Source organism: Kryptolebias marmoratus, linkage group LG17 (genome assembly GCF_001649575.2).
Source record: "Kryptolebias marmoratus isolate JLee-2015 linkage group LG17, ASM164957v2, whole genome shotgun sequence".
Classification (NCBI taxonomy): domain Eukaryota; kingdom Metazoa; phylum Chordata; class Actinopteri; order Cyprinodontiformes; family Rivulidae; genus Kryptolebias; species Kryptolebias marmoratus.
The window spans coordinates 16172561-16242555 of NC_051446.1; the positions used below are offsets into that span (position 1 = coordinate 16172561).

Consider the following 69995-nt stretch of genomic DNA (forward strand, 5'->3'; position numbering starts at 1 on the left):
ATGAGTTTGTATGTAATGTATGAATATAATATACAAGTTTCACTTTTTAAATGGAATTACTGAAATCAATCTACTTTTTCATGATATTCTAATTTTATGACCAGCACCTGTATACCTCTGTGTGTCATTCAGGGCAGCCAGTTAGTTTGTTCACAGTTGGTTTACCTGAGTTCAGTTGTTGTTCTTTTGACCTTTTATGAGCTCAGTGTTTAGTATAGGAAAAGCAATTTTTTTCTGATAATTGCTGTGACGGCTCCTGTTTTCAACTCGGTCCATGACATATTATAGGAGCTGTAGTGTGTAACAAAAAGTATTTGTTTTTATTACATCAGAATGAGAGGATTTTAGCAGCTTTAAGTATTTGACTTATATTATTTTCAAACTTTTTGTTACGATAAAGCCATCACAAAAATATGCACCGAGCATCTATTCCAGGTCATATTAAGCTTACGTTTTTCCAAAAGGCTTTTAGATTTTTGCTGTTATACTAATATTTCAAAACTCTTTATTTCATGTTTAGCAAACGTTCTAACCACAAAATAAAATAATTTGGTTCATAAAGTAATTGAATAGATTTTGTTTAATGCAGCCATTTTTTAAATAATCCCCTTTATTGTAGAATAGACAAATGCATCCATGATGTACGATTTCCGACAGGCCCATGCTGTGAGCCGCATGTCTCCTTGCTCTGATCCATTCAAATGAATCCATCACTATCCAAACTCTCCCTCCCACATTTCGGTCTCCCGCGGAGCAGTCCGTCCTCCGGGTGATGCCTCTTTAGGGATCCAGCATCGTGAAACCAACACAGAGAGCAGTAACTGTGAACCCCCCCACCCATTTAAACCTCCGTCTCTCCATCCACTCCTTCCCTTTCTCTTATTCTCGCTTGTGCCTCTGCTCATTTGGCTGGCCTGGCTGCTACAACCGCCAGAGACCCTAATGTGTTCAGACACATTTGAAAAAAAAAAAAAAAAAAAACCCAAGCAGAATCATTGCCGTCTCTTTGTGATCACTCTGAAACTGCCAGCGTGATTAAATGGACGATGACAGAGCATTTTACATCAGTTGGTCAAATGCAAACACTGGAAATCAGAGGAGATAACACTGTCTGATAAGAACAGGTCTTCCTGTGATAAGGCTGCGAACACACAAGATAAGACTGTATCAAAATAACATAAGTGTGTGTGTGTGTGTGTGTGTGTGTGCTGGGGACAATAATAGTGAAAGAAACAACCTAATCAGAAAAGCTGTTTTATTAATAGAAGTTTCTTACGATGCAAATTTACAAAAAAAAAAAAAACAGTTTACAAGCTTTGATTCACATTTTAATTCTTATTGAACCAGTTTAATTTTAGTTTGATCAAATCACAGACAAGATTTGGTTTTTCTTTTAAATACAAACAGCTACACTAAAGATAAAGTTACAACTGTGGGTGCCACAAAATACTGCAGTTCCTTCTTTTACAAGCTATCTTGGTGCATTTGTTTTTAATTGAGTTTGTTGAGGCGCATCATTTCATTCAGCTTCCCCCAATAGGAGCAGGTGAACCTGGATCGTTGTTCCGTCTAACCTCGGGCGCAGAGGTCACGTCAGATGTCAGACTCTGTGTCAAACAAATTTTTGGAGTCCTGCGGGAAGATCACAGGGATTAATAAAACAATTTAATTGTGGCCTACTTCAGTCGCTGTCTCTCCTGCTAAAAAGGACCTAATATCATTCACAGCTCTGCTGGCCAGGAGGCTAATACTGCTGAACAGGAAATCTGCAGCTCCACCTACATATACGACCTGGATTAGAGAGGTGCGTTATTTTCTTAAACTGGAAAACTCATTTAATTTAAATAACCTGGAATCCTTTTCTGTCCTATGTTAAAGGTACAGGATGTCAGATCATTCTGAACTGAGCCCCACATGGATGTGTTTTGACGTGTGTATAAATGCACGTATGTAATGTGTATGTGTGTTTATAGAGCTTCTATTTCTTATATCATTTATTTATTTTTTTAATTTATTGTTCTATTTGTTTGTGTTGTTAGGGGTAGGTAACAGGGTGGGGGGTTGTTCGTTTCTTTTAATTGTTGATTTAAAATGTGAAAAAATTAATAAACAAAGTGTTAAAAAACAGTGCCGCTATTAGATGTTCCCATGTAAGTTTGTGTTATTTACTGGGAAGATATGCCAATTTCAAAACCTCTGAAAGAGACAATAAAATAAAATGTGTGTGTGTGTGTGTGTGTGTGTGTGTGTGTGTGGACTCACTGTGTAAACTGGATTGTCTAAAGACACAGATCTACCATCCTCATTAAGTTTAAACAGCTGTTGAAAGAGAAGAAAATAAACCTTTTAAAAGCTGAAATCATGCTCCTGCAAAGACTTTTACAAACACTCGGGCAAATAAATCCTCTGCTTTTTTTCTTGTTGGGCGGTAAACCAGGCCCAGCACATTAGTATCTAGGTCCAGGATTACCTGTGAGCTCGACGCAGGTGGCTGTAGAGAAGCGGCTTCGACGTTTTCTACAGCCGAACTGTGAGCTGGGTTCTCAAAACCTTCCTGTAAGAGGAATATGAAACTGCTTGAAGGTAAATGCACTAACAAGGTGTTTTCTTTTAATAAAGCTGCTTTAAAATTTCATACACTTTTCTTTAGTGTGAGAGATTTGAAATGAAAAACAACTTGATAAGAGTCGTGAAACCAACCTGGGTGGAAATGGGAGACTTGCTTGTTGAGGGCTCGTCCACAGCTTGACTCTCCTCCGTGTACAAAAGATTATTAATGCTCACCTGAGAGATCAGAAGATAAAGCTTTGTGACATCCTGCTGTTTTTTACAATGTTTTACACTATGCATTAAAAAAGATTTGATAAAATGTGTTTAGGGGGAAAAGTTGTGCGGAGCCGTGAGCAGAATCGCTCCAATCCACTGATGAGCCGCAGTTTTTTTTTTGTTTATCGACCTTGTTTGTTTCAGCAGGAGCAGCGATGGCGGCCGGCGTGCTCCTGGCGCCGAGCTGCTCTACCCCTTCATACGTCGGGTTCTCAAAGCTCTTCCCCTCCATGTTGACAATGGACACAGACACACCAGGAACCTGGCACAAGGCAGAAAACACAACATTCACTGCTTATATGAACAGGAAGCAGACCTCGGGAAGTATTTCTTGTCAGTCGATAAAAGCCGTAACCAAGTACCTCCAAGTTCTGCCTTGTGTCATGGTCCTCTGCTGTAGGTCCAGATCTGGTGAAACGGTTCCTAAAAACAAATAAAGCAGTATGTCACTGTGATGAAATTAAAACAGAATTACCTAAAATAAACATGAAACATATTGAATGTAACACTTGCACACACAGTTTTAACATCCATTAAAATATAATAAATATTTCTGGTGATCATTTTTGTTGTAGTGCTCAGAGGTTGATAAAGAGCAGATTTCCCACTTTTGAAAAAACATTAAAGATACTGAAGATCAAGACTGAAGGTCTTTTTTGGCTCCGTCTCACCTGAAGCTTGCCGTGCTGGGCATGCTGGGCATGCTGGGTAAGCTGCTCCTTAGACTGTCCAGCAGGTTGGACTTCCTCCTGGCAGCAAAGATCAGAGCAACCAGCAGGGCTACAATCAGTATCGTCACCCCGATGGCGATTCCAACTGACAAACAATAAAAAGGAAAGCAGAAAGAGGAGACACACGGAGAGGATTGTTAATAATAATCTCATTTAAATTCACGTAGGAACATTTATCCAGAAAGAAAAGCAAACACACTTGAGGATGCGACCACGTTGAATTTGTTGGTCTGGCAGTACTCTCCATCCCAGCCGACAGGACATCTATGGAACCAAAAACCAAACTTTATCTCTCTCAGTTTAAAACATTACTTAGAAGTTGTAATTTTACACAGGATTCACATCACTGCTAATTAACATATCTGAGGATGAAAGAAAATCCTTACCGGCAGAAAGCCATGTCGCCAACAAAGTAGCATGTGCCGCCATTTTGACACTGGCATGGTGGCGGCATGGTGGGAGGTGGGTCAAACCCTGAACGATCAGAAACACGCAGAGCAGAAACGTTGGCCACGCTGTCGATTGGGTTTACTAAAATCTATGACTCTATTCCTGTGATGCTTCATCTTAGAGGAATTAAAACCCCCACCGGCACTACTCGGGGTTCTTTATTATCAGAGTGGCGTCCGCATGGAGTCGTTAATTGTGCTTCAGATAATGTGTGAAAATGAGAAAATTAAACTTTTATCAGTTTTGCTGCCAGAAAGGTCACGGATTCATTCATGTCACTTCAGCATGCAACGTCCTCGGCTTTTACGGAGCGCACACAAAGGAGCAGCTCCTTTTCTCACCTGCGTCGCATTCAGTGTTGCTGCCGGTGATGAAGCTGGTGCCTTCGGGGCAGGCGCAGGTGTATCCTCCCGGCCGAAGCAAACACAGGTGGCTGCAGGTTCCCTTGCATGGATTCTTCACTGCAAATACAGAAACGACTGTTTGAATTTCTTCCTTTGGTTCAGGTTAAAACAAAACTAACATGTTCAGTTTTTGAATTAGAGCTTTCTCGTTTCTCCTTCTTATAACACTACTGTAGATTCTGTAACCATTTTAGCGTGTGTGTTTTTTGTATCTGAATATGTGGTGTGTGGCTGTGACTCTTACTGGCGACAGAGTTGTATCTCTGCTGTTGGTACACAGAGATCTGAGTCAGCCAGGGTCCCGCTGTCAGCAGCTTGACTTTGTCTCCGCGGCCAAACTTGTCCTGTCGATACACCTCGCCTTTCTCCTGAGTGCTCCAGTAAACGTGGTCCTCAAATACACTCACGCTGAAGGGGTTTTGCACGTCTACATGAAATGAGATAAAAAAGCGCCAGTCGTGAAAATAAAGTCAGTGCTAAATGTATGAACTACGAGTGGATCGATGTGAGGATAGCTGAAAAGTCTGGATCCATGACCACATATTAATATAATCTCCAGGCAAGACTTATACAGGAAATATTTGATTTAAAACCTTATTTTTAATCACATAAATAGATTTTTCTCTTCCGTCGTCTCACCGATAAAAACAGCAGTTTTACGTTGATCTCCTGAAGGCAGAACAGACTCGATGCGGCTTTCTTTGGAGTCCGACCAGTAGATTCTGTCGCCGTTGGTGAAATCGATTGACAAGCCGGTGGGCCAGCCCAAATTGTCGGCCACGAGAACTTTTCTCTTCTGCCCGTCCAGCCAAGAACACTCGATCTTAGCCGATTCCCCTCGGTCAGACCAGTACAGCATCCTGCAGACGAAGAGCAGAAACTAGAAAACCAGACTCCAAAATGGTGCTTAAAAGGTGATCCTTCTTCGCCTCACCCCAGTCGAGGATTGACCGCCACAGCCGATGGGAAACCCACATCAGTCTTGACAAGATGTTTCCTGTAGCGTCCGTCCAAAAAAGCTACTTCTAACCTCTTCAGCTTGGAGTCTGCCCAGTAAAGGTTTCTACAAAAAGAGAAAGAAAGAAAAAAAATGTAACAAATTTTTTTAAAATAAAAAGTCTGTATCTTTTAATGTTTCCATTGCTATTAGGACTACCATATTTACTGGCTGCTGCTTTTGCCCTTGTCTGTGTGCAAATGTGTTCCTATGTTTGTTGTGTTAGCATACATCAACAACTAATAAAAGTTGGAGACAACTTAATGACCGCCATAACCAGTTGATCTTAGAAAACCCCAAAACAGCTATAACTTAAAAATAGTTTGGAAGTAGCTGAGAGTCATTCACAACACAAACTCTGAGTGCTACACATTGCATTATATCTTTGCTGAAAACTCTCGCATTCACTGTTGGTGTCAACTTTGTTTTCCTGTTAGCAAAATATCTCAAACAACTGGATGGGTAATCACTGGATGAACCCAATTCAAGATGGCTGTTATCGTCTATAACTATAACTCGGTCCCTTCTCATCATCTTACTTTAAACTCTGGCAAAGAAAAGGAATGCAAGGCCTTTCATGACCAAAATTTCATTGGTTTTTAATTCTGATTAGACTTTAACAATTACATCTACACTAACAGCACAAGTGTTTGCAAAGATAATCTATATTTATTCTCAGAACAGGAGAGAGCAGACAGACAAACCCACCTGCCCACCCAGTCCACAGCGATGCCGTCTGGTGACGTAATGTATTTGATGCCGAGATTTACAGCAGCGGCGATGTTATTACTGCCATCATCCACTGAAGGTATGTACGCTCTCTTAATGGCACCTGGGACAGAGCCCTTACCAGCAACAGTAAAGTACACCATACCTGGGAGGGGGCAGACACAAACTAAGATTTAGTTTTGATTTCGTACAACGCAAGTTTAATCTGATTTGATTGAATTTTGATCTCACTGAATCCAGTGTTGTTGTGGTCCCAGTCGTAGTCCAGCGCCATGATGCGCTCCTCCTCTTGGAGGAAGTCGTGGTAGGTTTCTGTCTGCAGGTTGAACCTCCGGATACGAATGCTCTCTGGTAGCAGCAGCAGAGGAGCCGCTCCTGCAGGAGAAACAGACACATTTACACTGACGCTTGACCCAACAGAATAACCATCAAATAATCAAGCACGGGTTATTCTGAAATACTGTTTAAGATTTAGGAGTGCTTCATGGTGACTTACTTCTCATTGCAACCAAAAGAGTTAGTTCTAATTCAGTAAGACATGAAGAGAAAAATATGTTGTGCTGCTGTTCTCACCATTAGCCTCACACATGTTGCCATTTCCCACTTTCCTGTAGCCAGGCGCACACTCGCAGTCGTAGCTGCCTTTGGTGTTCTTACAGCCCTGAGGACAGATCCCATACTCCTCACACTCATTGATGTCTAAAAGAGTAAAATAAGACAAGTGATGGGTGTCAAAAAGGGGGACAAAAGTACAAATCTCATCATCTTTCCTAATTTCCTCAAGCTATTGAATAGTTTACCCCCTTGGGGATTTAACTAGAGTGTATAAAGAAAAACAGATTTGTCTGTGTGTACCCAGGCAGGTGAAGGTGTTGTCTGGGTCCACCCTGTATCCCGGCTTGCAGGAGCAAATGAAGCCGGTCCCGTTCAGGTTGGTGCACACCTGTTGGCACAGCTTCTCCTCACAGTTTCGATCATGGCCAAAGTCTAGAAACAAGCGACACAGTTGAAACACTTTTTGTTCTTTGCCAGCAACACAGGAAATCAGACTTTAATCGTTGAAATCGCAGACCTAAAAAAATACATACTTTGAGATGATTTAACATGCATTTACCAAAGTGCAAGGTAAATCTGCGTGGCTTGTGGAGAAAGATGGTCAGATTGCAAATGAAGTTAATCTGTTCTACATTTTAGAGAATAAACCTTTTTACACTCTAAAGTCTTATCCTGGTTCTAAGAAGGGTCATGATCCTTCCTGGAGAGTGGTAACTATCCAAAATAAATAAATAAAACATGGAGATAAAACAAGTGAGCATTCTTTGCTGATGCAGAACTTAGAAGCTGCTAAGAAGAACTAACTGGACATACAGTAGTTGCACAAAGAGGATCAGAACCCTAAAAAAATGATGATGCTGATGTCTGTCTCTGCCACTGGAATTAGACACAAACATCATCTGCCTGCTTCCAAAGCTGTAAAGATGTAATCCTCTGTCAACTGGAAGCTCACATTTCTGTCTTGTGTCGTCATTGAAAAAAAAAATCAAATGAAACAAAGATGCCTTCAGTGATGTGTGTTTTACTTACTGCAGCCCATTTCATCCGTGCGGTCCCCACAGTTGTCATTGTGGTCGCAGACGTACGGCAGGGGCACGCAGTATCCGTTGGTACATTTAAACTCGTCCAGTGTGCAGGGGCGCGGAGTGGGCTCGCGGCCTGAAAAAGGACAGTCAGAATGAACGAAACTGTACTGAGAAAAACTAAAACTGTTGATGCAACTCCTCCACTTTTTAGTTCCACTCAGAGATTTTTCTAACTGTCAAAAAAACAAACAAATACCACTAATTTACACGCTTTTTTCTTAGCATTCTCAGAGTTTTACTGTAACATGACACATGCTTTGTGTTTACCATCTTCAGCCTGACAACAAACGAGTTTGCATTTAACTCTTTAATCTTCTCTTAGAATAATTTGATTGATGTTTAAGCTGATTGTGTAACGTTTCCACAAAGTGGACTCTTTTCTTATCCGCTGGATGTTTGAGGTTTTGTGACCTGCGCAGCCACTGATGTCATGTTGGAATTTCCTATTTCACTGACCTCAGAGAGGAAAGTTCAGAGCATTAGAGGGGTTTGGACTAATGCCTGGCAATCTCAGCAACTTATGACAAAATCTGGTTATGGCTATATTTAAAGCAAGAAAAAAAAAAACAGGTCTGAGCAGTGCACTTAACCGGATTTATTGTTAGTAGAAGCACGGTTTATCTCTGCATAATTGTTCACTTGTTTATCTTTTCCTTCTCATTTCCGGGTGTACTGTGCTTTAAAGTTTTCTGTTTGACTTAACCACATTATTTCAGTATATGAGTGTGGGATGTATACATACAGAGATCTTCATTCTCATCGCTGCCGTCTCCACAGTCGTCTTTTTTATTACACAGCAGGCCAGAGAAGACACAGTAGCCGTTGGCACAGCGGAACTTGGACGGCAACTCACAGGGGATGTTTACTGGTTAAAAAAAACCACACAAATCCAAGTCCAGACAAACCAATTTCTTTCTTTCAAATGATATTGTTTAACCAAGTGTTTAACCTTTTTATCTCTCGCCAGAATTCCTTGCGTTTAAAAAGTTAGAAGATTAAGGGAGGTAAAAATACAATAACAAGGATAAATTCTAAAATATATATTAAAGAGCTTTTTTTTTTCCTCACAGCATAGACCGAGTTGTTCGTCAGAGCGGTCCCCGCAGTCATCAACACCATCACACACCCAGCTCTGGCTCACACACAGTCGGTTCGCACACTGGAACTGACTCTGTGGACACCAGCGGCCTCCTGGGTAACGAGTGGCTGCAAAGGTTGGAAGAGCTGCTGTTTCTTTATTGTTATTAAAACTTAACATCTACAAGGTATTACACTGTGTTGCTTAAGATGACAGAATCTCAAACAAAGCATCCAGATAGGAAGAAATGAATAAGCTTAATAAATATTTGCACATTTTGGAAAGTTGTTCGTTTAGTCAAAAGCCAGAGTAGAAACTGGATGAAAGCAGGAAAATAACTAACTCGTGTGCAACAGAATACATTGAGTTTTACAGTTTCTTAACCCTTAAACCATCAGTGATTCTAATTTACCAACATAGTATCAAAGATAGATGTTTGGTTGTTAAGTAGAAGATCCCTTAATTGCAAACTCCCAGACAGAAAACACTTTAAAAATACTGATTTTATTTGTACAGGAAACTGTAAATTTACAGTTTAAAATTACTTTTTAGACGAGGGTCATCTTTATATTGATTTCTGAATAAGTAAAAAATTTCACAACCTTCCTGACCTCCATGGAACAACATCTTTTCAAACTTTTAAACTTGCATAATAAGTTCAATAATTACAAGCATCCGAGGCTTGGCTGTCTTCCTGTTTACTTACGGCAGCTGGTCTCGTCTGACAGATCCAGACAGTCGGCCCGGCCGTCACACGTCAGAGCATCAGGGATACAGTGACCCGAGTCACACTGGAAGAAACCTGGGCGACATGTCAGCAGCTCTGGAAAAGAGCCAACAGGTTTTATTGCTGAAAACCAAAAAAAGCACCGTGAGGACGTGAGTTTAAATGCAGTGCGTGCTCACCGCAGTCTCGTTCATCCGAGTTGTCCCCGCAGTCGTTGTCGTGGTCACACCGCCAGTTCCCAGGGATGCACTGATTATTGTCACATCGAAACTCACTCTCGGAGCACGGCCTTGGCTCTGCAGATTACAGTCACACGGGTACAAATATCTTCAATAACGAACCAGACTGTGGTATGACTAAACAAACATGTAACTGGTCAACATGGGCCGATTCTTTTCTAAGTTTCTGCCAAGAACTCGCAGAACTAAGCAAAAGCAGCTTACGGCAGTTTTTCTCATCTGATCCGTCGCCACAGTCGTCGGTGCCGTCACACTTCCACCGGATGGGGACGCAGCGGTGGTTGTCACAGCGGAAATCACCGAGAGGGTCGCAGGTCAGCTCCTCTGTTGGAGGGTTAAAGTTGGAAAACCGGAAGTATTTCAACACAAAGTTAGAAAAAAATAGTTTCAAATGACTAAATTGGGGTATTTACAACTGAAAACAACTAAAACTAAACAGAATGACAAATTCAAATGAGCTTTTCATGTACTCAAAACACACACATTCTGCCTACTAAAACCTAAAACAGGTAAAAGTTTGACGATAGAAACTGCAATGATCAATTTAGTCCTTCATTTGACTGTGTTTTAGTTTTTCTTTAACATCATGTAATTACTCAGATGTATGAATGATAATTATTCTGCTGATTGCTGTTTATTTCTTTTCCACTACATGGCTTATAAATTGCATAAAACCTCAGTAGGAAACAAACAACCAAACTGACAAAGATCCACAATTATTTTTTTCTAATAGTAGATTTTTCTTGGACTTTATAAAAACTGGGTTACACGTGGAGGAAACTTGACTACAGCAGCTCAGCCTTCGTAAAAAGAGATGTGTGCTGACAGATGAGAACGGACCGCAGTTTTGCTCGTCGCTGTTGTCGATGCAGTCGTTTGTGCCGTCGCAGCGGGCCCACTGAGGAACACAGCGGTAGTTTGTCGAGCAGGAGAACTCCGTGTCCTCGTCGCACTTGTAGTCCGGACCCACTGGGGAAGGAAAACAGAGGGATAAATTAGTGATAAGATCTGAGGGGACAAGTGAGATTGGTATACAGACAGAAAATACTCAGAATGTAGAGAGGAAGCAAAAATATAAGGGCTGAGACCCATTGAGGAAGGCAGAACAAGACAAAACTGACTGGGATTAAAGGCAGAGGAAGATGAGACGAGACCGGACGAATCATCTGAGCAACAGACAGTACATTTAGAAAAACAACAATATGTCAAGCATGACATCATTAATACACTCAGGCAAGATGGCAAGGCTAAATCTGCTCTGATTTGAACTCAAATGACTGAGAAACGGATAAACCTATGCTTGATTAAACTGTCAACTTGTTCTGCCACAACGCACTGCTGTCGTTAATTAAATCCGAGTTTTTTTGTGCTAATCCCAAATCTGTCATGGAGGAAATTAGGGCCGTCACCTCTGTTAATAACTGCCTTCAAGGTTGTACAATGATTTCAAATCTCAGTGTCTTCAGTTCTAATAAACAACTTCCCAGTTGCTGTGCTTACTGCAGGTTTCGTATGGCTCATCGGAATGGTCTCCACAGTCGTTCTGGACGTCACACACATAGCTCGATGGTATACAGCGGCCATTTGCACACTGGAACTGTCCCGGTCGGCAGGTCTTCTGAGCACAGGTCTCCGCATCCTCGTCGCTCCCATCGGAGCAGTCATTTAGACCATCGCAGTGCCAGGACACAGGAATGCACTGCTTGTTTTTACACTGGAACTGGTTCGCCTCGCATCGGTGATCACCTATAAGGACGCAAAACGTGGATCTAAAATTCAAAATGACAATCTGACCAGACCTAAAGCAGCTACGATTTAAACTCAACAGCTGTAAGGTTTCTTCGCTGACTTATTTGGAAGATGTAGTGAGTCACTTCTATTTAAGTTTTCTAATAAATTGTTTGGACTGAATCATTTAAATGCAGTTGCGTTTTTTATTTTTATTTTCGTACTGCAGAGAGCATCATCTTCATCTGAGCCGTCGGGACAGTCGGGGTGGGCATCGCAGATGAAACCAGGGTAGGTGCAGTTGCCGTCCTGACACTGGAACTGGCCGATGGGGCAGTAACGAGGCGGGCAGGTCTGAGGTTCGTCAGAGCCGTCGCCACAGTCTGATTGGCCGTCACACTTCCACCATATGGGAACACATCTGAAAACAGGAGAAAACAAAAATGTTTGGAGGGAAATTTAACTCACAACATGTGCATTTAAATAAACATCCTGCTTAAATGACTTATGCACCCTAAACGTGGTTGGGAAAAACTGCCTTTGGTTTTATTTCTCATTTTATGGTGTGCTGACAACAACTTTTACATTGTCTGCTTTTATTCGATTGTGTTTCCTAGTTAAAGCCTTATCCTTTGTTTTGAAGTTCAGTAACATTTTAGAAGACTATGACATAGAAACAAAAAGAATATTTTATAACACTAACTTCTCATTGTCCCCACAGCGGAATTGGGTGCTGGAGCAGTCAGCCACACACTGGACCTTGAATCCCACAGCTAAACCGATAAAATGATCTGGACAGTGGCAGGTCGCTTGCTGCCCTCCAGGAGCGATCAGACACAAATGACTGCAGGTGAGGTAGTGTGATGAGCACGGGTTTTCACCTGGAAAGTTAAAGAGATTAGGAAAAAAAAGATCCAAGGACTATAAAAGCCTGTGACTGTGATTTCCATACTTCTCGGCTGCCTGTAGGGGTGGTAGACGTGGATGTCATACGGCCGGTGTGTGTTGTTGCCCATGATGGTGCGCTCCTCGCCTGTGTATTTATGGGCTTTCTCCACATTGTGAGTGTTCCAGTCTGTCCAGTAGACCCAGTCTTCGAACAGGGACACAGCAAACACATGAGGAAGCGTGCCAGCAATGGCCCGGTGTCGGTTCTGGCCATCCATGTCTGCAAAGCTAAGATGTATGGGAGAATTTATTTATCGATAAATGTTGATTTTTTTTTAAAGGCAAAACAATAAAACAAGTTACAAGTTTCTTCTCTTTGTCAGCTGTTAGCTATGGGTTTGCTCATTTTAGCTTTTAGCTACAGTCTTCTGATTTTTAGCTTCATTTCTGCTTGGTTTAAACTTAACAATTCAGTTTCAGCGGAGTCATTCAGCCTTCAGCATTCACACTGCCTTTTCAAAGAAAATGACTTTTTTTCAAACATCCATCAGCTTCTCGAATAACTCACTCTAAAAAGTTAAGATGTGAATCAGCAAAGAAGATCTTGTTGGTGGTGTAGTCAACGGTCAGAGCGCTGGGCCACTCCAGCTTGGTTGTGATGATGGCGCTGATGTTTTTTCCGTCCATTCCAACTCTGCCAATATAAGCCTCATCAGCCCAGTCAGTCCAGTACAGCCATCTGAGAAAAAGGAAGGGACAGGAAGAGTCAAACACAGACGTAAAATAAACAAGAGCAAGCATCTTGTTTCTATTATTGTATTCACTGAAAACATTCATTAGTTCTTATTTATTAACTGATACATCTGCTTCGGTTGACGGGTAAATATTTCAGAACTTGTGTGTAATCTTGTGATTGTATGTGCAAATACCCATATTTAGGGTTGACAACCACAGCACGTGGTCGGCTGATAATAAAAGTGTCATTTCCATTTCTAAAGTCCCCAGACAGCAGCTTCTTCTGATAGCGCCCATCCAACTCCATCACATGAATGGATCCGTAATAACCATCCACCCAGTACACCTTCCTGCAAGACGCAAAAATCTTATTACTGACTAAACTGAAATCATGCGTGGTTAAGATTTCCTAGCTTTAATAATAAACTTCTCTTTAAGCTTGAATTATAAAGTTGGTCCCTCACCTGCCCACCCAGTCCACTGCCAGGCCTTCAGCTCCTCCTAAATCATTCGTTGCAAGCGTCTCCCTGTCGGTGCCATCAAAACGCATTCTCTCAATTTTCCTTGCACCTGTGTCCAGCCAATAGAGTCTCTTCTCATAGTGGTCGAAATCCAACGCCACCACATTGGACAGCCCCTGCAAGACTATACTCAAATGCGACCCATCGGTGGTTAAATTCCGGATGTAGTAGCGATTACTGTAGAGTAGGTACGGGGCGATGCCACTGTTCTGACGACAGGTGCGTCCATCCGGCTCGCGGATGTACCCTGGGGCACATTTGCAGTGATACGAGCCGACGGTGTTCTCGCAGATCTGGCTGCATACAGCAGGGGTGCTGACGCACTCGTTAAGGTCCTCGCAGGCTTTGCCGTCCGGCATGAGACGGTAGCCTGGGTGGCAGGAGCAGTAATAACCGGTGAGGGTGTCGGTGCAGAGTTGAGCGCACTTGTGCACAGCTGGGTTGCGACACTCATTTATTCCTAAACAGTAGGAAAAAAGGAGTAGAGAACAGGCCATATCTTTTTAAATGTATCAAAAATCTGAATAAAATACTTCCTTATTTTCACTTATTAGCACAAAGACAAAAAATCGCTTTAATTTGGTTAATCTGAAACCACGAAAAACTAAATTTTATCAACACAAGGCAGTGACATTCACAAGTAATAAAATAAATATTAAAAATCTCAACATAATCTCATTTCTCTCACCACAGCCTTTTTCATCACTGTTGTCCGGGCAGTCCTTTTGCCCGTTGCAAACTTTATGGAGGTCAATACACTCTCCAGACTTGCACAAGTACTGCTGGGGTGAGCAGGTAGGTTTTGTTGTGACGCACAAGCTGTCTGCCTCATCTGATCCATCCATGCAGTCGCTCTCCCCATCACAAACATAATAGCTGTAAATGCAGGCTCCGTTGCCGCAGGTGAACTGGTTGATGCTGCACGTGCCATAATGGCAGCCCGACTCATCACTGCCGTCTCCACAGTCATTCACACGGTCACAGCTGTGGAACACAGCACAGGAGAATTAGTTTCCAGATTGCTTGACAAACATCGGCTTTTTATGCACTCACACACACACACACTCTACACGTACTGGTATGGGATGAGGATGCAGAGCCCGTTGGCACAGGTAAATTCGTTCATATGGCAGGTCCGGTTGGGACAGTTCTGGAGCTCATCAGCTGCATTGGCACAGTCTTTGTCCCCGTCACATACAAAGCTCAAAGGCACACAGCGGGGGTGGCCTGGGTACCAGGTTGGACAGGTGAACTGGTTGGGACTGCACGTGCGTTGGCCTACAAGACATTGAAAGAAGTGGTTGCATAAACAGTAAAAGGCAATTAAGCATTTGCAAAAAAAACAAACAAAATAAAAACCAACAACAACATAACAAATCTAATGAAAGTAATAGAAGGACTGAACCGTAACGCAATCTAACCTTTAACGTGTAACATGTAAGTAAAGATCTAACTGTCTCACCGCACTGCAGCTCTGGAGCCTCGTCGCTACTGTCCCAGCAGTCATTGTTGCCATCGCAAACCAGTGATTGAGGGATGCAATTCCCATTAGTGCATGTGAACTGGTCTGGACTGCACGTTCTGACCAGATCCTCTGCATAACAAGAAAAAAAAAATCTAAGCTTTAAATTACAAAATATTATTTGAGCTAACGCATGCATAAATATGTACTTCAAGCTTTAGTCACAAAACAAATATATCAGATTATTCATGTATGACGCATGAATCCAGCTAGCTTACCACAAGAGGGTGGCTCATCTGTCCCATCATTGCAGTCTTTGAATGAGTCACAAACCCAGTTCTGAGGGATACACTTTCCTCCATCACATTGAAACTGATTCGGAGCACACGTGCGACCCGCTGTACCCCAGTAAAACACAGAGTCAACAAACTAAAAACGCCAATAAGTGGCTGATAAATCTCAAATCTTACAAGTGATCAAATCTGTACAAAGTATAAATGCATTTTTCTGTTTTATTCCACCTCGTTTCTCGACTTACCACAGAAGAGAGGATTCTCATCGGTGTTGTCCCCACAGTTGTTGTAGCCATCACACAGGCTTTCAGGGTAGATGCAGATGTTGGTCCCTTCACACTTGATCTGGCCAGAAGGACAGGTGCGGTCAGCTGGAAAGGATAAATTATGAAATAAGATCAGCGCTTTGATGCTATAAAACTAGTGTTTGTGCATTTTCTACATTTGTGAAGTATCCATCTATCTTGATCAGTCTATTAGTTAATGACTCAAACTCCCACTCAGCCATATTGTCACTTACGACAGTTGATCTCATCAGACGTAGCGTTGTCTCGACAGTCGTTGTGGCCGTCACAAACAAAGCCAATATTGATGCAGCGCCCGTTGCCACAGGTGAACTCGGTTGAAGGGTTACACGTGGGGAAGGGGCAGCCCCGCTCGTCACTGTTGTCGCCACAGTCATCTGTGTAGTCACAGGCGTAGCTCAGTGGGACGCAGCGCCCGTTGTCACAGGTGAAGTCCATTGGTGAGCAAGTGTGGAAGGCTGGGCAGCAGAAGAGGAGGATTCTTAACATTCTTATTTTGACAACATAATAAACCACCAACCAGGAGGGAATTGCGATGAAACAGTACGGAAGTCCTTATTTCTCACCACACACTCTCTCGAGCTCATCTGAATTATCCTGACAGTCATTGTAGCCATCGCATTTCCAGCGTGCCAGGATACAGTTTCCATTCAGACAGGTGAACTGCTCTGGCTTACAATATTTGCCCGTGTCTCTGATGCAGTCTTTGCCGTTATTTGCCAGGTACCAATTCCCATCATGAGGACACTGGCACTCTGGGCCCACTGGACCTGGTTATGTGGAGATAAGGGAGTTTAATAATTGAGAGAAACCAGAAGAAACTGAGATAATTGGTCTTTTTAATTAACAGTGTGGTTCTTTATGTTGTGTAGAAAGTTCCCAGGACTCCAAAGCACACGAGGAAGCTTTAAAGGTAACAGCACTTTTTAAGTTTCAACACTGGACTTATTAGGGCAATCATGGCTAAAGCTTCAAGGCTGTATTAGCCAGATTTTATAAACATAATCTAAGAAAATCTACAAGCTACAGAATTTAATTTAGAGACTGATGGCTGCTGCAAAGACTTAGTGAAACATTAGAAGAATTTGTTGATTTTTTTCAGTCACATTTCAAGTATGAGTCATACCAGAAACACAGACGTGACTACAGCCTCCATTGAACTGCTGACAGAAGCTGGAGCAACTCTCCTGCTTAGAGCCAGCATAGACGTGGATGTCATTTGGCCTGTATTGCAAGTCTTGAGCTAGCACGGCAAAGCCAGAGCCATCATCCTTCCCGGCCCTGAAGACAGCTCTTTCGGTCCAGTCGGTCCAGAAGATGTCCTGCTGGAAGACGGTCATGGCAAACGGGTACTGGACTCCCTGTACGATTACCCGTCTGTTCTCACCGGTCAGAGAGGCCCGCTCAATCCTGTCACTATGAAAGGGAATGAAAAGAAATTAAAAAAAAAAAAATCCCATCAGCATTTGTCCTATTTCCACTCTAATAAATAAAGTTAGAAACATTTGGACACACAGTGAAGAATCAGCCCAGTAAAGCAGCCGCTCTTCATAGTCCAGAGACAGGCCATTTGGAGTTGATAGACTGCTGTTGATGATTGCAGTCCGGAAGTTTCCACCCAACGTGGCCCTCTCAATCTTAGCTGGATAACCCCAGTCAGTCCAGTACAAGTAACTGTGAAGAGAGAACCATAAAAAAGGGAAAAACCTCATGAATGTACCTTATGTTCTTCATAAATAGAATTAAGAATCCTTTCCTGGTCTCTTTACCCATAACACGGGTCAACTATGATGCCTCTGGGACGATTGGCATGAGCAACGATCGAGCGGTTTAACCCATCCACCCCAATCGCTTGGACATTACGTTTGTAGTAGTCAGTGAAGTAGAGGCGCTTGTGGACCCAATCGTATGCCAGTCCTTCTGGGTCATCCAAGTCTGAGCAGAAAATATAGAAAGAGGGTTTTATTTCAAGTGACAACAATTATAACTTGATGGAAATGAAACAGGACGAATGTAGCAGTGAATGATCTTAAACTCACTAGAGGCAATGATAACAGGAGGACTGGTGACGGATGTTGTGGTGACGTAACCAATCTTGCTTCGACCTATACCCGAGTACTGAGTGAAGAAAATGCGCTTTTCCGTGAAGTCATAATCCAGAGCCATTAAGTTGTAGCCCAAGTTCACCGTTGGATAGGGAGTGCTGTGATCGGTTGGGTCTAATCTCATGCTGTTCAGGGTGTAGTCTGTGGTGAAAACTAGAAACTCATCCAGTCCATAGCCACATGTTACTCCATTACTAAGCAGTGATCCATGTGCACAACCACATTTAGGTTCCTCTTGGTTTGGAATGGCAAAGCAGAGCTGCTGGCAGCGCCCGTTGTTCTCCTGGCAGGGGTTAAAGCCTACTTGGTTGGCAGATGTGGGCTGAACATGAGAGTCAAAGATGGTGACATCCATCAGGCCATCAAGACTGTCTCGGATTACCTGGTGACATTTAAAACAGTTTTGTTGGTAAGTGGTATTTTACAAGAATTTATATTTTGTAGACAAAATAAATATCTTTACTCAAGAAAACAATTTATACATTTGTCACAAATAAAAATAGGTGCAGCTGCTATATGTCAACAGCTAATATTTATGTGAATGTGATTTTACTAATAATTATTCTGGAAATACTAGAATACTTTACATTTTTATGTCCATATGTTGTTTTATGAGACAGACATTATTTGGTCATTTCCAGAGAAATTTACAAACCTTAACAAATCTGAACTTATCTATTGAATGAAACTAATTTATTCACCTCTGGTTGGTCAGTATTGGCTGGGTCTTTACTGGCCTGGAAGAGCTTTCCGAGCTTTTTATCCACCCACAGCATGTAGTTTCCAAAAATAGCCATTCCTACGGGAGAAGGATAGCGACTCCCAAAGCGGATAACCTGCCTCTGTGTTCCATCCACGGCCATGCGGAAGAACATATCGAGAGCATCATCAGTCCAGTAAAGGAAGTCATTAGTGTAATCTACTGTTAAGCCACGAGGCGACGCCAGGGTCTCTGATGCCAGAACTGTGCGGTTTGTGCCATCCAGCAGGGCTCGCTCAATCTTGGGTGTTTGACCGGCATCAGTCCAAAACAGGTAGCGGAGTTTTGGACTGACTGCCAGGTCTCTGGGCTGGTCCTGGGAGCTCTTGAGGAGAACCATTCGGTAGGTGGTGTTGAGGACTAACACTTCTAGGAAGGTCTCGCTCTCAAAGGCATTGGTGAAGTACAAGTTACCTAAGAAAGAGAATCGAGAAATGCAACACAAAAGAAAATGAATTTTTATGTGTATTTTTGAGAAATATAACTTATTTTCTGTTTTCTTCTTTTGTTTATACCTGCAATCCAGTCTACAGCCAGACCCTGGATGCCTCTTTTTCCAACACCTGAGCTGATGACACGGCTGTAACTTCCGCCATTTGTTTTGGCCCTGTAGATTCCTTTGTATGATGTGTAAGTGCTGTTGTCACTCCAGTACACAAAGCCAGATTGAATATGGAGGTCCAACCTGTCCTTCATGGAATAGGATGCTAAAGCAAAATTAGCAGGTTAGCAGAATGCTGCAAATTGTGTTTAAAAATAAAATTATATAATATGCAAATCAGTATTTAGCTATATAACGTGAAATAGGTAAAACTGACATACTTCCACTTTCAGGCACCATTGCCTCAGAGTGGTCAGAGCTGTTTATGTGGAAGCCACGGATATATTTGAGGGTGGAGACGATGGCGAACGACTCGTACTGCTCACAGCGGGTGCCGTCGGTAGAGGGGTAAAATCCTGTGGTGCAGGCACAGGTCTTCTGATTGTCTGGTTTGGGGAGACAGAGGTGTGGACAGCCTCCATTGTTGGAGCTGCAGGCATTGGTGGTCCCTGCCGAGTCTGAGATGGAAGAAGCAGTCATCAAAGTGAGCATTACTAGATCAGAGAAACTTCAAGAATTGAAATGCAGCTTGTCCAGCGGGTAAGGAATGACAACTTTGTTTTTAATCAAAATTCAGTGAATCTACATACTGTCTCGAGCATGTATTTTGAGAGCACGGAGGCCAGACATGCCACTCCTCATCACCACCATGTTGGCACCAGTATCTTTGTCCACCCTCTCAATGACCTCATAATCCAGATCAGTGTAGTACAGGTGGTTCTGGTAGACTGTCAGACCCCATGGGTGGGAGAGGCCGGTGACGACTGTTGTACGAGTTACACCATCCATTGTGCCGCACTCAATCTGAGCAAACCAATTGCAAGAGTTAATCAAGAATATTCAAACCAAGACAAAAAAAAGCACATGGTATTTTGTACATACCAACCCAGAGCCCGTCACACCCCAGTAAATTTTACTGGCTGAGATATCAGCAGCAATAAACCCTATGTTTGCCAGGTTGCCTGTGTAAAGATTCCTGAGGTTGCCTCCATCCATATCAGCGCTGGAAACCTTTGGAGGAACTCCACTGTCAGACCCTTTGTCTGTCCAAAACAGTTTCCTGAGGAGGGAAGAAGATATGAGAAAGAAGTGATGAGCTTAAGAAATGACTGAATTAGTCTATACACTATAAGTACCCAGCAACTAGAATTTTGCATTGAGTCACTGAATAAATCTTTTAAATCTGCTCCCTCCTCTGCCCTCCCTCAATGCATTACCCTCTGGCAGGATCCAGAGCAATCCCAACAGGATCTCCTGCTCCTTCTGGTTTGCCGTTTGAGGCGATGAGGGTTTTCCTGTACTTCTCATTTCCATCTATACGGATAACCTACAAAAGTACATGGTTTTATTTATTTTCATGCAGACTGACAAAGCAGAAAGACAAAGAAAGAACCAAAACATCTAAAGGCTAAAATAAAATAAAAAATAAATAAAATGATGTCATAGCTCAATTCTAATGTTATTAATCTTTTTTAATATATCATATTTTCAAGCAGTCTCCTTGAAGGCTATTTTTGTTAAAGTGATGTTAGTAGTCCACAATAACTCAATGTTGTCTTGTTTTTTCAGAAAGTGCTCACTTCAATGGTTCTGCTGGTGGGGTTGGTGTAATACATTATTCGGCTTATCCAATCAAAAGCCAGACCAGATGGCGAGCCCATGAAAGCAGCTGGAGCAAACTCAGATCTGTTGGTGCCATCGGTTTTCACTTGCCAAATTGAACCCTAATAACAAAATAAAATAAAAGATAAAAGGTTTTAAAACAACTTAACCTAATTCCTAAACAAATAACTGTCATAAATTAGGACAACGATCAACTCAAGCATGTTATTTTGCAAGAAATAAAGATTATTATGAAAAATCACTTCATAAATATTTAATCTTAATGTTTTTTTCTGTAATATTGCATCTTAATAAAAAGCTTCCATAACAGTTTTTATTACATAAAACATTTCCGCGGTTTGCCAACTTGAGACTTTCACTGACCGTGCCCTGGACCCAATAGACATACTGCTCCTTGTCATCAAAGTCGATGTCTCGCCCCTGGCTGATGCCAGACACTGGGGCCATGGCGTTGTTGGATGGGTCAGCGGGGTCCAAGGGAATGCCAAAAATAACAGAATCTCTGACCACCATCAGGAAGGGAGTCTCGTCTGAAACAAAATGGATGAATACATGACAAGACAAAGATAATACTAGAAATACCAGCTTAGGAAAATGATTTAACTGATTTACAAGACATTTGAATAAAGTTAAAGTTTGTGTAAAGTGGTGGTAAACGCGGACCTTTGATGCAGGTGCGTTTGTCAGTATCCAGCTTCCATCCAGACTGACAGTGGCAAGTGTAGTACCTGGGCCTCAGGTTTGACAGCAGACAAAGCTGTGTGCAAAAGTGCTCTCTGCAAGGGTTGATGGCTATATATAGAAGCACAGTGACACATTTCATACTAAGAACAACATTTAACAACTCCTTAAAGACTTCAGTAACATTTGATATGTAATTGTGAGCTACCTGCAGGTTGTTTGGTGGGATGGGCAATAACAATCCCCATAGGCTGATAGACATTGTTCATCAGAATAGTGATGTTTCCTCCATGGAACTTGTTTGTCTTCATCACCTTGCTGGTGTAGCGCTCTGTCCAATAAACGCTGTCCTCAAAGACAGTCATACCATGTGGGTGCTGGAGAACCTGTGTAAGAGCCACACATTTGTAAACTCTTTCTGGTACATGAGTACCATGAGTCTCAACTACCATTATGTCAGTATTTGTAACCTACCATGTCACTTGCCATGACCTGATAGCGGTTTTTGCCATCATAGTCACAGTAGTCAATATATTTCAGGTAAGCATCAGCAAAGTAAACCCTGCGCGTGGTATAGTCTAGAGCCAGGCCATTAGGCCAGTAAACCTTAGTGCTGACAATGACTTGTCTCATGGATCCATCCATACAGGCTCGCTCAATCCTCGGGTTCTGACCCCAGTCTGACCAGAACATCAGGTAAGTACTGGAAAGGAGAAACCGTGTCATGGGGATATTTGATAAACAGATCATTATGCAACAGGTCTGGTAATGAGAGTTACAAAATTCAAGAGCTTACTATAAAGTTGAAAAAATAATAATGCCATACCAAAATAAAGTAACAACTTACTAGTTACGGGGATCTAAAACAAGTCCACGAGGACTTGTGATATTTTTGTTTAGGAGGACTTTTCGAAAGCGACCATCCAGAGTGGACACTTCAATATTTTCCATGACAGAGTCAGTCCAATACAGATTTCGAGCCACCCAGTCCACAGCAATACTTTCTGGTACCATCAAACCACTGGAAAACACCTAAACCAACAAAACATTGAACAATAGATGACCAAAATCTACTAAGACATACTGTGGTTGACACGTGTTGCTTTAATGTCCAGTTTACTGTATGCTACCATATAACTTACTTCCTGTTTTTGTGTACCATTTTGGTAGGCACTCCATATCTTTTTCTGTGAGGCATCAGCCCAGTAGATTTTGGAAGTCACACGGTCGAAGTCCACTGTCACAATGCTAGAGCCGCTGACCACTGGGTGCATCTGGGGTGGTTTCATGTTGTTATTTGCAATGATTTGACTACGCTTGGCTACCAAAAGTACAGCTGCATCTCGGTCTAAGAAAAAAGAAATTTATTGTCTCAGGTGTCTTTGTATATAAAATTGAATAATTAATATAAAAATGCATAAGCATAATTTTTGGTTCAAGGCCAAGTAAATGTATTGAGGTCGTTTTGATCCCAAAAGCTAATTGGTTCAGTTTAAATACAAAAAATATATTGATCAGCACACAGAACACAGAATACTACTGATAAAACTATTTTTAAATTACATGACAGCAGTTCAGCATTTTTTATCTAAAGCTTTATTTATTTATTTTTTTGTGACTCACCTATAGCTTTACATGTGCGTCCATCAGGCTCTAGGATGTAACCATCTGAACAGTGGCACCTGAAGCTTCCTCTCTCATTGTAGCACTGCTGGCTACAGAAACCGGGGATCTGACACTCATCAATATCATCGCAACTCTTGGAGTCATTGAAGAGCTGATATCCTGGCGGGCAGGTGCACTGAGCTCCAAATGGTCCTTGGACACAACCGTCGCTGCAGCCCCCATTGTTCAGCACACAGTCATCTTCATCTTTTTTTTAAGGTAGATACGAATTATAAGGCTTTAATAACACACTTCATTGAGTATAAAGTAAACAGCGAGCGGATACTCACTGCAGATAGGTGACTCATCTGCTCCATTGGGACAGTCTTTCTGACCGTCACAAACCTTGTTCAAATCGATGCACACCTGGTCGGTGGGGCACAGCCACTGTCCAGAGGGACAGCTGAAGGGAGGGGTGGGGCAGTTCTGCTCATCACTCATATCCCGACAGTCATTCTCACCGTCACACAACCAGCTCGTTGGGATGCACATCTTGTTGGCACACTGGAAATAGTTGGATCTGCAGGTGACAGGTGGGCATAGGTGGTGTTCATCAGATCCATCCTCACAATCTGGATGGCCGTCACACTCCCATTCGTCTGGTATACAGAGACCGTCTGTCTGGCACTGGAACTCATGGTCGTGGCAAAGGCCTGGACCTCGAGTGGCTGCAGGTACCGGAGCAAAGGATTAATGCTAAACATTGCTAATAACTAGAACTGATATGATCAATTTTGTTATTTATAACATTAGTTAGTCTGGTTAACATACGGCAATTTTGTTCATCCGAATGGTCCCTGCAGTCAAACACGCCATCACACCGATAACTGGAACTGATACACTGGTCCCCACTGGCACAAGCAAACTGATAGGATTGACAGGAATACTCTGGAAGGAGTTGGAAAGAAGATAAAACAAACAACAACAACAAAAAAAAATAACAGGGGGGGGAAGCTCTCTATACTACAGCATACATACAAGAAAAACCCCAAAGCGTTAAAGCATCCTACCACAATTTTTCTCATCCGATCCATCCAAACAGTCCTGGTCTCCGTCACACACGTAGAAGTTATTGATACAACGATGGTCAGGACACAAGAAGTAGTTAGGAGGGCATGTAGTGATGGTTGAATCTGAAAAAACACACACAGCTTTAATTTGTATCAGTAGATCTAAACTTTATTTTAGGATGCATATTTTTCATAAACAGATGGTTAAAACAGATGAAACAACCGACTTACTGCAGTTGTGTTCATCTGAGCCATCACCGCAGTCATTGTCGCCGTCACACAACCAGGTTTTAGAAATACATCTGTTGTTATCACAGGTAAAGTAGTTGGCTGCGCAAGTGGTGGGGATCCGAGTGGGACAGTTCATTTCATCAGAACCATCTCCACAGTCATCTATGCCATCACAGCGCCAGCTGGAGTATATGCAGTGCTTGTTGGTGCAGGTAAAAGCTATCGGAGAGCAGGTAGCTCCTGGAGAAGATATGTCAGGTTTTCAGCTGATTTATCAAAACTGTTTGCTCACTTATTATCTTTTGCTAATTTGCAAAAGGTAGATAGCTATACGCATGTACCTGTATGAGTGCAGTTGGCCTCATCAGTCTGATCTACACAATCAATGATCCCGTCACAGCGGAAGGAGTTGGGCCTACAGCGCCCTTCATCACACTCAAAGGAATAGTCACCACAGTTAGTGTCAGGTGGGGGAACAGAATCGTCCTTGATGCAGTCCCTCTGATTGTCCTGAAGCTTCATACCATACGGACAACCACATACGCGGTTGAAGGAGGGAGTTGGGAAACAGAAGTGGCTGCACTGCCCATTGAGCACCAAGTTACAGCGGCTGGTGAAAGCTGTGGGAGGATGAGAAAGAAGCAATCAGCAACTCCTTAGATTCCTAATAATGACTGAGTCACTCTTCATTAACTCAGTCTGGGAGGGTTGATTATTCTGGTTTAAAAGTATACACAAATCAGGAGTTTGTTGCGTCTTCAGCAGAAAAATAAATGGACTCCAGGTTCCAGCAGCATATGAACTTACTGCTGTGGAGGTCAGCTGTGTAGGCCTTGACATTCATAATGCCGGTGACTCCTTGTCTGATCATAATGTTTCCTCCTCCATCCCTCTTCCTCATCTCGTATATTCCTCTAGTTCTTATATCAGCCACATACAGGTAGTCTACAAAACAGAAATAACTGCTTCAACATTTTATTTCTTAGTATACAAGTTAAATATTAGCAGCAATAGCATAACAGTCATTTCTAGGCAAGCAGATGAATTAAATCGTGGAATTTCACTTGTGTGACCTCATGACATAAAAGTGTTTGATTCTTGAGACTTTATAATCACAGCAGTTTTATATTTCTCATACAGGTGCTCAGTGAGATCACCTGAATAAACAGTCAAAGAGTAAGGTTGAGTGATCTGGCCAATGTTGGTAAATGTCTGTCTGTCGGTTCCTTCGATGTCAATGTGGCCAATTTGATCAAGGAGATAATCCACCCAGTAGAGTCTGTCCATTCTGTAAAAGACAAATAATCAACTGGGTTGCTGAATAATAATTATTTAAAAAGAAAAAAATACCTTACAACTGTATAGATACATAACTTATGCCAACAGTGTACTTACGTATAATCAAGAGCAAGTCCATATGGCCATCCGAGTGTTGTGTTGACCAGAGGGACCGCGTTGCTACCATCAGTGTAGGCTTTCATTATGACAGCTGGACGATACCAGTCCGACCAGAACAAGTAGCTGTGGTTTAACATTTATATAGGTCATTGAAACTAAATCTACTCAAACAAAAAAATTTTTTGTCATAATCATTCTTCACAACCAATGTGAGGACTCACCCAGCACTGGGATGCACTGCGATACCCTTTGGGTTCCTCAGTCCAGTAACGATGTCTCGTCTGGACTTGTCTGTGACTTTGAAAGCCACCACTGACCTGTAGGAGGATGCGATCCAGAACAAAACCTTGGAGGTCCAGTCATAAGCCATAGAATCAATAGTTCCCACTCTGTAGCCTGTCAGAATCTGCTGAACTGATGGGTGCAAAAAGAAAACAGCGAGGAGTGATCCCCAAAATTAAAAACTCCTCAGTTCTTAGTTCACTGTATATGTACCAAATTTTTCACCTAAGAAATTTGCACAGCAGATGTAACATCACATGGTGGCCTTTAAGGGCTATCCTATACAGACGTAATAAACACTTACCAGTTCCGTTAAGGTTTGACTTGTAAACGAGGCCCCTGGACCTGTCGTTGTAAAACACAGCACCTTCGTTTCCGTCGAATTCCACAGCAGAGCCAGAAAAGGAAGTTGCAAGTCCTGCTAAGGGGAGTGTGATGTCTTCCTGTGAGGATCGGTTCAAAGGAATTCCCCTCACCGCTAGAGAGGTGGCCAACAACAAGTAGTCCTTTACCTCTGTATAAAGAAAGAGGCTGTGGTCACAAATAAATAATACTACCCTCAATGTTTTTTTTTTGTCTGAAAACAGTAAAACTAACATTATGACCATTTCTATTCTAATCTAAATGTACTAAAATATATTGTAATGTAGACATCAATCACTATAAGGTTCAACCAATTTCTGGGTCTGAATATTTATATAGAACATGACCGCTTCGCCTCGACTGACAGTATTCAAGACTCACAAACATTACCTAGAAAACACACACACACACATATACATATTTTTTTCTTTTCTTTCTCTTTCAGTGCATGGAAAACTTACTGAAGCAGGTTTGACGGTCAGGTTGAAGGTCGTAACCATAGCGACACTTGCAGCGGAAGCCCAACCCATCATTGTCGGAACGGTGACTTAATACACAAATGTGCTGACAGCCACCGTTGTGTCTCCCACAAGGGTTCATCACTGCAAGACAAGACAGGCAATTTCCTTGTTAAGCAATCATAGAGAAATCAAGAATCAAAGAATAAAAAAAAAAGTTAGAAAGTCTTGGCAAGTCTCAGTCTGACTTGTTTCAGATTGAAATTGTGTGCTTGTTTACCAAAAGGTTGCAGGACAGGGTGTGAGACTACAACATGGCCTGGCCGCTTCGCAGTGCGATAAATGAGGGCCGAGTTGCCGCCGTTAAAGCGATTGGCTCTGATGACACCCATCTTGGTCCAGTCGGTGAAAAACACATGATTTTCAAACACAGCCATCCCAAAAGGATGTGGAGACTGTGTCCCACCATTGAGGACAACTTTCCTGAAAAACAAACCACGTTTCCGACAATCAGTCAAGAAGAACACAACTTTAAGTCTTTAGTTGTCATGACAGGCAAACATTACCTGTCTAAACCACTGTACGTGACAGTCTCCACTGTGTCGAAGTGGCTGTCAGACCAGTAGACCCTCTGGGTGACGATGTCGAGGGTGATTCCAGTTGGTGTGCCGAGCCTGCTTTTGACCAGCTCCAAACGATTGCTGCCATCCATGAAGGCACGTTCAAGCTTCGTCTGCTTTTGATTAACACCCATGTCTGTGAAGAACATGTAGCTGCAAGCAAAATATAAACACTTAAAAGGGATGCAAAGCGACAACAAATAAATAGATATGCTTATTCAATGAATACAATTTTCTGGGTTTCTTCAAATTATTCTCTTTCCGTCACCGTTGTTGGGTTCCGTTCTTGCATCCTATTGTTTTGAATATCTAATATACGGTATATACTTTTGTACCTTCCCCATTATGCCTTTGATTTTGTTCCTCAGTAAACTAAGACACGTGAACTCACCCGACTGTAGGATCCAGAGCAAGACCATGAGGAGTTTCCAGGTTTTCAGCCACCAGTGTCACTCGATTACTTCCATCAAAGTCACACATATCAATGCGTTCTACCATGGCATCTAAGACATAGAGTTTAGAGTTGACCCAGTCCACTGCAAGATTCTGGATATTGTTGACGGATGTAGTCAAAATCTCCTTAATGTCATCCCCATTATAGCTGGCAGAATAAACCTGGAATTAAAGGGTTTGAGGTGAATGCACTGAAAAAAATACAGTATATATGAACCACATCTCACTGTAATGCCGTTTAGCCTTTCAATTTCATTGGTGGGCGTTTTGTAAGCATCTAAAGAATCTATTCCATGATGGAGGTAAAGAATAAAGAACATGGCTAGTATCATTGATTAATCAGACTGACCTTTTTGGTATATGTATCACTCCAGAAGACTAAGTTACTCCGAAAGTTGTAGGCCACGCCGATAGCATAGCCTCTACCCTGAGTTGGCACCAGAGTTCTGACAAAGCGTCCATGTATGTCAGCCATCATCACATCGCCTCCATTGGTAAAAATAAGCTGCGGCAATCCAGCTGAGAAGCAAAACGTAGTCTCCTTACTTGTATAAATTTGACTTTTAAACCCAAAGTGCTTATAGCGTGAGTCAGTTTGTACCTGACACATTGGCTTTGCAGATATGACCCTGCTCCAGAAAGTATCCGTCTGCACAGCTGCAGTGGTGCGTCCCAGGGCGATCCTCACACAGCTGGTCGCAGATCCCCCAGATATCACAGTCATTATAGTCTGAGCAGCAGAGCCAAAAGGAACGAATTACGTTATGGGCAGTGGGATGAAGATTTATTACAGTAATTTGCAACCTGAGTACTGTAGAATTAGACCAGAAACTTGAGCTCTTCAACGCTGAATCATGTTAAAAGCAAAAAACTATCCAAGAGCATTTATTACGGAGCGACACAAACCTAGGAGATTTTTCTAAAACTTTCCATCGTGCATTAAGGAGTCCTCTCCAAACACTGTTGCAAGTTGCACCTAACAAACATTGGATTTGCCCAACATCTATGGCACTCACCTACACAGGAACGGCTGTCATTTGCTACTATGAAGCCATCAGGGCAATAACACGCACCGCCCTGAGGGGAAGGGTGGCAGTGGAACTCACAGCTCAAGGCAGAGCACTGGTTCAGGCCTGAGAATAAAAATCACATTATGGTCACTTTCAGAACTATTTAATGGCTTTTCACGGATTCATCATCATGATCATGAACATGATCACAAGAACATCAATGTGACCAGAATTATTGCTATAATTTCCTGAAAATTGCACACTTAAAAGGTTAATCTTAAACCAAATGCGTGTGAAGATAACAATCGGGAAGAAAAAGGTCATGATTATATTACAATTGTCGCAACTCTCTGGTTTATAAGCTCAGCGTGTCTTGGTTTAAAGCCCTGTACTTTGATTTACAGTCAAATTAAAGTGCTAAGAAATGTATGACACTACATTAGGTTGTAGTTCCTTTTGATATGATAAGCCACTCCTGTTGTGTGATTTATATGTAAAGGTGTCTCAAATTTAGGCCAACAAATGAGGATGCAAGACAGACTTACTGCAGGTTTGCTGTGCAGTGGAGTTGGTCTCGTCGGTGCCGTCAGGACAATCAGGTGTGCCGTCACACACTTTTCCAACAGCTATACACTCTGTTGAGCCAGGACAACCCCACTCACCAGGGTAACAGTCCCGCGAGTCACTATCTAAGAGGCGCAGAAACATAAATACAGCAAACAGATACAACAAAAACTGAAAACAGAAAAAAGAACCTGCTCCGTACAATGTTTTATTACGCCCTCACAGCAATATTAAAACCTAGCCTAACCCCATACTATATAGAGCACGAGTATTACATTTTAATATCAACTCAGAAAAATTAGATTTCAACCTTTTTTTTTTTTACAGGTTTTGAGATTTTAATATACAGTGCTATGCTGAAGTTTAAAGTCATCCCTTATATTTTTTTCATAATTTACTTCCAAGAAGCAAGACTTTCTGACAGTCTTATAAAAAGGTCATAAAAAAGGTAAGATTTCGTGATATGTTTTTATTAGTTGCATGACTGTTCACATTCTGCTGCATGTGATAGTCCTTGTGATACAGCTTTAATAAGGCTGGCGTCCTTGCCCCTTTCTGATAAGCTCTTCCTTACATTCTCTTAATATCTTAAAGAAAACATATTTGGAGACTTGGAATTGTTTCATTTTTGTGATTCTCTGCTTGACATTTCTTTTATAATTGATTGGAAAAGGTTTTCTAGGCCTCCCTTGCTATTTCTGCCATGACACAGGCTTTCTGAACGTCTTTCTTGGACTTGTTTTTACGCTCAATTTCAGCTCCGACTTGACCATTTTTACAGAAATGTTTCTTTTTAGTCAATAAGCTTCTTAGCTCTAATTTATGAAATACAAAATTTGTTCTCATTTTTTTAGCTGAATCAGTGACAATGACCACAAATACCACAACTCGAGACATAAACTAGTCTTTTAGCACCAATAAAGTGATTCCCAAAGAGCTATTAGCTAAAAACCTATAGAACATGGATAAACTGAAGGATGATGCTAGATTTTATCCTGTTTCCTAAAAACACAACTTTTATATATTGTTCATCTACTGGAGATTGTTTTTTTGGCCGGACACTTCTTCTTTAGACCTCCACTTGACCAAGCACACGGAGGGGAGGGGGGGGGGACGGGGGGTAGCCATTTTTGTGATCCCTATGGCCAGTTGGCTACAGCAGTCATCTTGAACTTAGTTGATTTCAAAAGTTAATCAGTTGTAAATGTACACCCAGTGATTATTTTCTCAAAGTTTCCATTAAATCCGTCCAGCAGTTCATGAGATATTTTGCTAACAAACAGAGATGATTCCAATACGTACTGGGAAAGTTTTAAAAACAGAAAAGTTAGCATTCAGAGCATGTGTTGGGGTTGACTCTCAGCTACTAACACACCAAAATTTTGCTTGATGACTGTAAAATTAAGTGCGCTACACCAACACAATTAGCTCCGGATTAAAGGCAGCACAAGTAAATTTTCTCACCACATCCTTTCTCGTCGCTGTAGTCCCCGCAGTCGTTGAACTTGTCACACACCCAACGCTGTGGAATACAACGGCCACTGGAGCACGTGAACTCATTTCCTTTACAGCTTGGGTACGCTTCAAGGAGAACGGGACAAAAAGCAGTGAATACGCCGCTCGCAAAATTGAAGCACCTCCCTGATTTTAAATGGTAAATCTGAGGGCGTCTTTCATCCTTTACCGCAGCCTTGCTCATCACTGTCGTCCCCACAGTCATCCCAGTGGTCGCACACAAACGAGTGTGGGATACAGAAGCCGTTGGAGCACTGAAACTGATGGATGGGACAGTGCTGAGATGCTAAAAAGAAAACAGAATGATTTAATTAAAATGCATCATTACCAAAACACGTTATTTCTAGGTATGTTACTGGAAGTGCTGATTCAGTAACTGACCAAGTGATATTCCAACATGGCAGAGTCATAAAAATACATGTTTTCTTGGCTAGTGATAATGGGAATCTGCATTGAGCATAAATAGGAAAAAGACCTAGAATTACATTTATCGTCTAGTTGTTTACTTCCTATTTTATAGCATAGTTTTGAAATAGTTTTGCTCCAACAATTTTCTTTCATTTCCCTGAAGATGCAGAAGACTTTCAACAACCCAATAAACTTTTATGTCTACTTGCAACCCAGAAATGATTCAATCTTGACAAGTCAGATTGGTTCTTTTTGTTTTTTTTCACCAGCAAAATGTTGAACTGGTAAATCATGACAAGATGATGACTATATAATATTCTGAGGCAAACAAATGCAATCTTTGGGGTGTATTACTAGCTGTTTCATAAAAAAATAACTAATTGATATTATAACCACTGAAGAAAAACTCAACATTTGCCAAAGAACATTAAATTTCAAATCGTTCAATGGAAAGTCAGGACATTAATTATCCCAATTTATTATTATTATTTTTTTTAAACTCTGTAACTTTCCTATTATTTTTAAACCAAGACACATGACACTGCTAACGTTTAAAGTTATTTTAAAGCAACTAAAATGACTGTTTTAACAAAACCTCTTAAAAATGACGTTAGCATACCTACTTTAAAGGTTGAACAATTCTCCTTAAGGAATCAAAATCTTCTTATTTTCCAGCAATATTTCAAGGTTTTTCTTGTCCCGTTCACTTTATGCAGTAAAAAAAGCTATAAAGTCGTCTGTTGTACACCCAGTGTTAGCTAATATAATATTTGTTACAATTTTCACAGCACAAATCACTTTCACCGCTTCTATTTAAGATTTTATGCGATTTCTAAATTTAAAAGGCCAATTAAAAGATGGCGGCAGGAAGTGACGTTTCCTCCACGGTGATTTTGAAACAATAACGCTAATTTTCCAGTTTCTTTTTTTTCTTTTCTTGACGTTTTTATCGGTTTACAACAAAAATGGTAATAACCCCCCCCCCAAAAAAAAAAAAAAAAAAAAAAAAAAAAAAAAAAAAAAATTAAAAAAAAAAAAAAAAAAAAAAAATATATACATAAACATGACTTTTTATTATTGTTTTTTGTAGGTGTTTTTAGTTTTTACACCACAATATGTTGCAGTCTTTGGTATATAATANCCCCCCCCCCAAAAAAAAAAAAAAAAATAAATAAAAAAATAAAATAAAAATTAATAAATAAATAAAATAAAATAAAAATATATACATAAACATGACTTTTTATTATTGTTTTTTGTAGGTGTTTTTAGTTTTTACACCACAATATGTTGCAGTCTTTGGTATATAATAAATGAATACTTTTTAGTTATGACTACTGACAGGTGCAGTGAGAATATATATATATTTTTTTATGTTGTTGGGATAACCTACAGCCTGAGATGTGGACCTTGGTTAAACTCTCCAGATACCAAACTGATAAGAAACAAAGCTGACCTCACGAAGCCTTGATCCTTTAATTAACTTTGTCCAAAGGACCTAAGACTGACATCCAGGTATCGAAGACACCCTAATCTTTTCTTTGGCCTGATTGGCCTATCTGGGTGACAAAAGGGGGACCTTCTCAGATCTAGGCCATGATGTTATGGCTATCTGGTTGTTTTCTGGTAACCTTCAATCCAAAAATAAAATAAATAAAATAAAATAAAATAAAATAAAATAAAATAAAATAAAATAAAATAAAATAAAATAAAATAAAATAAAATAAAATAAAATAAGCCATACTATATTGATATTTCTGCCCCAGCTTTGTGTTGCCAGAGCAGGTTTGATCTACCAATTTCATCTGATTTCCAATCAGGCTTATGAAAATAAAAAATATATAGTATTTCTTACCAAACCCTTCACAGACAGTTTTTTTTATGATCTTTCTACTCACTGCAGTTAAGTTCATCAGAACCATCCCTGCAGTCCTGTAGCCCATTGCAGTGCTGAGAGTTATTGTAACAGGCCCCATTAGCACACGTCTTCTCAGTGCATTGTGGGTAATCTAAAAAAATAAAATAAAAAAAAGAACAAGCTTACATCATTGGCAACAAAACACTCTGTATTTCAAAAAATAAAAATAAATCACAGGAGAAGATATGAAAAGAGATTTGTGCCGCAACAGGTTCATATGGAGATAAAAGCCGTACTGCAGTTGTTCTCATCGGAGCTGTCCACGCAGTCCCTCACGTGGTCACATCTGTATCTGACGGGGATGCACTGACCCTCTTGGCAGGTGAACTGGTCTGGCCTGCAGGTGCGTCCACCTGAAACGAGACTGAGTCAGCAGGGTTGTCTGGAAATATCAAAATAAGGCTTACAATTCTAACATTGGGATACTTGTTCTCCAGCTTGTACAGTAAAACCACTCAGAAGGCCCTCGTTAAGCCCATTATAATTTGTCTGGGGTTGATCTCAAAAATAATAATAAAAGAATCAAAAAAGCTATTAAGCATAAAGACCCTTTTTTGTTCAAATGCCACAAAAATGAACAGAAAATTGAACACTGGGCTGATGTGGCCACCTAGTGGCTTTAGTTCTCATCAGGGCAGATAGGAACCTTTCTTCTTTGTTTCTAACTGATATGATAGAATATTACAAGCTCTACTATAAATGTTTTTAGCACTTGCTTTGCGGAAAACAGTAAATCTAAATCTCTCTTCCTTAACATAAATACTTAGTCTGTATTCTATACCGCAGGTTCTTTGTTCATCCGAGCCGTCGACGCAGTCTTCCTCCCCATCGCAGACAAATCCTGACGAGATGCATTCACCACTTGTCACACACTTAAACTCCTGTGGAGTGCATGCCGGAGGTGCTGCCAGAAAGAAACCAAAGTGGTAAATTGTTTTTGAATTACATTCTTTTACTTGATTTTATGTTTTTCTACAAGTGTTTTTCTCAATCTGCACAGATTCCCAGTCAGCCTGGTCGTAGTAATCCTGAGCTGATGGAAGGCAAAGTAGAAGCGAAGAACTTCCATTAGTTCTATTTTAGCGCTTCAAACTTTTTCTTTGTTGTGTTTTTGATCACTTAGAAACAATTTTAAAAACTGTGATGACTTTATAAACTATACAGCAATTAAGTATGTTTTATTTGGTGCTGTCTGTATTTTTTTTTTTTTTTTTACCAGTTATTGGTACCACTTACGACAGTTCAGCTCATCTGAGTCATCTGTGCAGTCTTTGGTTCCATCACACCTCCATTCTTTGTTAATGCATTGTCCATTGGTGCACTGAAACTCATTACTGCCACAGCTTCCTGCAGATAACACACAGATACACACACATTTATCTTTCCTTTGGTGTAATGTGGGCTCGGTGTGCATTCTCCTGATTAGTTGAACATTATTTACACAGATCAAAATGTTTAAACTGCTCTTTCTGTTTGTACATGTAGTTTTGGTGACTTTTCTAGTGGAAAATGAGTCGAAGAAATCCTAGTTTTTAGAGCCATGGGAACTTCATTCTTATGAGGGCACAAAAGTAAGATTTACATTTTTTTCCCTCTGAATTACTCTCCTTCTAGTGATTTAAAACAGCCACAAAGAATGCAGGTCACTTTTTTATGGGAACATCTATGGACTTTATGGCAGTTTATACATTTTTTGCCACGTACAAATGGCTAAAAACACTATGCTTAGTATTTACAAAGTTTGCAAAGTTCACTTTCTAAAAACTAATAAAAGGAGCCAGTCAATATTTAAAAGTTGACGCCATCACAGCCTTTTGTGGGAATCTTTAAAGTTTCAAGGCTGCATAGTGGGGGGGGGGGGGTAATCTAGCAGAAACTGGCCCATAAAGACACTGAAAAGGGCAAAAATTACGACAAATCACACATTATTATGAACATTCTGCACATCATTTGCATCAAAACATGGTTTTTATATTACAAATTATATTAGGTATGTACTGATTTGTCTAAATTCACAAGTATTATACAAGGTACCAATAAAATGGATGGTATTTCCACTGGCAATAGAAAACTGGTATAGAAAAGACGCAACAGTGAAGCAGCACAAAATTTCAGTGCTGACCAGTGCACAAAAAGGTGTTTTATTAGTTTTTATGACATTTTTATAAATGTTTGATGTCAAAGTCACATCAATTAAAATAAAACATATATTTTTTACAGTTTCTTTGACAAATGAATGACTATTTTTATGACTGTCCTAGCTGCTTCCAGCTGCTACTTAAAGCATGTGATCAGGCCTTTAAAGAGGAGTTAATTCTTTACCTTGAACAAACACTCCGTCTTGTGATCTTTGGTTATGTTAAGTTGTCTTTTCAAATCAAGTCATCAAACACTGATATTAGAAGAGTGGCATATCACTTGGATTTATGCACAATCCAGTGTCGGTATGTGCATTTTGTCGGCATGATTACTTGAAAAATACTGGACAAAGAGCTACGATGTTCAGCACAGAGGTGCAGCACTAGTGAAAAAACAATCAGTACATTTTTTTTTGGGTAAAGTTCAATATCATTCATCCCTCTTCTGGGTCAGCCCCAACGTCTCTTCCCAGTGGGACATGCCTGAAAACCCTCCAAAGGGAGGCATCCAGGGGGTATCCTAATTAGATACTCGAACCACCTCAACTGACTCCTTTCGATGCGAAGGAGCAGCGGCTCTACTCAGAGCACCTCACCTCATCTCTAAGGCTGAGTCCGGCCGCCCTACGAAGGAAGCTCATTTGAGCTGCTTGTATCTGGGATCTCAACCTTGTTCTTTCGGTCATGATCCAAACCTCAAAACCTTAGGTGACAGCTGGAACGAAATCGAGAGTTTTGCTGCGGACGAGACCCAATTTAATGATCCATCTCCCGCTCCATCCTACCATCAATCATGAGCAAGACTCCCAGATACTTGAACTCTTCCACATGAGGCAGAGACTCACTCCCGACCCAGAGGGAGCAGTCTTATCAAAATTACGACAAAAGAAACAGTAACTTCATAACTTTACTGTATCTGCTCAATGATGTAATGCTTTTGTTAAAATGGGACTTTACAGAGAATTTGTACATCATTTTAGGCCACAGTAGCTGTCAAAATATGCAAATATTCAAGGATTTTGATTTATAGTTCTTCAACTTCTAACACAATTTCTGCATCAATAAATGATTGTTTGGGGGTTAATGTAACTCAAACTCATCAGGGATTTCTTAAAAACTGTGTTAGAAAACAGCAAATATTCATCACATTTGTTTACAACTTGTAATTGTTGGCAACAAAACAGGACTCTGCTGATTCTGCGCATTTATTACAAATTAAGCTGTAGACGTCTGGTAGTAAATGATGTGTATTTAGTGGTTAATTTTTAATCATAGATGATACACATATACCAAAAACTTTAATCAAAAGCATTGAAAAATTGTGTTTTTTGACAGCTATTATGGCTGTAAAAAGCATGTCAATCTGTTCAAAGTACCACATTGAGATTTATTTGTTTTTCTTTTGTCTTCTCAAACAGTAAATGTAGTGATAACAAGACCCTGATGCCCATAGAGTTTCAAGTTTGCAGTCAAAATTAATGCAAGGATGCAAAACCAGAGTATATAAGCATTTTGCTGCTGTTATTAACCATCACACATCTCTTCTTTTGTGTATTTGACCTGTGTTTGCTTTGAAATACAGAAGCTGTGAAATCAGAATAAAAAAAACCTACCTTGAACAAGCTGAATTCCTTGGGTTAGCAGCAGAAGAGACAGAAGATAAAGACCCTTTAGGTCCATCATTTAAACACTTGAGTTTTCCTCTCCAGCGCTCCTTTGTTTCTCAGCTCAGACAGGTAGTTAGTTTGGTAACCTCTGTGCACTCACGCTCAATGTGCTTCCATGTCTCTCTCAACCCAAATGATCTTGTGGAAGATAACGACTTTGGGATTGAGATTCTGAAACCCTGACCAACCAGCAGATCAGTAATGTGACACAGAGTTATACAGGCTTTTATGGCCGGCTGCTTTACAAGGATTAACTTTTACCTGTCAGCCTGTCGTCTACATCAGCAAAAAAAAAGAAGAATTATTTACATTTCTGAGTATTACATTGTGACCGGATGTCCACATTCAGACGCTGAAATCAGACAGCATCTAAAAATGTGTTTTTGCAGCCAGGTTAAACTACAAATGCATATGTTCCTAAATGTTGTGTCTTACTTACATATCTTCATCTAAAAGTGTTTGTTCCTCTCTAATCTTCAATTTAAATGGTTCTCCACAAAGTATTTAAAGATAACTTAAAAGCAAGTTTCTTTTGTTTATATCAAGATGTCCTGCTTCAATTTCTGTACCATTCAGATAAAAAATATCTAGACTTTTGCATAAATATATATGTATTTTCAAACTAAAAAGACCTGAAATTAGATAAAGAGAACAAACAAGTAAGACAGAACTGATCTATTTATAGTGAAAAGATTAATGACTTGAATTCCTTTAGGTTGTAAATCATTCCCACCATTGTCCCAAAAGTGACCCAACTGTAAATGATGTTTGTGCAAGAAATTAAGACTTTTAATTAGATTTGAAGAGTTTTTAGGTTGTGAATTTATCTGCAACTGCACCTAGAAATGTGATGGTGATGTAGGAGAAGAAGGGTTTTAGCCCAACCCTTTGGTCTTTTTCCTAACCCTAAGCAAGTAATTTGGATTTGCAGTATAAAGCAACAAACGTGCTGTTGTAACATGCTCTGAAGGCAACCTACAGAAAGTGCTGTGATGATGGCAGTAAAATACTTTTCCCTTTATTTATCGTTTGTTTTTAAAACCAGCCAAGGACTATTAGACTCTGAAGTCAAACATATAGTGACAAAGGTGTTTTACTATGGTGGTGTTGTTGGATCGCTAATGTTGGTAAAAATAATCAAAAAAAGGTTCTTGAGGTGTTTTAATGCTGTGTGTAAATGGACCATCCGACTCTGCTCCTGACTTCACATGTTCTGTTCTCGATGTTAGAGCTTCTGAAGTCAGTACAAACCCAGAAACTTGGTATTTTCTTTTGGACGGATTAGGTATGACTGGGTAGATAGGGTGTTAATAACCGCCTAGCTGGTCTTTATGTTTCTTTAGTGCTTAGCTTTATATTAACCTGGACCAGGTCAGTGCATGATGAGATCTTTTGCCAAAAATATGGATCATTAAAATCATCTGTGGTCAAACAAGAGATAATAAACATGTCCATCTGTGACTTCAGTCCTACATGTGTGCTGTTTCGAGTTGTCTGACTGAATGCTGCAACTTGAGTATAATTTTTTAACCTCAAACACGCTTTAAAGAAGAAAAGCGAGGATTTGAGTCGAGTGTCTTGTTGTGCTCTCTAAAACAGCTTTATCAGAGTGCCTTGATGCTGTAAACTTGTTGTAGTTTGTGTTTTGCATCTTGGGGTGCCACTTTAGTCAACATGCATTTAAATTGTAATTTAGGGGATGAATAAACAACCTTTAAGGTCGTATAAGTTGGTGGAATCTTACCTGAAAGAACCCAATCTGAATTATTGCTGTCAATCAGCGACTCTTTTCAGGGCTTATCAACAGTCTGTTTTATTCACGACACATCGCATTTCCACAAATATCTGTTGTGAAGCACTTTGACGGACCCCTCCTTATAGATATTTGATTAAATTTATCGTCTTGGTCAATGCTCGAGAAATCCAAAATACCTTGCGCAGCATTTTTGTGTCAAATTATCGCCACATTATTGAGACATCATCACATTTACGATCAAAGAAACTGCCGATCAGCAGCTTTTGCTGACGCCTTTTATTGGATTTTACGGTGTGTGACCTCGTCACAGCAGTTCTGCTCTATTGGTTTACAGCTCTGCAGCAGAAATAAGAAAAGTATTGCTTCAGAACAGATTAAATGAAGTTTTATCAATGTCTGTTAACGGCAGGAGTAAAAGAGAGCCAAAGAGTGATCCACAACAGGTAAGATATTTATTGCTCAAAACACAGAACCTTACTTCAAAAGATCTGAACTACCCCTTTAATGGGATAGTTTTGTCACTTTTGAAGTGACGTTCCAACAGATAGTTATCAGTAGCTCCTACATGACGTCAGTCATAGAGACTTCCTCCAGGCTAATTGCCATTTCAAATAATCTGTTTGACGGAACATCACTTCATAAATGGCTAGAATATCCCTTTAAGGCCCGGTTTTAGTGGAATCAGTGTAAAACTTTAAAATTAAAGAATGAGCTTTCAGGTTTCTTCATGTGAGATGCCCAAAAAAATCAGAAGTAGCAGAAAGGTCTCTGAGACAGAAACAAATTGGGACTTTTGCCTTTATTAATTAATTAAATACTGCAGTACACGAGACAGTAATATTTTACATGATACAGTAAATACAATATAAAAATAGTAAGTTATTTATGTTGAATGGCAGCTGAGAATCAATCAGTATTAAAAGTGGTTAATAAACAAAATACACTCTCGGTCATATCAAACAGAACAGCAAACAATTAAACATTTTGTACAAGTTCCACCGAAAAACAGAAACACTGGACATTATCTGATTTAGAGGAAAGAAATAACATTTCAACATTCACGAAGCTTGTCTAATTTACAAAAATATTGTAAAACAAAAAAAACCCCACACTCGTATCAAACCTGAAACACTTTGGATGTAAGATCATTACATGTTAATTCGTAAATGAATAAAACTTTAAAGTGATAAAGTGAAAGTTTGAATTTATTTTTAAATGTGGGGTGGGGGAGGTTCTGTGAAGGAGTTTTTGGTAGTAAGTAGCTTACCTGGAGCAGATCTTAGTGAACTAAATTGGTAGAAAAGTGGCTTCTTTTTCAGGAGAATTAAGCCAAATATACAAACTCCAACTCAGAAATAACACAGATATATTGCTTGATTTGAAACTTTTACTTTTTTGCATGAGGAGAAATGTCGGCTTTCACGATTCTGAATTATCTGGACCATCTGTCATCGTCTGGCACATAGTAAGGGTTGGAGTTGCCTTGGCTCTGAGCGTACGGGTTGACGCCTCGACTCTGGGCGTAAGGGTTCTGCTGGGGTCGATTCTGCTCATAGTAATTGCTCTGGGGTCGGGACCGACCGAACGAGAACTTGTCATCTTCGTCGTCGTTTATCCACTGCGGAGGAGAAGGTCAAAAAGTACATTGAGGTGACGTCTGAAGCATCGGACCCTGGTGAGGAGTTTTAGGCTCACGCTGGAGCGTTCACTCACCGAGCTTTTCCCTGCAGAGATCAGGTTTTGGCGGCTGTTGCCCGGCATCATCTCCAGGTTGGACCCGTTGTCCCGGGCGCCGGACGTGGCCCGCGGGAATCGAGGTACCCCAGGGTTGGCGGCCATGCCACTTGCCGGCGGGTTGAAGGAGCTCGGTTGGCCGTTGTGAACGCTGCTGTTGGCGAGTTGGGACTTGGCAACGGAATGGCTGACGTAGGGCTTTCCAAAGTCTTCAGCTTTACTTGTCTTGGAGCTTTTCTTTTTCATTCTAGAAAGAGTGAACATTACAACCCGCTGTAAAATAACTCTCATTTATAAATGAAAACACAGTTCATCCTGAATCACAGCATTCACAATTTAATTTTCCTGGTTTTTGTTTATTATTCTGTACTTTTTTTTTGTGCCATTTAAGGGGATGGCGCCATGACTTTTAGTCTCAGTAACTTTTATACTTTTCAAAATATTGAACTTTATTTACATTTACCACAGGAATACATTGAGATTTTGTCAGTTCCTTCAAAAACACTTCAGCAAACTTCATATTGTTTTTTTCTTTTTGTGCTACTTTTATTTTTAGCTGGGCTTTTTTTTTACTTTCCGCTCTTAGCTTGCCTTTATCTGCTTTTAGCTTTCATCTCATATTTTGCTACTTTTAGCAAGCTGCTGTTAGCTTCGAGTTACTTTTTCACTACTTTTGACTTTTAGTCAGCCTTTTGCTTCTTTTAGCAGCTAGCTAGTGTTCTGCTTCTTTTTGTTTTAACGGCACAGTTTCGGCTTCTTCAGCAGTCAGTTTTTTACAGAAAATGCTGTTTCTCTTGCTGTAGCTAAAGAAATTCCGTAGAATTTGACAAAAGTTGAAAACAGTCCCGAGGCAGAGGGAGGAAGAAGAGAGGAACTTACTTGACGATGACTATCGGCAGAACAATGAGGCTGATGAGCATCAGTCCTCCGAGCAAGGAGGCAACGATCACCGCCACTAACAGCCCATCTAACGAACACAGGGAAGAAACCATCAGTAAAATAAAGCTTAAACTGTTTTAGAAACTTTCCACAACAGCATTATCTTTTTTAAAAGAAAGGGTATCTTGTACACTGACATCTTGGAGAATGATCGGATTTAAAACCTTTTTAAAAAAGCATTTAGATTGTAATACAACAGTCTCTTTGAAACAGTTCAGCTCACAATTAAAAAAAGGTTCTTTTTTAAAAAAAAAAAAATGAGCCAAAGCAACTGATTAGACAAAGAAACAAACAAAAGTTCTTATGAGCATTAAACTGTACACATTTTGTTTCTGTCACAGATAAATTTGTGCTGTATACTCACTGTCCTGACAGTTGAAACCGGTACGTAACGGCGGACAACTGAAAGACAAAGAAATGTTCATTTTAAACTGTTATATTTGCAGACAGACAGACAGACATGTAGGTACTGCAGGTGAACTTACTTTTTACACTCTCCACCTTCTGCTTTCTTCCCACTGGGACACGCTGCAAAAAACAGAAAAACAACCAAAAAAACAATAAGTTTGCAGTAAAGCTTAGGAAAGGTTTACGCTTTCTTCTGTTTACCAGATTTCCTTACCGAAACATATTTTGTCGCTGAAGGTTGTTTCAATGTATCCAGGTGAGCAGGAGCAGTTGAATGTGCCGTCTTTAGATTTGCATGTTGTGCTGACACTGTCACAAGATTTGGGGTAACTGCACAAGTCTTTGGCTTCAAAATGAAGAGGAAACAAACAATGAGATCCACACAGCCTCAGCACAGCAGGTTTAAACGGGCAATTTATATAACAGCATGCACAAATCATCTCCGAAAGAGTTAGCACCAAATACGTTTTAAAAAGTACACTGAACACAATGACTTGGTGAGGAACTACAGACACGCTTGAATGGAACTGTTGTTTTGGAAAAACAACTAGGCATTTTATAAAATGAATAAAAAGGAATATAAGTTAAAAGAAATAATTATTATTAGAAACCAAATTCTAAACATAAAATAAAACAAACAAACATAAAAAAGCTCTATGTTTTGTAAAACAAACTAATACCAAAAGTATGCAAATGTTTTAAAATTTTATTTATTTATTTATAGCTAACTAAGAGCTTTTAACTGACATGTTTCACCAAAAATATTCATAAGAAGAAACAACTTTCAACCTGAAAACTGTTTTCCTGCTTAAATCCACTTTTTCAGCATTACATTTCATCATGGAAGAAATATTAAAAATCTATGTATTTTTAATAAAACTCACCAGAAAAAGTTGACCCTTTAAGCACACAGTTTGTGCATTTTGTGTCGTTGCTGGCTGCTTCCAACTTCTCTTGAACATCTTTTTCTGTAATTGTATTCGTTATTTCGAAGGCGATTTCTATAGATGCGTCAACTTTGTCACTTGACTTCTTGCTATCTGTGTTTGTTTCTGCTTTCCTGTTTGAAAATAATAATAATAATCTGCTATGAAGCAGTGCCATACTAAACAAGTGTACAGTAATGGTTGGTGTTAATCGACAGGAAAATGACAAACACTGTTTTTAAACTTACCGGAGCTCCAGCACTGAAGAGGTGCCATTTTTAAAAATCTCTTGTAACTGTTTATTTGAGTTACCATCTTGCATCACATACAGTACATAAAAATGTGATAGTTTTTATTCAGTGCAGAACAGGTGATCCTGTGTTGTCGGTGTAACTCCAACATGAGAATTAACAGAAACATCAACACAACCAAATTGAAAAGACCAGGAGTGATAGAAGCTTTCTTACCGCAGAGATTATTTCTAATGATGCGTTTAGAAATTCTGCTGATCTCTTGTCTTCCATTTTTGGATCATATGTTATGTCAAGCATAAGCTGTCCAGGAAAAACTTTGACTAAAAGAAGAAAATATCATACAGTATTAAAATGTTACACAACAACTGCTGTTCTTCAGCTACACCAGTGGTTCTCAGACTTTTCATGCTGCCCTCCCCCTCAGCTCCACAAGAAGAAAAGAAAATGAGACTAATTTCACTAAAAAAAAATAATTAAATAGAACATTTATCTTTTCTAAAACAATAACATCAGTCTTCTCCATCGGCCTCTGATAATTCAAACATAGGCTGAAACAGGACAAATGTGCAGTTACTTTTAGAGCCATAAAAAGTCCAATCTGTACACAGAAACTAAACACGTAAAAATTTATAAGCACAAAGCATGCAGTAATAAAGGCTGGTATGAGTCTGTTTTCACTGTATTATAGATGGATAGAAGGACGGATGCTTTATTAGCTCCTCCTGCAACTTTGTTTAAGGCTAAAAAAAAACCAGGAGTAGTCATGCACCTCCTGCAGTTTGGGAACCACAGAAACCTGAACTGATCTTTTCATTTATTTTAGTTAAAACTTAATTTAGGGTTGTTTATGAGTCGTTTTTAATTGACCAGACACTATTAGATCAAACCCGATGAAACAAATATTGTCGTAAAAGTCAGAAATACTCTCTTTTAGTTGATCTCACAAAGGCAAAAAAACTTAGTTACATCATTGTCAGTTTAAAGAAACAAATCTTACCCTTTTGACAAGTTACAGAATTATAAATTTCACCGGGCGGACACAAGCATACGTAGGTCATATTGAAATGAGCTTCACAGGTGCTTCCGTCAAAACATGGGTTTGGATCACAGGGATCTGAAAGACAAGAAGCCCAAATTCATGCAGCGTACGCTTTACTCATTCCATTTGAAATGCGTGAGCATTTAAAGGATTTTTATTTATGGGAACAGCTATAAATTACTTGAAGATTCTGTTGGAGGAACTTGTGTTGCAGTAGATACAGGTGCTGTGGACGGAGCATCTGTACTGTTTGTGTCTGGAGCTTCTGTACTGATTGTGCCTGGAGCTTCTGTAGCAACGGAAACGCTTGTTCCTGGAGTTGCTGTTGTATCTGTTGTTGACTCTGTAAATAAACAAACAAATAACAAATAAACAACAAGAACATGTCAGCAAAATAAAATGACAGTTTTTTTTACAGTTTGTACACATCATTCCTCAGACTAGTGTGTAAAAAGTTCAACATATAATGAGAAAATAACACTGTTTATTCAAATTTGGGTTTGGAGACTGTTGAATTTAGCCTTTTTAAAATTATTTCCTTCAATAGATGTGTTGTTCATGCACTGAACCAACGCTGTCTGTTTGTAAAAAGACTTTAAGGAAAAGCCAACAGCTGTTATTTGAACTGAGCATTTATTAGGAAACTTTCATCACGTGATAAGTATATGAGAAGGAGAAGAATATTATGTTGCTTTCTAGATAAGACATAAAGACACTAATTTTATTACTGGTTAATGGAAAAGTAGGAAGTCAGAAGCAGACTACATATTATACTATATTTTACGTTATTGTTGTCCCTTCATTTCAATAAAACCCTTTATAAACTTCAGATTGGGTCTAAAATGTTCATCTTCAGTTTCCTTTAATTTTATTTTGAGGTACAAACACTGAAATAAGTAGATGAGAACAAGTCAGTTTAGACCTTAAAAATGTATTTATAGTTGATTTAATCTTGATAAAAAGAAAAGAAATCCACTTACCTGCAATGGCAGAGACAATGAAAAGGACAGCCAGCAGTATGAACTTTTTGGCCATTGTCTCAACGCAATCAAAATTTCAACCCACGAAAAACGAAACAAAATGGAAAAAAAAAAACAGGGAAGGCTTCGTGTTGAAACGTTGGCGACTTGAATCCTTGGATGATGAGAGTCAAATCATCCTCCCCGGCGGTTTTAATCAGAAGCCACTCCTCTCAGGGCGTCACTGTTCACTGAAAAGTCTTTCCAAAGCAGAGGAGCTTTGTAAAAAATTTCCTTCTGGGAGTTCAAGGTCATAAACTGTCTCTGTGGCTAATTTTAGAAACAGCTAAAAGGTGTGTCAAAAACCTGGGCCCCTCTGGGTCAGGACAGGGGTCACTGCCCGCTTCGTAAATATATAACATTTAAAGTGAAGATGCTCTTAGCTGGTTGATTAATCATTGTGGCAATACTCCAGTGTCACTGAAATCCAAAGTGCAAAAAAAGAAGAAAGTCAAAAGTCCATTCGTTCCAGCAGAATAATACACATAGTTCCGTTATTAGGTTTTCTTTGCCCAGTTTGTTTGAGAACTTTCAATAGAACAATTTATAGATAAAACATAAGAATTCTGTTTTAAAACACTGCAGTTTAGCTGAACTTTTCACGAGGCCAAGTTAGAGCTCACATAGGTCTGTAACAAGTAAATTAAAATGTTTTTTTCACTGTAGATTATAGCCATACCATAAAACAGGACACCATACCATACCATACTGCTATAACAGACCATAGCCTGTTTACTCCTTCCAATTTTCTGTTTTAGATTTTCTACTTTAAAACCTTCTAATTTTTATTTACTCAAGATAAAACCAAGACAATATATGTTATTTTATTAAAGAATGTTTAGTCTTTGTGAGTCTCAATATGCCAGCTCAGATTAAGACATTTTGTTGTATTATTTGGCTAAACTAAAACAACTTCAGTTCTGTAAGTAAGGAGGAAGCTTCACAGAACAGCAAAGAATTTTATGAAAATTTATGAAAATTTTTATGAAAAACATTTACGCATGTTTTTATCCCATCACTCAAACTCTTTGAGGTTCTTAACAGGTTTGGAAAGTCTGGACAATATGGAACAACTCAATAAAAATGTTTTCTTGGTTGCCATGACATTTTTTGAGCTCTTTTTCTGCTGGCTGATTTTGCTTCTAATTTGAAAAGTTACAGAAATGGGTTAATAATAAACAGAAGGAACACAGATTATATTCCTAGTAAGTCATTTTATGTTTTTACAGCAGTTCCAGCTGTTGTCAATTCTACCTAAGGAAAAGAAATTGAACTGATTTTATCAATAGGACAAATGAAACACAAGTAAGTTTGCAGATCACAATTAAGCCCTGATGTAATATTATGAAAGAAACTGAAAATGTTCTCTATGGAGGTTGATTAAACTCCCTTCAGGTATTTTGTGGGTTATATCAAGGTGGCCAGTAAAAGATGGTGAAGCAAACCAAGGTCTGACCTTTAATTTAAGCACACTATAATACAAAATAATACAGTCAAAGCATAATCAGTTGTACTGCTCAAACTAAAAGGGAGACTGCTGAAAACGTGGCACTTTAAACCGTCTCATATAATGTCTTCAAAGATTTTCCTTAAGGAACTAAACTATAACCTCAATAAATGCTCATAAAGTGTTATCTCCGGGTTGACCTTGTTCTCATTTGCACTGACACACACCTCAATTCCTATATCACTTTATTGTCATTTTGGGCGTCAGTGGAAAAAGAGGAGGGTTAAATACTGGCTTCCATTCGTTTACATTATATTGCCAAAAGTATTCGCTCATCTCCCTTCACACGCATATGAGCTTGAGTGACATATGATGTTGGTCCACCCATTGCAGCTATAACAGCTTCAGCTCTTCTGGAAAGGCTTTCCATGAAGTTTAGGAGTGTGTTTCTGGGAATTTCAGCCCATTCTTCCAGAAGCATATTTGTGAGCTCAGACACTGATGTTGGACGAGAAGGCTTGGTTTGCAGTCTCAACCTGATAGGTGTTTTATCGGGTTGAGGTCAGGAATCTTTGCAAGGCAATCAAGTTCTTCGAGAACAAACTCACACACTCATCTCTTTATGGACCTTGCTTTGTGCACTAGTGCTCAGTCATGTTGGAACAGGAAGTGGCCATCTCTAAACTATTCCCACAAAGCTGAGAGCATGAAATTGTCCAAAATGTATGGTATGCTGAAGCATTAAGAGTTCCTTTCACTTTAACTAAGCCCAACTCCTGAAAAAACAACCCCACACTATAATCCCCCCTCCACCAAACTTTACACTTGGCACAATGAAGACAAGACAAGAATCGTTCTCCTGGCACCATCAAACCCAGACTCATCCATCAGATTGTCAGACAGAAAAGCACGATTCCAGAGAACATGTCTCCACAGCTCTAGAGTCCAGTGGCGTCGTCCTTTACCCAACTGTATCCGACTCTTTGCACTTGGTGATGGAAGGCTTGAATGCAGCTGCTCGGCCATGGAAACCCATTTCATGCAGCTCTCTACGCACTGTTCTTGAGCTGATCTGAAGACCACATGAAGTTTGGAGGTCTGTAGTTTCTGACTCTGCAAAACGTTGATGACCTCTGCACACTAAGAGTGTCAGTATTTACTGAGCCCACTCTGTGGTTTTACGTGGCCTATCACTTCACTCACCAAGTTGCTGTCGTTCCACTTTGTTACAATACCACCAACAGTTGACTGTGGAATATTTAGTAGTGAGAAATTTTCACAACTGTATTTATTACTTTGAAGTGATCTTCTATTTTTGAATTATGATTAATTAACATCTTACCTGTGTTAGGTAGCTTTTTGTACAGCCTCAGGACTGCTGAGCTAATGGAACATCTGAGAGGGGCCAAAACTACAGTGAATTGCTGCCATTCTAACAAAACGGCAATCTCAAAGGTTTTGTAGCACAACATTCAAACGCGATTACATTGTTGACACTTTCCCATTATATTGTTGTTTACATACAATTCTGTTTTTTTTGCAACCACAAATAGCAGCAGCTAGCTGTAGCCCTCCCAGTGAACCCTGGGGCACTTCCTGCAATAATAGCTGTTTTTTTTTTTGCCAAGATATTAATATACAGTAAAATTGATAGAGGTGTAACAGCTAATGAAATAATGCTTGCACGAACTGCCAAGATGCTGTTGAGAATAAAGCTGTTTTAAGACAGCAGTAATCCATTCTGGTCTTTGCCTCACTTGGACTAGCAATTAGCTTGTTAATAAAGTCAGAATTAAGCTCTGTTTCTCTAAACCGACATCTACAGCAGGTCAAGTGGTCAAATATTAACTTTATTAAATTTCTTTATCAAACATTTGAACTGTCCCTTTAAGGCAAGGAAAAAGGTGTGTAATCAATAAAACCAAATAAAAATGATGAAACATTTCACAACTAAAGAGCTTATTCCATAACAAGCATGTAAAATGACTAGTTATAAAACAGCAGGATTATATATAAAGATAAATTGTTCCTGCTTATCAATCTATGTAGATGTGAACTATGTTAAAATCTGTAGTTATTCACATGAATGCTATTTTACAAACTTTTACTTCACAGTTAGTTTCACATTACAAAGTTATTCAAGTAAAAATATAATATTCTTGCCCAAAGTGCCCCAGGCTGCACCAGAAATACAAAAATACAGCTAGCTGCTGCTGCATTTAACCTAAAAAAAACATGGAATTCCATGTAAACAACTATCTAATAACAACTTGACATCAATGTAATTGCTTATCAAACAGGATTTGCATGAATGACTGTGTAATTTTTGAGATTTGAGTTGTTTTAATCCTGCTGCTACCCTTGAGTCAAAATGAGCCACGACCCAACGGCAGCGGGAGACTTAAGATTAGAATTGCTATGCCTGTTCTTTATTAGCTTGGACGATTAAATAGGAATATATCTCTGAATAAGCATTGTTTGTATTTAAATTTGACTGAGGCCTCAGGGTGCAGGAAGGTTAAGATGGCAAAAAATCTGCTTTGGAACGGCTCAACCTAGCTTGTACTAAGCTGTATTTCTCCATACTGAGGTCGTTCAAAGAACTATCTACAACAGGTAGGATATTCACTGTTCATAACCTTTTTTACAAAACCCCACTTCAAAAGATCTAAACTATAACTTTAAGGCCTGGACTTTTTAGAGGTAAAAGTGTGAAAATAATCTCTCATTAGCCCAGTGACATGTACCATTTCCCCCCATGTACACAAAGTGGTAACAATAACATCATAAATAAGATACATTGTCATATACAGTATGGCATACCAATCCAAATGAAAACCCAGCCAAATCTGGACCAGCAGACACACTGCACACAGATTATAAAATAGGGTAACTTGGACTGTGGACCACAAGTAGAAGGAAGGAACTAGATAAAAAAACAAAAACAGATCTGTGGTGTAAAATAATGTTATCTAAATTATACTGAACTGAAAGGGGTCATAACAAAAGTCAACAACACCTGCACCCTTGATCTATAAAACCAGCATGTCTGATGTGAGAACTCTGGGCTCTTGAAACTCAAGTTCTATTAAATAATTATCAAAGATAATTTTCAGTCTTTATGAGCAACTCATCTTAGGTTCAGACATGTAGTCAAAGTAAACGTCTACATCTTTGTTTTAGTCTTCCACGGCATCGTTATTGGCGTGTTGCGAGGAGTGTCAACAAAAGGCGCAATCACAGAGCAATAACTGTTCATCTTGGCAAAGGTAAGTCCAAAGTCACCTCCATTCCGGCCCGTCCTTAACCCCACCTAGCCGGCCTGTTCCTGGCAGTGAGGCAGCAGCATGACGACGGCAATTAAAGTGAGAACATGATGTTTGTGTGCAAGGAAGAAGGGAGCCTGATAAGAGCCGAGCCCAAGCTGACGAGGCTGGCCTTTCTCCTGAAGACCTTTGAGCCTCAACTCGGAGTGTCTTTTATTGGGAAAAGAAACTTAGGTGACAGAGTGACGAGCTTCATATGATTTATATAAACCAAAAGGTTTAGAACACGTGATACTGACTAACTATGAGCTGATGCTTTGTTTATATATGCCTAAATTTTAGTTGATGACTACGGTATATATATATATATATATATATNCAGTAATGGTTGGTGTTAATCGACAGGAAAATGACAAACACTGTTTTTAAACTTACCGGAGCTCCAGCACTGAAGAGGTGCCATTTTTAAAAATCTGGGATAACTGTTCGTTAAGGTTACCATCTTGCATCACATACAGTACATAAAAATGTGATAGTTTTTATTCAGTGCAGAACAGGTGATCCTGTGTTGTCGGTGTAACTCCAACATGAGAATTAACAGAAACATCAACACAACCAAATTGAAAAGACCAGGAGTGATAGAAGCTTTCTTACCGCAGAGATTATTTCTAATGATGCGTTTAGAAATTCTGCTGATCTCTTGTCTTCCATTTTTGGATCATATGTTATGTCAAGCATAAGCTGTCCAGGAAAAACTTTGACTAAAAGAAGAAAATATCATACAGTATTAAAATGTTACACAACAACTGCTGTTCTTCAGCTACACCAGTGGTTCTCAGACTTTTCATGCTGCCCTCCCCCTCAGCTCCACAAGAAGAAAAGAAAATGAGACTAATTTCACTAAAAAAAAATAATTAAATAGAACATTTATCTTTTCTAAAACAATAACATCAGTCTTCTCCATCGGCCTCTGATAATTCAAACATAGGCTGAAACAGGACAAATGTGCAGTTACTTTTAGAGCCATAAAAAGTCCAATCTGTACACAGAAACTAAACACGTAAAAATTTATAAGCACAAAGCATGCAGTAATAAAGGCTGGTATGAGTCTGTTTTCACTGTATTATAGATGGATAGAAGGACGGATGCTTTATTAGCTCCTCCTGCAACTTTGTTTAAGGCTAAAAAAAAACCAGGAGTAGTCATGCACCTCCTGCAGTTTGGGAACCACAGAAACCTGAACTGATCTTTTCATTTATTTTAGTTAAAACTTAATTTAGGGTTGTTTATGAGTCGTTTTTAATTGACCAGACACTATTAGATCAAACCCGATGAAACAAATATTGTCGTAAAAGTCAGAAATACTCTCTTTTAGTTGATCTCACAAAGGCAAAAAAACTTAGTTACATCATTGTCAGTTTAAAGAAACAAATCTTACCCTTTTGACAAGTTACAGAATTATAAATTTCACCGGGCGGACACAAGCATACGTAGGTCATATTGAAATGAGCTTCACAGGTGCTTCCGTCAAAACATGGGTTTGGATCACAGGGATCTGAAAGACAAGAAGCCCAAATTCATGCAGCGTACGCTTTACTCATTCCATTTGAAATGCGTGAGCATTTAAAGGATTTTTATTTATGGGAACAGCTATAAATTACTTGAAGATTCTGTTGGAGGAACTTGTGTTGCAGTAGATACAGGTGCTGTGGACGGAGCATCTGTACTGTTTGTGTCTGGAGCTTCTGTACTGATTGTGCCTGGAGCTTCTGTAGCAACGGAAACGCTTGTTCCTGGAGTTGCTGTTGTATCTGTTGTTGACTCTGTAAATAAACAAACAAATAACAAATAAACAACAAGAACATGTCAGCAAAATAAAATGACAGTTTTTTTTACAGTTTGTACACATCATTCCTCAGACTAGTGTGTAAAAAGTTCAACATATAATGAGAAAATAACACTGTTTATTCAAATTTGGGTTTGGAGACTGTTGAATTTAGCCTTTTTAAAATTATTTCCTTCAATAGATGTGTTGTTCATGCACTGAACCAACGCTGTCTGTTTGTAAAAAGACTTTAAGGAAAAGCCAACAGCTGTTATTTGAACTGAGCATTTATTAGGAAACTTTCATCACGTGATAAGTATATGAGAAGGAGAAGAATATTATGTTGCTTTCTAGATAAGACATAAAGACACTAATTTTATTACTGGTTAATGGAAAAGTAGGAAGTCAGAAGCAGACTACATATTATACTATATTTTACGTTATTGTTGTCCCTTCATTTCAATAAAACCCTTTATAAACTTCAGATTGGGTCTAAAATGTTCATCTTCAGTTTCCTTTAATTTTATTTTGAGGTACAAACACTGAAATAAGTAGATGAGAACAAGTCAGTTTAGACCTTAAAAATGTATTTATAGTTGATTTAATCTTGATAAAAAGAAAAGAAATCCACTTACCTGCAATGGCAGAGACAATGAAAAGGACAGCCAGCAGTATGAACTTTTTGGCCATTGTCTCAACGCAATCAAAATTTCAACCCACGAAAAACGAAACAAAATGGAAAAAAAAAAACAGGGAAGGCTTCGTGTTGAAACGTTGGCGACTTGAATCCTTGGATGATGAGAGTCAAATCATCCTCCCCGGCGGTTTTAATCAGAAGCCACTCCTCTCAGGGCGTCACTGTTCACTGAAAAGTCTTTCCAAAGCAGAGGAGCTTTGTAAAAAATTTCCTTCTGGGAGTTCAAGGTCATAAACTGTCTCTGTGGCTAATTTTAGAAACAGCTAAAAGGTGTGTCAAAAACCTGGGCCCCTCTGGGTCAGGACAGGGGTCACTGCCCGCTTCGTAAATATATAACATTTAAAGTGAAGATGCTCTTAGCTGGTTGATTAATCATTGTGGCAATACTCCAGTGTCACTGAAATCCAAAGTGCAAAAAAAGAAGAAAGTCAAAAGTCCATTCGTTCCAGCAGAATAATACACATAGTTCCGTTATTAGGTTTTCTTTGCCCAGTTTGTTTGAGAACTTTCAATAGAACAATTTATAGATAAAACATAAGAATTCTGTTTTAAAACACTGCAGTTTAGCTGAACTTTTCACGAGGCCAAGTTAGAGCTCACATAGGTCTGTAACAAGTAAATTAAAATGTTTTTTTCACTGTAGATTATAGCCATACCATAAAACAGGACACCATACCATACCATACTGCTATAACAGACCATAGCCTGTTTACTCCTTCCAATTTTCTGTTTTAGATTTTCTACTTTAAAACCTTCTAATTTTTATTTACTCAAGATAAAACCAAGACAATATATGTTATTTTATTAAAGAATGTTTAGTCTTTGTGAGTCTCAATATGCCAGCTCAGATTAAGACATTTTGTTGTATTATTTGGCTAAACTAAAACAACTTCAGTTCTGTAAGTAAGGAGGAAGCTTCACAGAACAGCAAAGAATTTTATGAAAATTTATGAAAATTTTTATGAAAAACATTTACGCATGTTTTTATCCCATCACTCAAACTCTTTGAGGTTCTTAACAGGTTTGGAAAGTCTGGACAATATGGAACAACTCAATAAAAATGTTTTCTTGGTTGCCATGACATTTTTTGAGCTCTTTTTCTGCTGGCTGATTTTGCTTCTAATTTGAAAAGTTACAGAAATGGGTTAATAATAAACAGAAGGAACACAGATTATATTCCTAGTAAGTCATTTTATGTTTTTACAGCAGTTCCAGCTGTTGTCAATTCTACCTAAGGAAAAGAAATTGAACTGATTTTATCAATAGGACAAATGAAACACAAGTAAGTTTGCAGATCACAATTAAGCCCTGATGTAATATTATGAAAGAAACTGAAAATGTTCTCTATGGAGGTTGATTAAACTCCCTTCAGGTATTTTGTGGGTTATATCAAGGTGGCCAGTAAAAGATGGTGAAGCAAACCAAGGTCTGACCTTTAATTTAAGCACACTATAATACAAAATAATACAGTCAAAGCATAATCAGTTGTACTGCTCAAACTAAAAGGGAGACTGCTGAAAACGTGGCACTTTAAACCGTCTCATATAATGTCTTCAAAGATTTTCCTTAAGGAACTAAACTATAACCTCAATAAATGCTCATAAAGTGTTATCTCCGGGTTGACCTTGTTCTCATTTGCACTGACACACACCTCAATTCCTATATCACTTTATTGTCATTTTGGGCGTCAGTGGAAAAAGAGGAGGGTTAAATACTGGCTTCCATTCGTTTACATTATATTGCCAAAAGTATTCGCTCATCTCCCTTCACACGCATATGAGCTTGAGTGACATATGATGTTGGTCCACCCATTGCAGCTATAACAGCTTCAGCTCTTCTGGAAAGGCTTTCCATGAAGTTTAGGAGTGTGTTTCTGGGAATTTCAGCCCATTCTTCCAGAAGCATATTTGTGAGCTCAGACACTGATGTTGGACGAGAAGGCTTGGTTTGCAGTCTCAACCTGATAGGTGTTTTATCGGGTTGAGGTCAGGAATCTTTGCAAGGCAATCAAGTTCTTCGAGAACAAACTCACACACTCATCTCTTTATGGACCTTGCTTTGTGCACTAGTGCTCAGTCATGTTGGAACAGGAAGTGGCCATCTCTAAACTATTCCCACAAAGCTGAGAGCATGAAATTGTCCAAAATGTATGGTATGCTGAAGCATTAAGAGTTCCTTTCACTTTAACTAAGCCCAACTCCTGAAAAAACAACCCCACACTATAATCCCCCCTCCACCAAACTTTACACTTGGCACAATGAAGACAAGACAAGAATCGTTCTCCTGGCACCATCAAACCCAGACTCATCCATCAGATTGTCAGACAGAAAAGCACGATTCCAGAGAACATGTCTCCACAGCTCTAGAGTCCAGTGGCGTCGTCCTTTACCCAACTGTATCCGACTCTTTGCACTTGGTGATGGAAGGCTTGAATGCAGCTGCTCGGCCATGGAAACCCATTTCATGCAGCTCTCTACGCACTGTTCTTGAGCTGATCTGAAGACCACATGAAGTTTGGAGGTCTGTAGTTTCTGACTCTGCAAAACGTTGATGACCTCTGCACACTAAGAGTGTCAGTATTTACTGAGCCCACTCTGTGGTTTTACGTGGCCTATCACTTCACTCACCAAGTTGCTGTCGTTCCACTTTGTTACAATACCACCAACAGTTGACTGTGGAATATTTAGTAGTGAGAAATTTTCACAACTGTATTTATTACTTTGAAGTGATCTTCTATTTTTGAATTATGATTAATTAACATCTTACCTGTGTTAGGTAGCTTTTTGTACAGCCTCAGGACTGCTGAGCTAATGGAACATCTGAGAGGGGCCAAAACTACAGTGAATTGCTGCCATTCTAACAAAACGGCAATCTCAAAGGTTTTGTAGCACAACATTCAAACGCGATTACATTGTTGACACTTTCCCATTATATTGTTGTTTACATACAATTCTGTTTTTTTTGCAACCACAAATAGCAGCAGCTAGCTGTAGCCCTCCCAGTGAACCCTGGGGCACTTCCTGCAATAATAGCTGTTTTTTTTTTTGCCAAGATATTAATATACAGTAAAATTGATAGAGGTGTAACAGCTAATGAAATAATGCTTGCACGAACTGCCAAGATGCTGTTGAGAATAAAGCTGTTTTAAGACAGCAGTAATCCATTCTGGTCTTTGCCTCACTTGGACTAGCAATTAGCTTGTTAATAAAGTCAGAATTAAGCTCTGTTTCTCTAAACCGACATCTACAGCAGGTCAAGTGGTCAAATATTAACTTTATTAAATTTCTTTATCAAACATTTGAACTGTCCCTTTAAGGCAAGGAAAAAGGTGTGTAATCAATAAAACCAAATAAAAATGATGAAACATTTCACAACTAAAGAGCTTATTCCATAACAAGCATGTAAAATGACTAGTTATAAAACAGCAGGATTATATATAAAGATAAATTGTTCCTGCTTATCAATCTATGTAGATGTGAACTATGTTAAAATCTGTAGTTATTCACATGAATGCTATTTTACAAACTTTTACTTCACAGTTAGTTTCACATTACAAAGTTATTCAAGTAAAAATATAATATTCTTGCCCAAAGTGCCCCAGGCTGCACCAGAAATACAAAAATACAGCTAGCTGCTGCTGCATTTAACCTAAAAAAAACATGGAATTCCATGTAAACAACTATCTAATAACAACTTGACATCAATGTAATTGCTTATCAAACAGGATTTGCATGAATGACTGTGTAATTTTTGAGATTTGAGTTGTTTTAATCCTGCTGCTACCCTTGAGTCAAAATGAGCCACGACCCAACGGCAGCGGGAGACTTAAGATTAGAATTGCTATGCCTGTTCTTTATTAGCTTGGACGATTAAATAGGAATATATCTCTGAATAAGCATTGTTTGTATTTAAATTTGACTGAGGCCTCAGGGTGCAGGAAGGTTAAGATGGCAAAAAATCTGCTTTGGAACGGCTCAACCTAGCTTGTACTAAGCTGTATTTCTCCATACTGAGGTCGTTCAAAGAACTATCTACAACAGGTAGGATATTCACTGTTCATAACCTTTTTTACAAAACCCCACTTCAAAAGATCTAAACTATAACTTTAAGGCCTGGACTTTTTAGAGGTAAAAGTGTGAAAATAATCTCTCATTAGCCCAGTGACATGTACCATTTCCCCCCATGTACACAAAGTGGTAACAATAACATCATAAATAAGATACATTGTCATATACAGTATGGCATACCAATCCAAATGAAAACCCAGCCAAATCTGGACCAGCAGACACACTGCACACAGATTATAAAATAGGGTAACTTGGACTGTGGACCACAAGTAGAAGGAAGGAACTAGATAAAAAAACAAAAACAGATCTGTGGTGTAAAATAATGTTATCTAAATTATACTGAACTGAAAGGGGTCATAACAAAAGTCAACAACACCTGCACCCTTGATCTATAAAACCAGCATGTCTGATGTGAGAACTCTGGGCTCTTGAAACTCAAGTTCTATTAAATAATTATCAAAGATAATTTTCAGTCTTTATGAGCAACTCATCTTAGGTTCAGACATGTAGTCAAAGTAAACGTCTACATCTTTGTTTTAGTCTTCCACGGCATCGTTATTGGCGTGTTGCGAGGAGTGTCAACAAAAGGCGCAATCACAGAGCAATAACTGTTCATCTTGGCAAAGGTAAGTCCAAAGTCACCTCCATTCCGGCCCGTCCTTAACCCCACCTAGCCGGCCTGTTCCTGGCAGTGAGGCAGCAGCATGACGACGGCAATTAAAGTGAGAACATGATGTTTGTGTGCAAGGAAGAAGGGAGCCTGATAAGAGCCGAGCCCAAGCTGACGAGGCTGGCCTTTCTCCTGAAGACCTTTGAGCCTCAACTCGGAGTGTCTTTTATTGGGAAAAGAAACTTAGGTGACAGAGTGACGAGCTTCATATGATTTATATAAACCAAAAGGTTTAGAACACGTGATACTGACTAACTATGAGCTGATGCTTTGTTTATATATGCCTAAATTTTAGTTGATGACTACGGTATATATATATATATATATATATTTTTGGGGGGAACAAAAAAATATCATTGACCTATTTTTCAAAAATATATAAATCTGTCAAGCTTACTGTTTAGGAATGAACAGACAAAACTGCAGCTGAGGCAGAGTTAAAAAACAGTTCCTAACAGAAATGAACCCTAAGGGAAGGACTTAGGACTTATGGTTTCTCCGTTGCCATGAGAACCGCTCAATCTGCACCGAGCAAACAGGTTTCCAAAAAGCCATCAAAGCCCAACATTTATCACTGACACAGTTTTTCAGGCAAGACATCAGATAGTACATGTTAATGTGTTTGTCATATTAAAAGTAGGAAACAGCTCCATCTTACGGTGACACAAGCCTCACACATTACAGCAGTGAAGTACTTCCTTCCTACTTTAAGGTGCAACCCTTTTTGTTTGTGAAATGGATCTTTTTCTTATAATCGGGTCCATCACAAACCCAGTTTTTCGAGCTTGTTTTGTATAATCTGAACCTGAAAGCGTTTCAGTGTGGCAAGTTTTGTACATGGTGCTCCTGTTCTGTCCGTCTGTTCCTGCATTTAGCAGACGTTGGGCTTTTTCTTGTCAAATCGCACCACTATGGTCAAAGGCAAGACTCTGGGAACTGTGGGTGCTGGGGGTGCTACAGCACTCCCCTTGTGGGTGACAATAAATGACATGTCAAAAGTAAACAAAAAAAAAGAAGAAATTAATTAGTAAACAAGTGGCAACTAGTATTACAAAACTTTAGTTTCCAATTATATTTTTATGATAATGACTTACTAATCAGGGAAATTAGGTTCCTGTTTGTGGAAGTACAGGGTTTTTTTTTTTTTTGCTCATCACTAATGTTTGCTGTTTAAATATTTCATAGTCTAATGTATTTGTAATAAAATATGTTGCGGCCCAAACTGTGTAACAAGAGTCCATTATTAGGATAAACGACACTTCCAATTAAAGAAAGAGAGAACAATTTGTAAATGTATATAACCTTAACCCTAAAACTATTAAATACATTTTAGAAATTCGATTTCATAAAATAATATTTTCTCAAATAATGTAACAACATTTTAAAGCAAAACAAAAAAATTATATTAAAAAATGTAGCACTGTTACAGATCTTTAGAAGATCACTTACCCAGAATGTAAACATGGGTCTAAGAATGGAACCTTGAGGAACACCTCCATTTTCCATGCGTTTTTAATTGGGTTGTAGAATGATTACTTTGAGAATTTCATTAAAATCCATCCAGTGGTTCCAGTGGATATTTTGCTAACACTATAGACACACCTGAACGTCTCAATAACTTAATAAAAACAATTTTATAAAGCTTAGCTCTTCTTAAAAGACTTAAAAAAAAGCCAAACACTACACATTTTTAGTAACAAAAAGGTTTTTATTGGCTTCTCTAATCCGTTCATCATCTCAATAACAGGTACAGTCTGGGAAATCATACCACAAGGGGTCTAGAACAAATAAGACAAAGGAATGGGGGAGTTTCTGCTACAAAATTTGGTACTGAGGTGACAGGAAGAAAAAGAAAAAAAAAAAGCCGTACAAAATGTTTTCATGCATACTGGAAAAAAAAAAAAAAAAAAAAAGTTTTAGTGTTTTTGTACATTTTTGTAAACAATATCCTTCTAGCGATCATATCAAAACACATTATGGCAAGTAACAAAAATAAGGGATATAACATGAGAAGAATGAATGTTCTATGAGGCATCTATAATTCAACACTGCTTGGCGTGGATGTTTTTACAGAAAAGAAAATAATACATTTGCATTTTGATGAGTCTTTTTCTCTATAATTGTAAACACAGGCAGTGTTAAATGATTATACAATATGTCGAACCTATACTACAAATATTTCCACTACATACATAGAACGCGTCCCTGCTTTCTTACGCTTTAATGATATGAGGTATATTTAGGTCAATCTTCCCCTCCATCTCGCCCACTACTTTCTTTTTCTTTTTTTTTTTCTTTCTGGTAATTTCTTTCTCTCGTTTAAAAGCATAGTGTGTTTGGAGTGAAGTGGCTGGTCAGTCAGTCTTTGTTCCATGTGATCTGAGCAGCTTCAAAGTCTCTTGGCTGTGGAGCTCACAGACATGGTTGGGGGGGGGGGAGGGTAACGGCTCACAGGAAATCAACTAAATTAAATATCAACCCTGGCTGCCGGACAGAATGGCTTTAGCCAAGGAAGACAAAGAAGGCCATTGTTTATTCTTGTGAGTGCAGGGCTGCATTTTGGGGTGGGGAGGTGGATTTAACTTTGTTTCTGAAGCCGTTTCTTGCAACTACTATAGAACAGTGGGGTTTAAAGAAATTCAGAAGAAACAACAAAAAAACAAAAAACAAATGCAGGTCCGTGAAAATCTGCCTAAACGTATCTGCTACTGAGTACGAGTGATGCTATTGTAAAATAAATAAAAGGGTCGGGGTATGCATCCAACACACCCGTAAGGGTTCCAGCATGTCAGCCCATTTCTCAAAAACACTTAAATACAAAGAGGTACTCTCAAAATATCGTATAACAAAATTATGGCAAATATCATCTTTTTACAACATCACCCGAAAAACCGAAAGAAAAAAACAAAAAAATCCCACCCATCCCACCCCTACGTTCTACCCTTAAAAAAAAAAAAAAAGAAAAGAAAAATAAAAAAACCCTTAAATGCCCATGGTCACACATAATCAACCCCATTAACTAACCCAGCCCGCCCACCCTCCCATTCACAGTTTTCTCCTCTTAAAAAATATTAATTAGCATAATAATCACGTATCACATATGCAAATTGAATGGGTTATTGTCGTTTCCAATGAATTGTTTAAAAAAGTGCTTGTTTGATTCCGTCGACATAAAAAAGGAACAGCAAGGAGTGGAGTACAAAAAGTGGTGACTTATTTAAAATAAGATAAGTTATTTCCGCAAACAGCATGATATATATATATATATATATATATATATATATATATATATATATATATATATATATATATATATATTAAAAAAACGACTGGCGTCCATTGCGTTCTGAGACAGACAGCTGTAACAGCGATGCAGTTACTTCTTCGTTGAATTTCGTCTGAGCTGTCTTTTCTTACAGCCACACTGGCACACACACATACACGCACACACATGTGACTGTATGGTTCTACAGGTTTTAATCATCTGACGCTACAATAATCAGTCAGTAATAATGAAACATCTTCGCGTTTAGAAGATGACGTGAGGGGCACAGCGGGCTGGATTCTGCTACAGTTTGCACTGAATTGTGTAGATGTGGCTCTCAAAAAAGAAGAAATGTGGGCGTCTTCGTATTGAGACAACAGTACCGTAATCTCGACAAAAGCTACGTGCAGTAGAAACCAAACGTTATCATGTACTGTAAATTTGTTCTAGACAAGTAAAAAACAAAAAAAAAGTGGAAAAAATAAAAAGTCAATTCAAAGCTTCGCAGTCTCAAAGTACATCTGTAAAAACTGTGCTAATTGCATCTCATAATACAAAGTCTTATTACACAATTTTGCCTATTTTCCTGAGTTATATGTTTCTTGTAACAGACAATATATACTTTTTTTTTGCCATTTGAATTCTGGGCCTTTCCCTGCCACAATGTTATTATTATTGAAATCATCAACATTATTCATAATTACTTTACAATGGTATGATGATTGATAAAAACCCAAAGGTTCAGAGAAAGAAGGAAAAAAAAAAAACAAGCATGTTCAAAGCTACCCTCTAAATGTTTTTAAATTACATTTAAATCTACGGTACGTTCATATCAAAATCACTACTCTTAAACAAAACATAGGCGACTACATGATAAAAATGAGAATTTTTAAAAAAAAAATTGCATTTGAGGCCATAGTAGACCCTCCCTGGTCATTTTTGTATTAAGATTTAATGGCAGTGTTCATAAAACAAAACTTTGCAACAGGAACAAAATTAGAGCAGGTGAAGGGGCCGTATGGACAGTAACAAAACAGGCCCCTACAGGCTTCACCTTGTCTGACCCTTATCTGAAACTTTGGCTTGTCGGGGTTTTTGATCCTGTACTCACTGGCTCACTGACGTCAGCTAACAAGCTGCTATACCCTGAGAATTCTGACACTGGAGTCCGTATTCTGTGTTCCACCTCTGCTCCAGGGTCGCTGCCGTAGCTCAGAGGGGTCCGCCGTCCGGACTTGAACTGGGAGCCAAAAGCTTGGGCAAAGTTCTCGATCTGGTACGTGGTTTCTTTCGGGGGGTTTAATGGGGACAGGTCTGGGTAGGTGGAGCCGTTGGTAGGTGCAGTGCTCCCTACAGCCTTAGACTGCTGTCCCTTGGAGCCATCGGCCGTGCCGGTAAGCTCCTGGGGGGGAAGGTTGAAGGTGCCTGGGGAGTGCTGCTTCTCCAACTGTTCGGTTAGCTCCTGAGATGGAGTCAGCTGCTGGTGGCCCGTGGATTCCAGGCTGAGGTGGTAGCCTGTCTGGGAGGGGGATCCGACAAGCATTCCATAGTGGGACTTGGAGGAAGATGACGAGGACGAGGATGAAGGGGCAACAATGGGCAGCGGAGAGGAAACAGCAGGTGGGTAGCCACAATCTAGTGGAGAAGTGGTGTATGCATGTTTGTCAGAAAACAAGGGCCCTGTGGGACTGGAACTGCTGGACAGGAGCGGGAAAGGCCCCGTTGGACCAAGGCTGGGGAAGGGTCCACTATGGCTGGTGCGCTCCAGGGCCTGGAGGAGGAACTTGGAGTACTCGCTCATCACTGCCGTTTTGTCACCACCGTTGGGGGAATCATCCTCCAATTCTGGGGTAACCGGGGCTGCTGGCTGGAGGTCTACATGGTGTGGGTGGTCTGACAGGTCGAAAGTCACATCGTGGTGGTGCGTTCCCTCTGGCTTATGGCTATAATGGTCTAGCAGGCTTTGCAGTACCTCATCTGGAATGCCTGACTTGTCGTGTTTGAGCTCCAGCGGCGAGGAGTCCAGCATGGCCAGTGTGGGCTCTGGACCCAAAGAACCCTGGATCACACTGCCGCCCTGGGATGCCATGTGAAGTGAGCTGGCTCCATAGTCGTTGTTAACTGCGTGGAGGTAGCGCCGCTTTTTGACAAACTGCATTGCATCATCATAGTTGCTGCTGGTGGTGGGACCAGGCTTGTTGCCCCCAGGTCCCTGGAGTAGACCCATGTTATCAAGTCCAGAGCCCTCCACGTGATCCATGGCACCAGGCTTCTGGCCTAACAGTTTCTGTCCATCAGCGCCATCTTCCAGGGAGAGGAAGCCCTTATCTAGCCCTTTGCGACCAGTTTTTTTAAAGACCAACTTGGGAGCACGCCCTTGCATGACAGGATCAGAGCCTGAGGGATGCTCCATGCTGAAGTCCTGCAGGCCTAGGTCGCGGGCCATCCCCCCAGAAGATGAGGTCGCCGTCGCCGAGGCGTTCTTCTTTTTCTTGCGTTCACCACCTTCACCATTTTTGGACTTTGCCCTCTTGCGTCCAGAGGTGGTAGAGTTTCCCTGAGAGAGTGAATAGCTGCCCTGGCCTAGCTCCGCTTCAGTGAGCTCCAGCATGTTTGGATCTAGACCCTTTTTTATGGCTTCTCCACAAGTCCGTTTGTGCTTCAGTAACCGGTCTGTTCTTGAGAAAAACTGAGAGAGAAAAAAAAAAAAAAAAAAGAGGAAAAAACTATTATAGTATGCACTACAGTGACAAACAGCTTAATAAGTAACCTAAAAAGTAAAACAATAATAATTATAAAGAAAATATCGAAAATTTAGTAAAAATACCAACACAAAAAAACCCAAAACAACGCTAATAGGTGCCTACTTGTTGGCAGGTATCGCAGCGATACGGTTTCTCGCCGCTGTGTGTCCTTTTGTGTCGCTCCATATGGTACTTCTGAATAAAGCGCATGTTACATTGGTCACAGCTGAAAGGCTTTTCCCCTGCAGCAACAACAGAAACACCATCAGAAATGACATAGCTTCAACAAAAAATACAGCAGAAAGACTTTAATTTCAGGTATAATAAAAGAAAAACAAACAAACAAACAAAAAAAATCCCCCACAGAAGCTCAAACTCACCGCTGTGGATTTTCTCATGCCGCTGGAGCAGGTACTTCTGAATGAAGCTCATGTTACACTGACTGCAACGAAAAGGCCTCTCACCTGTAGAGACAACCATTCACACACTAAGTTAAAGAAGGCCTCAAGCAACAAGCCTGAAGAACTATTGCGCAAAACTACTTTCAGAAAACTACAAAAATGTATGGCTCCTCAGACATTAAATACTAAGAAACAAGGATTAAGACTTTTCCGCAGGATTGTATAAAATGTAATCATTTTGGTGAAGGATTGTATAAAATGTAATAATTTTGGTGACTTCTTCTTTAAAGCCTTTATGAGTTTTAACTTCAAAAAAACCAAGTGAGGAATTCTTAGTAAAGGGAATGACCAAGCTGTCGAGAAACACATGAGTAATAATTGAGTCATCGCTGTATTTGGTGGTTGTCTGGTTTTAAATAGGATCCCAAGGTCCCAAATACTCATTGTAAGGCAGAGCGTTATGGTTTTACACATTGCACATGCATCATCAAATCTTGGGTAACATGGCCTTTAACAAGTTAGCTGTTCAAGTTTTTTAACAACATATATGAGGCTGCAGAGTTCATTTAAACTGATTTGCATCCATCCCATAGAAACAGTTATTGTTTCTATAGCTTTTACTGATCTATTACTTATTTTACATTTACTGTCTGCAGCTCATATAGTTAGATTTTTAGCCATAGAAAAACTAAGAAAAGGAGCTTTACACTGTATAACATGATTCATATATATTCATTCTATAGATAAAGCAGTGAAAATCCCTTACCTGTGTGTATGAGCACATGTCTACGCAAGTGGTAAGAGCTGCGAAAGGCAGCGTTACAGTGCTCACAGATATGTGGTTTGGAGTTTGGGGACAGGCAGGCTCCATCTCCTTCCAACATCATAGCCTACGAGAAATGTACAAAATACATCTATGTTAGCCTAAAAACAAGCGATGTCCCTTTAAATGCAGTGACAATTTTCAGCCAAAGACATCTTTAAAATACGAGATTAACCTTTGCAGCATCGCTGCGTTTCCTTCGAGCTTTGCCTCCTTGCCCGTCCCCATTGCTTCTCCGCCCTCTTCTACCTGAGGACTCTTTTGGCTCTTTACCTGGTCTTCCAGGCATCTAAAAGAAAGCAGAAATAAATGCACCTCAGTTAAGAGAAAGGTAACAAATACTACTTTCATTGTGAACAAATAGTCAGTAAATATCTATTGAAAGTTCTGCGTACAGATGAGAATAAATAAAAAAAAAAAGCAAATAAACGGCAAAAATGCTGGGCTAAACTTGTAGTTTAAGATATTTAGAACCAAAAATCCCCCCTCTCACCGGTTCTCCCAAGGAACGGACGTTGTTGAGGCTGAGGTCATGCAGGAGCATGTTCTGGTGATTTTGGTGCTGGTTGCCGAAAGACATATCTGCCATGTCAGTACCACTTTTCCCTGAGCCCCCTCCAGCACAGTTCACCCCTACTCCACCACCGCCGTAGAGGGGCATTCTGTAATCCAGCTCACTCAGTCGCTCCTGTTTAATGCCCATGCTGTGTAGGAAGCCCCCCGAGTTTGCCGCGGTGACCTGGTGCTCTGGAGGCGAGTCGCGCTCTTTCTTCAGGATCATCTCTTGGGGAAGTTCACCCATAACTGACTGGGAGGCCAGCCGCGTGAAGCTGGTGACTGGAGGCAGGTGGCTGAACATAAGCATGCCCGGTGGAAAATTGGGGTCCATGCCTCCATTGCGCAAAAACTCATTGCCTAACTTGTCTTGGATAATACTCATGGTGGTTGTTTACTTTATGCAGGGGGAAGAAGGAGGGCGGTTAATCTAATGAGGAATGCAGGAGGAGATCATTCTGAAAGAGAGGACAGATAGAAACACATGTTTACGTCTTCATAAAAGACACATTTCGGCAATTCTCCCGAAACACCACACACATGATCAACCTTTTTCAGTAAACTCTGTCACAGTGGCAAGGCAATAACACAGTCAAACTGTAAATGTGATTATTTTCTTAAATCTAAATGAATCGGAATTATTTTCTGAATTATAATGTCTAACAGCCAAGAGTGATGTATAACATCTTATATGCAAACACATTATGTTCAGTATTACGGTTATAGATAATAAAACAAGCTTTCAGTAAATTCCATGTGCATTATAATTATTTCTAAATTTACCCCAAGGTCCCAATTGGTTACAAACTTAGACAGGCTTTACCCAGTAAAAAGCACACACTGTCAATGAAACTATGCACATTTAGTCTGACTATACACAAAAAAACTGTTTATTTTAAAAGGGAGGCTTTCTATAAATAACTTACAATGAGAAGTACAGTGGGTAATGAAATAATCATTACTCCAAAAAACCTGAGGAACATTAAATGATTAATTTCTAGCCTTAAACTCATACCACCACCGGATAAACAACTCAAATGGTCCTAAACAAACAGAAAAAAAGTCACAACACATATGCTTTGCGTGTATTTTCAGTAACAGATTCCAGAGACGTAAAATGTTGACGTGATTTAAGTAAATCTAGTATAACAAAGCACACATTGAGGATTAACACTCATCTGCTTCATGTGGGTGTTTGAGCCAATTACTCATGCAAAATGTGAACCCTTCCTTTAAATCCCAAAGGAAAATTATTTAAAAAATGGCGCATATTTAATCCAAATCTCCCACGTTTTTAGCACCACCTACGAATTGAACCGGAGTGAAAACAAGACCTGCAGCGACTAATAGCCTTTCGACATTCACCCCTATTGTTATTACTCTCCGGTGCAAGCTGGATCACGCCAAAATGCCACTTTTAGTCTAATAAACCTGCAACGAACCCAAAAGCCAGGGACACGACCGGGGCTGCGACACTGGCGAATTAATCGCTTCAGCTCACTTGTCTAAAACAAACGAAATTTAGGTCAAATCCAGCGAGTCGATTTGTGGGATTTTAAGCAAGGGAGCAGTGCGGCGACCTTAAGTGGGACGTGTAAGCAAGCACGCATGGACCGGGAGAAGAAACCGAACGAGAATTTATTGTTTAGTCTAGACCTGCTGACCATTTGGCTCCGCGACACCGCATTCAGCAGAAAGCGGATGAGCTTTTGTGATGCATAATAGTTAGCCAGCTAGTTAGCATCGTTAGCTAGCCACAATGAGACACAATCAAAGCATCTTTGCGTCCTCAACCAAAACAATCGGTTCAGACTCCCCTATAAAATAAATTTCTAGCCTTCTATGAGCTGCATCAACGCTGAAAGTCAAAATACCTCAAAAGGCCCGAGATAAATTTAAAATATTTATCATTTAAATCGTTATCGAGGACGTAACGTTTTAGCATGTTACGCGCAGCTGCTATCAAGTTAGCTAAGGCTAAAATAGGACTCGTGATTTAACGCCACTTACACATTAACATAAACTATTTACAAAATAATACTCGAAGGCGTTCGACAAACGATTTACCGTGAGTTAAATGGGACCTGAATGAAATAAAGCTTGATTCGAGGAGATAAAGCAACCCATTTACTTTGAAGTTGGGTCTGCGGCACGTATCGCTCATACTCCGATTCCCCAGCTTTGATGACGCCCGTGAAATCAAATCTGTCTGGCTGCGAGCAGCGCTGGCGCTCTATTTATTGATAGCTAAACTTTGGCTATAATTACCACCGGATAATGCTTACCAGCCCCCGGGTGGCTGGCGAAATATTCACCAAGCGACCGGGCTCCACGTAGACTTAAATGCGCCGACCGAGCGCACCACAGCTACACGCTAGTCCGAGGCAGCTGTGTTTATAACAATTAGGCTGCCACGAGCTAGCTAGTTAGCCGTTAGCTAGCCCCGTGTGAAAACCCGCATTTAGGGCCCAGGCAACAGAAACAATGATGCTGGCTCTCCGTCTGCACACACACACACACACACACACACACAGAGTCGGACAATCGTTCCCGTAATTCTCGACAAAGGCCGACGGCTCGGTTCGACCAAATCCCGGTTCGCGTCTGTCCCAGCTCACCTACGCATGACCGCAGTTGGTTCCAAACGCGTTTGTATCGTCTCCGTCTATGCCGCTCGGGGGATTTATTGCCAAAACATTGTTCTCCGGCGGTCGCTGCTTTCTTCCATGTTGCCCTGGCGCGGGGAATTGTGGGTCCAGCGGCGGACGGGTCGTGAGAGGAGACAGGCGAGGAGCCGCAGAGGAGGGGAGGACTCGTCATAATAAAACTACACAGAAAACATTAAATCCATTTACATGATATGTTTTTATGCAGTGGTGGAATATATAAATATATTTCTGACACGAAGATGCTTTACTGTTTTACACACAAACACTTTTAATCTGACATATAGACACTTGAGCCTCATGTGGCTCAGAGCAAAAAATAAAAGGTTTATTTTTATTTACCTTATATTTAGAGCTGGCATTGCAATCATCTCAGTGTGCTTAATATGCAACATGATAGGCTATTATTGGAAGAAAATTGGCAGCTTTTATTCACTAAACCTAATAACGAACACAACTGGAGGTGATGAAATGCAAAACACAGCAAGATGTAACATTTTTCACAAGCATTTTATTCCAGAAAACAAAATGTTAACACACATTTAGAACAGCATTTTGGCAAAACAAAACAAAAATACAAGCACAAACTTCCAACCAGCTGTTCAGTTTTGTTTGTTTTTTAATTAAACAGAATTGTTTAATTAGTAGTTTTTCTCTGATGGTAATAGAAAAAAAAAGGAACTGTAATCTGATGTGGTTTTTACTGAGCGGAAAATAAGGATGTGTAGCTGCAGTGTCACACTTTATAAAATATTAATAACACCATTACCATGCAATAAGTTAATCCTTTTGTTTTTACAATTCCTGTTTTTGTGTCGACACTGTTGGAAAGGTTTTAGAACAGAAACACCACTTTTATGGTGTTATTTGGCTGGATTTTTTTTTCTTTCTCTTGTATAAGAAACAAAGTAAAAGAACGCTTTGAGTATTGATTCGAATTGGAAAAATTATTATCGAGGGGATGTGTGTTGTTGGCAAGAGGAAATAATTTGTAGAGGATTACAGGAATCAGATGATGTCATTTCCTGTAATCTCTCCCTGGACTGCAGGTTCTTTTTTAGTTTTAGACATCTTCATAATGTAATCATAACTACTGATTTTCATGGCAAAATTCCTGTAAAAATAGCTTTTCAAAGATTAAATGACCAAATCTGTTGTTAGAGACATACCACAAATGTCACCACAAAAATCAAGTTACATAAGTAAAAACTGAAAAGGTTTTCACTTTACTGGAGCACTTTCTTCTTTAATTTATCATGTCATGTCTCGCCAGCTTTATCTTGTGTCCCAATAAATCTCACCTAAAGTGGTTTCTTAACCAACAGCAGTAACTCACACTCACACTTTGATGCTCCATAATATTAATATAATGATGACTCATTGTTTACATAAGTCAAATCTGCTAAACCAGAGTCTCCAAACTGTTTAAACTGCACTTTCTCACTTCTGTTTACGCTTCTGTTCATTTTCCAGGCAGGACTTTTACTTCTAATGAAGAACCTGACTGTTCGTACTTTTACTTGAGTAAATGATCTTTAGGGTAGCGATACATAATACAGCCTGGTACTGAATACGTACCTGGTATTTACCTACTACCTACTACTTAGTACTTACCAGGTACGTAACAGGTGGGTACCCACGTGGTACATACCAAGTATCTACCTGTTAGTATGCACCACTGCCTTGGTATGTATTATGTACTTACTAGGTGTATACATACCAAGTACGTACCAGGTACTTACTGGGTACATACCAGGTATGTACCTGGTAAAGGTGTGTACTAAGTACTTACTATGTACATTACAGGTAAGTACACACCTGCTGTGTACCAGGTACCTATCAAATGGTAGGCACCACTACCTTGGTACTGAGTACATACTTAATAGTTATTGAGTAGATACTGGGTACTTACCAGTTATGTACTGGTTATGTACTTGGTAAGCATCTGCAGTGAGTACTTACCAGGTAAGAAATGTGTAGGTACGTACCTGAACTAACCTGGTACATTTCTGGGTACTTACTTGGTATGTACTGGGTACGTACCAGAGTGTGTATTGAGTACTTATTAGGTCCATAATGTCTTGGTACCTGGTATATACCAGGTACTTACCTTGTACATACCTAATATACAGGTGCTGGTCATAAAATTAGAATATCATGAAAAAGTAGATTGATTTCAGTAATTCCATTTAAAAAGTGAAACTTGTATATTATATTCATACATTACATACAAACTCATATATTTCAAATGTTTATTTCGTTTAATTTTGATGA

General features: G+C 39.7%; 4 protein-coding genes across 6 annotated transcripts; all 4 read right to left on the minus strand.

Annotated features, from left to right (window-relative positions):
• Nucleotides 1–1044: 1044 nt before the first annotated feature.
• On the minus strand, nt 1045–37362 carry lrp2b (low density lipoprotein receptor-related protein 2b). The gene is made up of 81 exons (XM_017437920.3): nt 37167–37362; nt 34652–34762; nt 34197–34319; nt 33652–33768; nt 33396–33506; nt 31262–31378; nt 31042–31158; nt 29559–29702; nt 29020–29136; nt 28605–28733; nt 28353–28522; nt 27942–28165; nt 27497–27703; nt 27211–27413; nt 26934–27074; nt 26414–26623; nt 26049–26241; nt 25825–25950; nt 25587–25717; nt 25237–25374; nt 24771–25049; nt 24430–24669; nt 24199–24321; nt 23960–24076; nt 23479–23856; nt 23147–23395; nt 22666–22871; nt 22371–22555; nt 21998–22226; nt 21732–21909; nt 21506–21634; nt 21206–21372; nt 20800–20943; nt 20437–20546; nt 20102–20279; nt 19810–20023; nt 19441–19677; nt 19134–19325; nt 18560–19032; nt 17793–18240; nt 17523–17688; nt 17269–17427; nt 16880–17169; nt 16320–16523; nt 15969–16211; nt 15694–15819; nt 15434–15553; nt 15156–15287; nt 14770–14971; nt 14382–14677; nt 13637–14153; nt 13367–13522; nt 13006–13176; nt 12502–12725; nt 12253–12430; nt 11774–11970; nt 11322–11567; nt 10662–10790; nt 10026–10145; nt 9762–9878; nt 9562–9678; nt 8846–8983; nt 8520–8642; nt 7722–7850; nt 6993–7124; nt 6711–6836; nt 6369–6512; nt 6117–6282; nt 5346–5474; nt 5051–5271; nt 4656–4838; nt 4349–4468; nt 3944–4031; nt 3757–3821; nt 3498–3642; nt 3189–3249; nt 2957–3088; nt 2701–2784; nt 2471–2554; nt 2263–2319; nt 1045–1632 (listed from the first exon to the last, which is right to left on the minus strand). The coding sequence occupies exons 1-81, from the start codon at nt 37234–37236 to the stop codon at nt 1594–1596; spliced, it is 13851 nt and encodes a 4616-aa protein (XP_017293409.1). The 5' UTR covers nt 37237–37362; the 3' UTR covers nt 1045–1593.
• A 2394-nt stretch (nt 37363–39756) lies between these two features.
• muc13b (mucin 13b, cell surface associated) lies at nt 39757–45439 on the minus strand. Its single transcript, XM_017439649.3, has 12 exons — nt 45257–45439; nt 44458–44619; nt 44235–44351; nt 43451–43557; nt 43232–43278; nt 42942–43117; nt 42272–42403; nt 42135–42177; nt 42014–42051; nt 41590–41677; nt 40690–40957; nt 39757–40594 (listed from the first exon to the last, which is right to left on the minus strand). Exons 1-12 carry the CDS (start codon nt 45309–45311, stop codon nt 40409–40411), a joined length of 1419 nt encoding a protein of 472 aa, XP_017295138.1. The 5' UTR covers nt 45312–45439; the 3' UTR covers nt 39757–40408.
• A 5050-nt stretch (nt 45440–50489) lies between these two features.
• Nucleotides 50490–52661, minus strand: LOC108249981 (mucin-13-like). The gene is made up of 4 exons (XM_017439659.3): nt 52469–52661; nt 51670–51831; nt 51447–51563; nt 50490–50769 (listed from the first exon to the last, which is right to left on the minus strand). Exons 1-4 carry the CDS (start codon nt 52521–52523, stop codon nt 50615–50617), a joined length of 489 nt encoding a protein of 162 aa, XP_017295148.1. The 5' UTR covers nt 52524–52661; the 3' UTR covers nt 50490–50614.
• Nucleotides 52662–60558: 7897 nt separating this feature from the next.
• Nucleotides 60559–67818, minus strand: znf281b (zinc finger protein 281b). Of its 3 annotated transcripts, none has more exons than XM_017434027.3 (7): nt 67674–67818; nt 64994–65513; nt 64676–64789; nt 64444–64567; nt 63657–63740; nt 63400–63518; nt 60559–63221 (listed from the first exon to the last, which is right to left on the minus strand). In XM_017434027.3, the coding sequence occupies exons 2-7, from the start codon at nt 65438–65440 to the stop codon at nt 61599–61601; spliced, it is 2511 nt and encodes an 836-aa protein (XP_017289516.1). In that variant the 5' UTR covers nt 65441–65513; nt 67674–67818; the 3' UTR covers nt 60559–61598. The 3 variants fall into 3 exon arrangements, with proteins under 3 accessions (XP_017289516.1, XP_017289524.1, XP_024866853.1); XM_017434035.3 differs by lacking the exon at nt 67674–67818 and adding an exon at nt 67341–67577; XM_025011085.2 differs by lacking the exon at nt 67674–67818 and adding an exon at nt 67187–67316.
• Between the last annotated feature and the right edge of the window lie 2177 nt (nt 67819–69995).

Excerpts from the sequence above, each read along its gene's own strand:
- muc13b (XM_017439649.3), bottom strand. The coding sequence starts at position 45,311 with ATGGCCAAAAAGTTCATACTGCTGGCTGTCCTTTTCATTGTCTCTGCC. Across the intron at positions 42,404-42,941 it reads TAAAGGGTCAACTTTTTCTG|CCAAAGACTTGTGCAGTTAC; the intron begins GTGAGTTTTATT and ends TTCATTTTGAAG. Across the intron at positions 42,178-42,271 it reads CAGCGACAAAATATGTTTCG|CGTGTCCCAGTGGGAAGAAA; the intron begins GTAAGGAAATCT and ends TGTTTTTTGCAG.
- LOC108249981 (XM_017439659.3), bottom strand. The coding sequence starts at position 52,523 with ATGGCCAAAAAGTTCATACTGCTGGCTGTCCTTTTCATTGTCTCTGCC. Across the intron at positions 51,832-52,468 it reads CATTGTCTCTGCCATTGCAG|AGTCAACAACAGATACAACA; the intron begins GTAAGTGGATTT and ends GTTTATTTACAG. Across the intron at positions 50,770-51,446 it reads TTCTGTAACTTGTCAAAAGG|TCAAAGTTTTTCCTGGACAG; the intron begins GTAAGATTTGTT and ends TTCTTCTTTTAG.
- znf281b (XM_017434027.3), bottom strand. The coding sequence starts at position 65,440 with ATGAGTATTATCCAAGACAAGTTAGGCAATGAGTTTTTGCGCAATGGA. Across the intron at positions 64,790-64,993 it reads TCCGTTCCTTGGGAGAACCG|ATGCCTGGAAGACCAGGTAA; the intron begins GTGAGAGGGGGG and ends GCTTTCTTTTAG. Across the intron at positions 63,741-64,443 it reads ACATGTGCTCATACACACAG|GTGAGAGGCCTTTTCGTTGC; the intron begins GTAAGGGATTTT and ends TTGTCTCTACAG.
- lrp2b (XM_017437920.3), bottom strand. The coding sequence starts at position 37,236 with ATGATGGACCTAAAGGGTCTTTATCTTCTGTCTCTTCTGCTGCTAACC. Across the intron at positions 28,523-28,604 it reads CTGCAAAGCCAATGTGTCAG|CTGGATTGCCGCAGCTTATT; the intron begins GTACAAACTGAC and ends TTTGCTTCTCAG. Across the intron at positions 15,288-15,433 it reads AGATGAGCCACCCTCTTGTG|AGGATCTGGTCAGAACGTGC; the intron begins GTAAGCTAGCTG and ends CTTGTTATGCAG.